Raw genomic sequence first — 72089 nt, forward strand, 5'->3', positions numbered from 1 at the left:
TCAGCACTCTACCAAAAAAACCCACAAAACTTTGAACAGCCTTTCTGCAGAATATTTTTAATACATTTTCCTCTGTATGAAAAATTCAACTGCGAAGGTCCATCCATGATGTAAATCATCTTTGTATATATAACCAAATATTTTATTCTCCTTATGTTATTATATGTCTAATGAACTGTTGTTAAATAAACAAATAGTACTGGTGCAAAGGTTATGTAAATCTGTCAGTTCTTCTAAATCCCTGTGTCAGAAATTTTTCCATTTGTGGACAAATGTGATGTGTAGCAACAAGTATGTTTACAGTTGACCCTTGAACAACTCAGGGGTTAGGGGCACTAAACTTCCCTCCCCACCCCCTGTGCAGTTGAAAACACACATATAACTTTACAGTCGGCCCTCTTATCTGAGATTCTGGATCCAGGATTCAACCAGTTGCAGATTGTGTAGTACTGTAGTACGGATTTAATGAAAGAAACCTGCATATAAGTGGACTCACACAGTCCAAAGCCCTGTTATTCAAAGGTCAACTGTATATCAAAACAAAATGAAAACATCTATACAAAGGAATTTGTGTATAACATTAGGATTTTTCATTCACAAGATAATAATTATTCTTGAATCAGTAGTCTCATCTCCAACCCCTTTTTAAAGCTATCACCTTCTAGCCAAAGTGAAACATGTTCCTTTGGAAGAAAGTCTCTACACCTACATTTGAATCTAAACTTTAAGAAAAAAAAAAAAGATTGCACTTGTGCAGATACTAACAAAGAAACCATAAACATGTGTAGTTACCTTCCTTGCTACCACAACAACATCTAAATATTGATGCTTAAAAAAATCAAGTTGTTAAAGAATGCTAAGAACACAGAAGACAAACTGTGAAAAGAAATGGGAAGTAAATTTACAAATTCACAGACTTCCCTTAGACTTATTTAATAAAACTTTCCTTAACCGCCTATTTTTCACTATACATATTGACTCAGAGGCTTTGAAAAGTTTCTTAGAAAGGAAACATTAAAGTAAAGGGATAAAACTGTGTGTGTGTACATGTGTGTGTCCACATCCTCCTATACCTTCTGGGGCAGACACTGTTGGCTATCTACACAAGAGCCACTTACCCATTTTCCTTCCTCAAAAGTATTAGCTGGAAATCCTGTGATCTCAGAGAAAGTGGTCCCATTCATAGATTAGTGGTGGGTATATGATCCAGTTCTGCCCAATAAAAATATAAAGAGATGTTTGCTTGGGGAGGAGCACTTTTGACAATTATATCCTCCCTGGGTACGGAAGAAGAAATTTTGCTCCATGCCTCTCCCTCTTTCCTGCCTTTAAGCACAGTTTAGAGAATGTAATAGATACATCCATTGTATCCATATTAAGGCCATGAGAGAAAAGCCAAGAGAAATACAGAGAGAACTATCCAAAGCACTGATCTCATTAACATAATAAAATGGTGCCAGAATCTTACTCTCTGACTTATTTATTGGAAACGTCCTCTTATTTAAGCCACTATGAATGGGCAATCATTTTCCTATATCTAATATATTACTAAATTACATCCTGCTCTGTTCTTTCATCTTATTTTTTCCTCTAATTTTACATATAGAGAGTATTTTAGGTAACCAAGATAAGGAGGCTAATATATCTGTTAATGCAAGTTTGTGTGCCTGACGCACAGACAAACCGAAACGTTGGAATTTGGAGGAAAGAAAGGTTTATTGCAAGGCCATGCAAGGAGACAAGGTGGCTCATGCCCTGCAAAGCCTTGAGCTCCTAAAAGGGTTTTGGCAAAGCATTTTTAAAGGCCAGGAGAGGGGGTAGTCACAGGGTATGTGATCAGCTTGTGCAAAATTCTCTGATCGGCTGATGGTGAGGCAGCAGGGTGCTGTCACAGGGGTCAACATTATCAGTCCTTAGGCTCCAGGAGGCCTGGGGTTATGTGCTCATGGTCCTTAAGTAGTTCTTCCATTTGGTGTGTGTGTGTGAGGGGGTTCACATCTGCAAAACAACTCAGGAAATTTGCATCAAATGCTATTATCTAGGTACTTCAGAGAGGAGCTAAAGCAGAGGATATGGGGAAAGGCCTGTCCCAGGAAGGTCCCATAGGGTCCTGCTCAGTTACAATTACCCCCTTTTCTTTGATACCCTCAATCTTGAAGAGAACAAGTTTTGATCAAGAAAAGGAATAAATGTCAGATAGAGAGGTTAATCATAAACTTGACAGAGGTACCCACAGGGTCCTGCTTGGTTACAATTATTCCAGCAGACACTGTTTTGAGAATGGCTGGTGGCTTCTGAGTCTGACACAGCTACTCCATTTTTACTTCCAGATGCATTTCTCTCCTCAATGGCCAAAGAAGATGTCACATTAGTGATATTCATGCTTTTCTAGATATGAGAAGATTGAAGAATTTGGGCTCATAACATCTACTGAAAATATCTAACTATCTGAAGGCCTGTTCTGCCACATATTCCCAGAGCACAGAGTGCCCCATACTTGATCTCCCCCCTGAACTCCTTTCAGGGGGTTTTGAAGGTCAGCAGCTGCAGTGGAGAGGTAGATGGCAAGTGTCAATTTTCAGCTGGTAGGGCCCCTTCAAGGTCATAAATTTGTCCATGATTTTGGGGGCAATTTCATCCCATGGTGCTATGAATGCTCATTCCCAGGTCTGACGAAGACTTCATCAGTAGGCCACTCAACGTGCTATCACTGGACTAGGCCTTAGAGCCCAAAGTCTCTGGACCTCCTGTCTTACTAGCTTCATAGGGTCAAGGAAAATATTCCCTCTCGTGGCTTCTTCTCATATCTAGTGTTTCACTATTACAATCATTGATCTCATATGGAAATATATATTATCAGAGGCTCACACATACTGGATAATGAAAGAAACAAAAAAAGCTAATATCGGTAATACATTGTTGCATATATCTCCTGGTTTCAACCAGACTCATGAGGGGATATGTTAATTTCTTCTTTCCTGCAGCCATTCACAGGTGGGCTGGGTCAAGATGTTCCCAGTGAGCTGAACAAAGGAATTCTAGTTTAACATTCAAGCCTGGGGGCAGGGCTCCCGGAGATGGGTCATTATGTATACTTTAAGCTATAGGCAACATCACTTTAGTGATGAACTTGTAGCAAAAGCAATAGAATACAAAGGTTAAAGTAAAAGAAATGGGAATTTGTGTTGCAATGGCAAATGGGAGTGCTTCCTTACTATCTCTTTCAGATTTTTCGTTGTTAGTGTGTAGGAATGCAAGAGATTTCTGTGCATTAATTTTGTATCCTGCTACTATACCAAACTCATTGATTAGCTCTAGTAGTTTTCTGGTAGCATCTTTAGGATTCTCTATGTATAGTAGCATGCCATCTGCAAACAGTGATGGTTTTAATTCTTCTTTTCCGATTGGGATTCTTTTTATTTCTTATTCTTCCCTGATTGCCGTGCCTAAAACTTCCAAAACTGTGTTGAATAACAATGGTGAGAGTGGGCAACCTTGTCTTGCTCCTGATCTTAGAGGAAACCGTTTGAGTTTTTCACCATTGAGAACGATGTTGGATGTGGGTTTGTCATATATGGTCTTTATAATGTTGAGGGAGGTTTCCTCCTTGCCTGCTTTCTGGAGAGTTTTATCATAAATCAGTGTTGAATTTGTTGAAAGCTTTTGCTGCATCTATTGAGATTATCATATGGTTTTTATCCTTCAATTTATTAATATGGTGTATCACATTGATTGATTTGCATATATTGAAGAATCCTTGCATTCTTGGGATAAACCCCACTTGATCATGGTGTATGATCCTTTTAATGTGCTGTTGGATTCTGTTTGCTAGTATTCTTTTCAGGATTTTTGCATCTATGTTCATCAGGGATATTGGCGTGTAGTTTTCTTTTTGTGTGACACCTCTGTCTGGTTTTGGTATCAGGGTGATGGCAGTCTCATAGAATGAGTTTGGGAGTTCGTACCTCTGCTATATTTTGGAAGAGTTTGAGAAGGATAGGTGTTAGCTCTTCTCTAAATGCTTGACAGAATTCGCCTGTGAAGCCCTCTGGTCCTGGGCTTTTGTTTGTTGGAAGATTTTTAATCACAGTTACAATTTCAGTGCTTGTGATTGGTCTGTTCATATTTTCTATTTCTTCTTGGTTCAGTCTTGTAAGGTTGTACCTTTCTAAGAATTTGTCCACTTCCTCCAGGTTGTCCATTTTATTGGCATATAGTTGCTTGTAGTAATCTCTCGTGATCATTTGTATTTCTGCAGTGTCAGTAGTTACTTCTCCTTTTTCATTTCTTATTCTGTTGATTTGAGTCTTCTCCCTTTCTTTCTTGATGAGTTTGCCTAATAGTTTATCAATTTGGTTTATCTTCTCAAAGAACCAGCTTATAGTTTTATTGATCTTTGCTACTGGTTTCTTCAAGATGATAAAAACAGATGGAGAGATATACCATGTTATTGGATTGGAAGAATCAACATTGTGAAAATGACTCTACTACCAAAGGCAATTTACAGATTCAATGCAATCCCTATCAAACTACCACTGGCGTCTTTCACAGAAGTAGAACAAAAAATTTTACAACTTGTATAGATACAAAAACGACCCCAAATAGCCAAAGCAACCTTGAGAAAGAAAACCGGAGCTGGAAGAATCAGGCACCCGGACTTCAGACTATACTGCAAAGCTACAGTGATCAAGACAGTATGGTACTGGCACAAAAATAGATACATAGATTAATGGAACAGGATAGGAACCCCAGAGATAAACCTATGCACATATGGTCACCTTATCTTTGATAAAGGAGGCAAGAATAGACAATGGAGAGAAGACAGCCTCTTCAATAAGTGGTGCTGGGAAAACTGGACAGCTACATGTAAGAGAATAAAATTAGAACACTTCCTAACACCATACACAAAAATAAACTCAAAGTGGATTAAAGACCTTAATGTAAGGTCAGAAACTATAAAGCTCTTAGAGGAAAACATAGGCAGAACACTCTATGACATAAATCACAGCAAGATCCTTTTTGACCCACCTCCTAGAGTAATGAAAATAAAAACAAAAATAAACTAATGGGACTTAAGGCAACTTAAAAGCTTTTGCACAGCAAAGGAAATCATAAGAAGATGAAAAGACAACCCTCAGAACAGGAGAAAATATTTGCAAATGAAGCAACTGACAAAGGATTAATCTCCAAAATATAAAAGCAGCTCATGCAGCTCAATATCAAACAAACAAACAAACAAACAACTCAATTTAAAAATGGGTGGAAGACCTAAATAGACATTTCTCCAAGGAAGACATACAGATTGCCAGCAAACACATGAAAGAATGCTCAACTTCACTAATCATTGAGAAATGCAAGTCAAAACCACAGTGAGGGGCTTCCCTGGTGGCACAGTGGTTGAGAGTCCACCTGCCGATGCAGGGGACACAGGTTCGTGCCCCGGTCCAGGAAGATCCCACATGCTGCGGAGCGGCTGGGCCCGTGAGCCATGGCCGCTGAGCCTGCGTGTCCAGAGCCTGTGCTCTGCAACGAGAGAGGCTACAACAGTGAGAGGCCCACGTACCGCAAAAAAAAAAAAAAAAAAAAAAAACACAGTGAGGTATCACCTCACACTGGTCAGAATGGCCACCATAAAGAAATTTAGAAACAATAAATGCTGGAGAGGGTGTGGAGAAAAGGGAACACTCTTGCACTGTTGATGGGAATGCAAGTTGATACAGTCATTGTGGAGAACGGTATGGAAATTCCTTAAATAACTGAAAATAGAACTACCATATGACCCAGCAATCTCACTACTGGGCATATACCCTGAGAAATCCATAATTCAAAAAGGCACATGTACCACAATATGCATTGCAGCACTATTTACAATAGCCAGGGCATGGAATCAACCTAAGTGTCCATCGACAGATGAATGGATAAAGAAGATGTCACACATATATACAATGGAATATTACTCAGCCATAAGAAGAAATGATACTGAGTTATTTGTAGTGAGGTGAATGGACCTAGAATCTGTCATACAGAGTGAAATAAGTCAGAAAGAGAAAAACAAATACCATATAGTAACACATATATATGAAATCTAAAAGAAACAAACAAGAAAAGGTTATCATGAACCTAGGGGCAGGAGAGGAATAAAGTTGCAGACATAGAGAATGAACTTGAGGATACAGGGAGGGGGATGTGTAAGCTGGGGAAAATTGAGAGAATAGCATTGACATATATACACTACCACATATAAAATAGCTAGTGGGAAGCAGCTTCATAGCACAGCGAGATCAGCTTGGTGCTTTGTGACCACCTACAGGGGTGGGATAGGGAGGGTGGGAGAGAGATGCAAGAGGGAGGGGATATGGTGATACATGTATACGTATAGCTGATCCACTCTGTTATACAGCAGAAACTAACACAACATTTTCAAGCAATTATACTTCAATAAAGATGTTACAAAAAAAACATGTCTAATACAGCATCAGATTTGTTCTTCCCTATTACAATTACCAACTGTCAATATCCATTTCACAGTCTTGTGGGGAAAGGGCTGACAACAGCTCTTTGGTACTTCCTGCTATACGGGGGTGATGAAGGGTGATTGTGAACTGGAACTGATCAGCTTTGGGCAGGTAATATTAAACCCCTTAGTGAAAACACAGATTAAAAGCCAGTAATTCAGGCAAAACCAAAAAATTGAAATCATATTCATCAGTTTACTCAGTCCTATATAATTAATCTTTTTTACTAACAGTTTTATGAAATCAAAGTTTCTGTTACACTTTAAAATATCTTACCAAATTCAGCATTATGATTTAAAAGTTATCAGAAACCTGTTTTTGTCAAAGCATCCTTTCTCTGACTCTTCTTGTAGATTTGGCAGTTGTGCAAAGCATCAGCTTAGCTGCCTATGAATGATAAAAGTAACATTTATTCATACTGTATAATCTGAGGATGCTTATCACTCATTTAACAATGTTTTCCATGTGATTTAGCATACCAATCAATTCTAGTCAGTTTAATATATATATAAAGATTTTTTTCTGAGGTACCTCGGGGGCCCTCTGAAGCATCCCAAAGCTAACTGAAGTCAATGCAACTTGAATTAGAATCTGATAGGAAGTTCGTCAAAAATATCAAACAGTTCTTTTTTATATAAAACATTTGGTCAGACAGAATATTTAAGAATAAATACAGATCAGTTAAAGCCAAGATAGTTCACTCAATTTGTTATCAAAAGCAGCATTCTAAGTAAACTTGTTCTCTTAGCAAAGAGGAACCAAGTCAGGTCCTGTGCCAGTGTGACCTTAAAAAAAATGCACAACATGAAAGTTGTGAGTCAAGTTTTATTTGGGGCAAAACGAAGACTATAGCCCAAGAGACAGCATTTCAGATAGTTCTAAGAAACTGCTCCAAAGATGCAGGGGGGAAGGTCGGTATATATGTGATTTTGGTGAAGGGGAGCACATACAATCAAGCACATATTTTTCTGCAGAAGTTTTCTGTTAATCATGAGGAGCAGTTGTCACCATGAAGGATTTTAGTGCTTTTCTAGATATGAGGAGATACAAGAACTGGGCTCATAAAATCGGCTCCTGAAAATATCTAACTATCTGAAGATATGTTCTGCCAGTTTTCCCAGAGCACAGAGTGCCCTCATTTCTGCTCTCCACCCTGAACTGCTTTCAGGGAGTGTTGAAAATCAGCAGCTGCAGCAGCACATGATTTAATCCTTGTAGAGGTAGTTTGCCAGTGCCAATTTGTTGTTGACAAGGCCCCCTCATGGTCATAAATTTGACCTTGCTTTGGGAGGTATTTCATGACCATTTCGTCCCATGAAATGGGATGAAAGGAAGGATGAATGGTGCTAGGAATACTCATTCCTAGGTCTGCTGAAGATTTCACTGATAGGCTTCTTAATGTGCTATTACTGGACTAGGTCTTTTAACAATAACTAAGGACTCTGGCCCACCTGTCTTACCAATCTGTTATGGTCCAGGAAAATTCCCCTTTGTTGTATTTTCCCAAGTGTAGAGTTACAATTTTACAATCATTGATCTCATATAAAACTATATATTTTTGTCGGAGGCTCAGTCACACATTTGGTAATGCAAGAAATAACAATCTTGTAAAACAGACAAAATTCAATTAAAGTAGCTAGCAGTATTATTAAAGTCATAAATAAGAATTAAGCCAAGAACTTCCATTAGGTGCAACCCAGTATATCCTCAGGTCATCTGACTTAGTCTGTTCTGTACCAATCCTTATCTTTCAGGGAAATTGAGAAAGAAACTTGGTTACTGCTGTGACATACAACACTTTAAGATAACAACTAGAATTATGACTGATAACATTTTACCAGGACATATCAGAATTTTAGAAATTCCATATAATTTCTAGGATCTCTATATTAGTAACATTTACCATACAATATAACCTAAGAAGATTTATAACTCATTTGACAATACTTTCCATTCAATTTAACATACCATATGAACCTAATTAGTTTAATATCTCTCTTTGGGATGTTTCGAGGCCCTCTGAAGCATCCAAAAGTTAGCTAGAGGTCAAAAGGACTTCATTAGAATTTGATTTAGGAAGTCTTGTCAAAAAACATATCAAAAGGGTTTAGAACACTCAGTCAGATAGGATCACAGGTCACTGTGAAAAAATAGGTATTCACTTAGCCAAAGTAATAAAAGATTTCAAAGGCAAATACAGAACAGATCACTTAAAAGGTAAAGAAACTTGAAATGTATTATCAAAGGTGATTAAATATCTTAAGAAATCTTGTCCTCTTAAGAGAGAGAAAAACTAAACTCAAGTTTGTACCTGCTTACTTTTAAAATTCATTTACTCAAGTAAATTTATTTTAACCTTAGTCAATCCTGACCATGCACGAAAGTCTTTTCTCAGGGTCCACTTTCCACAAACCTTTCCTCACTTTCTGTATCCATCACTTTATCTTCCCATTCAGAAACAGCCATCTGTAAGTCAGACCTACTTCCTTTTCCCTTAATAAAATGTAATTCCCTTCCTCATATCTTCTTTTTTTTTTTTTTGCGGTACGCGGGCCTCTCACTGTTGCGGCCTCTCCCGTTGCAGAGCACAGGCTCCGGACGCACAGGCTCAGCGGCCATGGCTCACGGGCCCAGCCGCTCCGTGGCATGTGGGATCTTCCCGGACCGGGGCACGAACCCGTGTCCCCTGCATCGGCAGGCGGACTCTCAACCACTGCGCCACCAGGGAAGCCCCCTCATACCTTCTTTATTGAAAACACACATCCTGGTTTCCTACTGTATACTGAAATGTAACCTTTATTATTTCTATTAGCTTTAATTACATGTTTAAATTAGAATCCTCAGATCTTAAAACCTTTATTTCTTGTGAAAACTAAGAAGTAAGCAATTATGAACTGTCCTTTAAATTAGCATTTTGTAGATTGGTGAACATAAACACCAGTGATATTTTCTAAAAACATTTGCTTTCTTTAGAGAATGTGGCACTAAACATATTCATTAATAGTCCTAAATACCATTTGTTTCTCTGTAAAAGGAAGCCAATGTTCACGAATTAATGTTCAGTATCTTATTTTACTCAGGAATGACCTAGCTATTCTATAAGCTTCCATCACTTAATTTAGCACAACTTTAGAATTTCAAGTTACCAGAATCTGGACAGACTTTTTTAGATAGACATTCCTAAAGCATAATTATTCTTAATAGAGTTTATCTAAAAGCTCTTATCTCATTTACAATTTCTTTCCTTAAAATTCCTTTGTGGGCTTCCCTGTTGGTGCAGTGGTTAAGAATCTGCCTGCCAATGCAGGGGACACAGGTTCAAGCCCTGGTCTGGGAAGATCCCACATGCTTCGGAGGAACTAAGCCCATGCACCACAACTACTGAGCCTGTGCTCTAGAGCCCGCAAGCCACAACTACTGAGACTGCATGCCACAACTACTGAAGCCTGTGCAGCTAGAGCCTGTGCTCTGCAGCAAGAGAAGCTACCACAATGAGAAGCCCACACACCACAATGGAGAGTAGCCCCTGTTCATCGCAACTAGAGAAAGCCCACGTGCAGCAAAGACCCAACACAGCCAAAAATAAATATAAATAAAATAAATAAATTTATTTAAAATAAGTTTCTTCACATCAAATTACTTTCCTTGCTGACAAATTTTTAACAGATATAACGAGATATTATTTAGCATATATTACACCTAGGCACAATAAAAGTTTTATACTTAATGTTGATAACTCTAAAGACATAGACATGTCTATATTAATTAGATCAACAAACAAACATTAATACCAGATATTAATTTAATACTGACTATTTCGCAGTTCACGTGAACCTGTAACTCATTCTGGCTAGTTACCTTCTGTATTTTTTTTTGAGAATTTATATAAGCAAAATAAAGGAAACAAATATTAATTTCCTATAATCCAATTAAGTAGAGCTCACTTACAAATTAATCTTTGATAATACCACCCAAAGGTAAAAACAAAGACAATGCACACATAAACATACAGACAGACACGAGAGATCTCATAGCTTCATTTTCTAAACTTAGTCATGAATCAGATATCATAATATAAAACTCACTAGTTGTAAATAACAGTTGGAGTAAGTTAAATTTTAAAAAGAATTCCCCACACTCCTTTTTTTTTTGTCAGTCTCAGGAATTTAGAGATGATCCAAATACGATAAGTGATCCTGAGAGCTCTGGTCTCAAGTCATAGGGAGAGAAAATCAGGCTCTGTAGTAGGTCTTATTCCCTCAGGGTCAGAACAGTGAAGTGATTTTCTTTTTTCCTTCAAGTTAGCTTTCTCTACTGGTTGGAAATTAAACAGTGGTCAGTTAACCTTCGACAGGCATTGTATACTTAATTGGCACAATTGAAGGTTCATAATTTTCGTAGATAACCCCTCTTCTTTCCTTTTTTTTTTTTAATGGTCTTGAAAGTTTGGTCAACCAGTGTAACAAGGGTGTTTGTATTTAACGTAGACCAACCTAGATTGTGTCTTTTTTGTTTTTTTTTTTGCGGTATCAGGCCTCTCACTGTTGTGACCTCTCCTGCTGCGGAGCACAGGTTCCGGACGCGCAGGCTCAGCGGCCATGGCTCACGGGCTTAGCCACTCCGCGGCATGTGGGATCTTCCCAGACCAGGGCACAAACCCACGTCCTCTGCATCAGCAGGCGGACTCTCAACCACTGCGCCACCAGGGAAGCCCTAGATTGTGTCTTTTGACTAGAGTACATAAATCTTCATCTAAGCCTTCTAAAAAAGTGGAGTTAAGTAAAGGATCATTTTGGTGGTTAGAGAATGATTCATTCAAACCTTTCATAATAGTCCAGAATTTATTCATCTGATCTTTACTTACACTGTTGAATCTCTGTCCACTCTACGTATTTTTGGAAAATGCTCTAGGATAAGTTCGAGTAATTTCTGAGCTAATTCCTTGCATTCAGTGTGAGCCTCTGGACTATGTGATTCAAAATCCATTAAGGGGCGTTTCCATCCTGCCTTCTCTTTCCATTCCCTTGCTTTGCTTTCAGAAACTAATAGCTGTATTAATTGATACAGGTCTGAAAACCTGGGCTTGTAGGTCTGGATGGTTAATTCAAATTCCTGAGCAAATCCCAACGGATCCTGACTTGGATCATGAAATTCCATACCTAAGGCTCTAAGTTCTGTTTGGCTCCAGGGTGTGTACGTAAACACCGAAGATGGTTCACCTCTCCCTGTAATAGGTTTCTCCTTAAAGGGAGCTATAATCAGTTCTGACTTTTTATCCTCCTTTCCTGGAGAAAGGGGAGCAGCAGGAGCCCAGAGTTGGAAGAGAAAAAGAGCATCTGCGCCAGGCAATTAAAATAGAAGAGGATACATGGGAGAAGCAGAGGGAGAGACAGAATCAGAGACAATGCTAGTAGCCTTTTGTAGTTCTGATATAGTTTCAAGAAGTTACTCTATCATTTACTCTTTTAGAAGCTTCCAGATATAAATCAAAGTAAGCATTCAATTCAGTCTGTTTGATCTTACTGCTGGCTTTTTCTAACTTTGTTTGCAAAAATATCAATTCTGAAATATCAAAAGAACCCCAATTTGGCCATTTTAGGTTGAGATCACCCTTAGTATAATTTCCCCAATTAAGTAGGTACTTGCAAGTATGAGTTTTGTACATACATAAAGCTGGCTGGAGTGTTAGTCAGAAGCTGGCTTTCTGATGCCCCTTGTTTCTGTGTTTGAGAGGCTCTATTTCCCATTTTAAAGTTGAATTTGTCAGAGATAAAATTTACTAGTGAAATTGTGCTGTGGGCCAGTGTGCTGTTTGTGAGCTTAACTCCTCTAGGCATCACCCTAGAGTTGTTTCATCCCTCTTATGTGTCTCAGTTTCTCCCTTTGGAGAGACCACCACGGTTGCTGGGATCACTGAAAGACCAATTCTTATCCATGACCCCTGGAGGAGCAAGTGTTTTAATTAATGAGTAGGTTTCCCTATGGGACCACTGCACGGTATGAGGACTCTGCCTCCACCACTCCCGTAAAGTTCTCAGTCACCTGAGAAAGCCGTAACTGGCTGGGAGGAGTCTTGTCCCTTTTCTTCAGAGCAAAGCTCTCATGAAATATCTTCACTTTTATCCCGACAAATTCTATTAAGGCAGCCGAATTGAGGAAAAGCCTCAGATCAGCCTCTTATCTAACCACTCAGCACAGATCACTCAGTCTCCTACAACTGAGCAAACCCCAGTATCTTTCAACCAGGCCCCTCCCAGTATCTTCCAACTGGGTGGGTATTTCCCTGGTATCTTTCAACTGGGAGGGTGCAGATACCTGCTATACACCACCAAATAAAACTCAGGATCATCAACCAATACGGGAGATCCGAGAACCAAGAGAGACTTACCCAAATTCGTCTGGACTCTCCAAGGAGCTGGATGGGTACAAGGTGTCTCTGCTGGTACTGAGGCTCTGGTCCCTCATAGAGTTCAAGCAAAGGAGAGAACTCCACTCTGAGTCCCTTCTTCATGGTTGCCATAAAACTTTTGACTTAAAAAAAATGCACATGAGAGTTATGAGTCAAGTTTTATTTGGGGCAAAATGAGGACTATAGCCCAGGAGACAGCATTTCAGATAGTTCTAAGAAACTGTCCCAAAGGGTAGGGGGGAAGGTCAGTATATATGTGCTTTTGGTGAAAGGGGAGCACATACAATCTAGCATATATATATATATATATATATATATATATATATATATATATATATATATTTGCAGAAGGTTTCTGCTAATCATGAGGAGCAGTCGTCACCATGAAGGATCTTAGTGCTTTTCTAGATATGAGGAGATACAAGAACTGGGCTCATAAAGTCGTCTCCTGAAAATATATAACTATCTGAAGACCTGTTCTGTCAGTTTCCCCAGAGCACAGAGTGACTCATTTCTGTTCTCCATGCTGAACTCCTTTCAGGGGGTGTTGAAAATCAGCAGCTGCAGCAGCACATGATTTAATCCTTGTAGAGGTAGTTTGCAAGCACCAAAGGCAAGTACCAATTTGTTGTTGACACCAATCTATTTTAATAACAAAATCCATTTACCCAATTAAGTGTAATCTAATCTAAGCCTGACCATGCATAAAAGTCCTTTTTTACTCAAAATATATATCCCACTTTCCTACTATATAGTAAAATGTTTTATTATTTTTAGTAGCTTTAATTAGATATCCAAATTAGAATCCCCAACTCATAAAACCCTTAATTTCCAGTGAAAACCAAGAAGCAAGTAATAGTTATCAAAATCTGGAGGGACTATTTTAGATAATTTTCAAAACATAATTATTCCTATAGAGTTTACTTAAAAGCTCTTATCTCGTTTACATTTACTTTAAAGTTTCATCATACCAAGTTATTCTTCTTGCTGACAAATTTGAGACAGGTATAACAAGATTTCATTTACTTCTATTAAACCTAGGTGCAGTGAAAGTATTATACTTAATGTTGATGACTCTAAAGATATGTCTATATTAATTAGATCCACAAACGTAAACATTAATACCAGGTATTATTTTAACACTAAATATGGCCCAGTTCAGGAGAACGAAACTCATTTAGCTTAATTTCTCTTGTACTTAGAATTGTTTGATTTGTAAGTGCTTACTTTTCTTTAAGCCAATTAAATAGAGCTCACTTACAGGGCTTCCCTGGTGGCGGAGTGGTTGAGAGTCCACCTGCCGATGCATGGGACACGGGTTCGTGCCCCGGTCCGGGAAGATCCCACATGCCGTGGAGTGGCTAAGCCCGTGAGCAACGGCCCCTGAGCCTGCACCTACGGAGCCTGTGCTCCGAAACGGGAAAGGCCACAGCAGTGAGGGGCCCGCGTACTGCAAAAAAAAAAAAAAAAAAAAAAAAAAATAGAGCTCACTTACAAATTAACCTCAGCAAAGTTATCCAAAGACAGACACATACAAACACATAAACAAACAGAGAGACCTCATAGTCCTCATTTCAAAAGTTCAGCCCTGAGTCAGGTACAGCAATGTAAAACCCATCAGTTTACAAAAGGTTGGATTAAAATTAGGTTTCTGGCGGATGAAACAAATCAAGCTCACTTGTCTATATGGTTAAATATTTGCAGAAAAACACACTTAGGATTTCTATTTACCCTTGACAAGGCAATTTCTAAATTACTTTACCCTCTTTTCAAAATTTGCATTTTAAAAGGATGGCAGAGGTGAGGGTTCCAGAGAAGACCAGATAGGACATTTGCATCTCAAAGATACAGGCAAGCTTCTCCTTGGATGACTTTTTTCCCCTTTGGTGGTCTCTGAGGGGTCAAAGCCATTTCCATCATCTGGGTATTTTGCATATCTCTCTGGGTGCATTCAGCCTTTTCAACCATATCTCTACTATTAAAAACCAAATAAGCCAATTGGAACAAATCGTTCGTTGGAGCCTGAGGACCAGCAGTTGCTTTCTGAATTGTGCGCCTGATGTCTGGAGCAGACTGGGCTATGCAATGCATAGCCAAAAGGGCCTGTCCCTTGGGGGAGGAGGGATCCACGTTCGCATACTTCCTAAAAGCCTCCACTAGTCTACCTTGGAAGACTGAAAGATTTTTTGTCCCGTCCCTGTTGGACCTCTTTCATCTTTTTATAATTAATGGGTTTTACTGTAAGTTTCTGCAGACCCTAATGAAGCTTATGAATTAAAGTTTGGCTGAGGGAACATTCCCAGCAGTTTCAAATGCTATTCTTGCACCCCCTTTTTTCCTCAGTTCCAAGCAACACAGATTGATTAGATCAGCTCCAGAGAGCCCAGGTAGATCTGGCACAGGAAGAGAAATGCAAATTCCTCTTCTAACTACTTATACAAAACCCAGCCATCTCAGGCTATTTTTAGGGAACTTTACTTTTTCTCAGTTCCCAAATATCAACCTCAGTTTAAACAAACAAATACATACATATCATCCACTCACATCCACATGCCCCTTTTCCAGCAAAACCAGGAAGAGAAAAAGGGATTTGGACTCAGGTACGGAGACACCCATTCACATACACACACATACCCCCAAGATAAAAGCAATTGCAAAAGACCCACTTTGACATAGTAGCCAAGCCATTAGGGGCCTTTGCCGTCCAGATCTCAGGGTGTATTGAAGCATTTTCTTTCATTTAGGGAACATAGCTAAAGATGTCTTAGTTTTGCAAAAGCACCCCAGGGGACTATAAGATGGAACAGAGCTCTGATCATCCATGCTTAATTATTCATGGCCAGTGTTATCAAATATCAAGCAAACAGCAGTTCAAATCGGTCTCTCAGTGTCACAGTTCCCTAGCCCCTAAAAGGAAGAAAATTCTAACCAACGCTCTGCCGCAGGGGAAACCAACGAAATAGGGAAGAATATCCTGGTGTCATCACACAAAAGCCCGTTATTCACCAAAGACAACTAGCCAATGCAAGTACTAACACACATACAAACGACAAACACATGGTCCCACAGACAAAGAATCAGACGAGGCATAGCCCAGAAATTCCACCTCCATTCCCAGACAGAGGCTCCAGAGTGGCCTGGCTCATGAAAAAGAATAGACCACAAGTGGCTCACCCCAAAATAATACACATAAAAACACAAACAACAACTAAGCTATGGTCACTCAGACAGAAAATCAGAAGAGGTGTAGTCTAGAATTCCCCTTTCACTCCCCAACGAAGGTCTCCACCATGCCCAGTTCTCTCAAATGAACAGGTTCCCAAATCAGGTAGAGTCCAACAACAATTCCCATATCCAACAGGGTAGCCCAACCAAACAAATTGGCTTGTCCCATAAAGGAAAAGCCAATCTGAGGGGGGAATATGTTCCTGGTGTGCACACTGGAGCAACTTATCCTCAAATGGCTCACTTCCCACAAGGGAAGCACCCCAAATGGAGTGGAGAGAATTCCCAACCTGCGCAAGTTGAAGTGACTCACCCAATGACACCAAATGTGGACCGCAGCTCCATACATTTCTCAGCTCAACAGCTTCATGCCATGGGTGGCCAGTGCCTGTCAGGGACAGCCCTTCCTGATCCCTGGAGCAAAATGGGCTCCAGCAGCTGCTGGGGGCTCAGGGAAGGGCCAGGCCAGGGTCGACCTGTCATGGGCATGGACTACTAGGCTGGCTTCACCAAAATTGTTAACGCAATTAACAATTGTGTTCATGTGGCCAACACATGGTGAGGCCAAACAAACTGAAATGTTGGAGTTTGGAGCAGAGAAAGGTTTATTGCAAGGCCATACAAGGAGAGGAGGTGACTCATGCCCTGAAAAACCTTGAGCTCCCCTAAGGGTTTTGGCAAAGCATTTTAAAGGCCAGGAGGGAGATGGGTCACAGGGTATGTGATCAGCTTGTGCACAGTTCTCTGATTGGCTGATGGTGAGGTAGCAGGGTGGTGTCACAGGGATTAACCTTGTCAGTCCTTAGGCTCCAGGAGTCCTGGGGCTATGTGCTCATGGTCATCAAGTAGTTCTTCCATTTGGTTAGGAGGAGTTCACATCTGCAAAACAACTCAGGAAATTTGCATCAAATGCTATTATCTAGATACTTCAGAGAGGAGCTAAAGCAGAGGATATAGGGAAGGCTTCATGGTGTCCTGTTCGGTTCCATATCTAAACGTGGCTCCGCTCCAGTTGGACTGAGGCACAACACTTGTGCCAGGATTAAGAAGAGGACGATGATGTTGAAGGAAAATAAGCAATTAAGAATGTGAGTGGACAGACAGTGTGCCAGAGACTAGGATGCCTACGGTTCAATGTGTTGCCACTGGGCTGTCTCTACAATGCTACTTAACAGAGTGTGGCAGGGATAATATTCTTTTATAATACCTTGGTACTAGTATATGTTTTTTATAGCAGGGGTCCCCAGCCTTTGGGCCACGGACTGGTACCGATCTGCAGCCTGTTAGGAACAGGGCTGCACAGCAGGATGTGAGTGGTGGGTGAGCAAGCAAAGCTTGATCTGCCACTCTCCATTGTTCCCCATCACTCGTATTACCACCTGAACCATCCTCTCCCTGGTGTGTGTAAAAACTGTTTTCTATGAAACCGGTCCCTGGTGCCAAAAAGTTTGGGGACCGCTTGTTTATATCATCTGTTCCAAGTAGTCTGTACTCAGATTGCACTGATAGTCAATTACTTCAAATATGAACCATGAGTTGTGGCAAATAATGACTGATTTAAGAAAAGTCCAACCAAAGACTTCATTACAGTTCAGTATTGAAAGAAAACCCCAAATCAAAAGAGCAGTTATACTTGCTATTACTTACTTTATTGCCAGTTCCTCATGATTTGGAGAAAACAATGCTTCTGCTTTGTGAAGCAAGAGTAACCTACAATAGAGATAGATCAAGATGGTGAAGTAAGGGGAGGTGGAGCTCACCTTCCCCAGCAAACACATCAAAAATTCATCTACACGCAGAACAATTCTCACTGAAAACTAGCTGGAAACTGGTAGAAAGACAACTAAGGCTGTAAGAAAGATAGACATGTAATCAGGTAGGAAGGGAAGAAAAGTGATCAGGTTGGGACCTGTGCCCCTGGGAGGATACTTGGAGGAAAAGGGGGATTACACAGACTCCCGCCCTGGGGAGCAAGCAGTGAGAGTCAAAGATTAGATGTCCCAGCCCTTGTCTTACACAGGGGAGACGAGTCCCCTTAGCTAGCTGGAGGACCACTGGAACTAACACAAGAGTAGTGGGAAGCCTGGACTCCACGCATGGTTGCTGACTTGCTCCCAAGGCAGGGGGAAGAAAGGTCTGATCTAGAAGCTGCAGGGTTTCCCATGACCACCTCAGTGAGCACCCCAGCTCAGGCCAAGCAAATGCTCCAGCCCCACTCACTCTATGTCACAGTGCTGCACTGGATCTGAGGCAGCCAGTACTACAGAGAAGACTCAACCCTGAGATGCAGAGTCCATGAGGTCCTTTGGTGTAACTTGGGTAGAGCTGGAGGTAGCCATTGTTGGCACTTACTAAAGGAGCTCCACCACAGATCACCACCCTATACATCCCAAGAGTTGACATGGGTTATGCCAGCAATTAACTGTGACTCCACAACAGGGTGCAGGCAACTGAAGCTGGGGGCAGTTATCTGCTGGGGGGGGGCAAATGGGACATGCACCCAATGCTGCATCTGAGTGGAGGGAGGGAAACAAGTATGTGCACCTGCACAGGCAGGGCACTGGAGATAGCTCAGACTTGTCTGTGGCCGATAGGGTCCAAGAGCCAGCAAGGACTCCACTTTCTTCGGTATTCCCCTCTCTGGGGCAAGGGTCCTGGTGCAGGGAGAAGGGAAAACACACACTTAAAGGGAACAGAGACAATTTGAGTTTCTGAAATCAGGGCTTCTGCTCCAGCAACTTGGGATTAGACCCACCCCCAATAGAGTGGTGATGGCCACTGAGCAGAGGGAAAAATCCCACCTCATAAGTAGTTCCAGCTGTAGCCCCTCCATTTACAGCCCCACCACCTATCAAGGAGATAGCTTCCAGCATACCATGAAGAAAGACATGACTTGTGTACACGTCAAATCCAGCTCTCCCACCAAAGGCATTGGGCACATGCAAGCTTTATAGGGATGCTCCCACAGAAGAGCATCCCTTCAAGAATGCAATAGGTAACTGTTTCACCTAAATTCATAGAGGCAGACAAAAGCAAAATGAAAAGGCAGAGAAACTGCTCTCAATCAAAAGAGCAAGAGAAAATCCCTGAAAAAATAATGAAACAGAAATAAACAATTTATCATATAAAGATTTCAAAGCATTGGTTATAAAAATATTAATAGAATTAGGGAAAAAAATAGATTGACACAGTGATAATTTTAAAAAAGAACTAGAAACCATAAAAAGACCCAACCAGAAATAAACACCTCAACAACTAAAATAAAAAGCACACTAGAAGGAATGAAGTGATACAAAGGAACACACAAGTAATCTGAAGGATAGAATAATGGAAATCACCCACTCAGAACAGCAAAAAGGAAAGCAAATTTTAAAAAAATAAAAACATTTTAAGAGATCTCTGGGATAACATTTTGTGTACCAACATTTGCATTATAGGGATCCTAGAAGAACAAGAGAGAGAGATGGGGATGGAAAAGGTATTTGAGGAAATTATGGCTGAAGACTTCCTAAACATGAAGAAGGAAACAGATATCCAGGTATAGGAAGCACAGAGGGTCCCAAACAAGATGGACCCAAATAGACACACACCAAGACTTATAACCAAAATGGAAAAAGTTAAATATAAAGAGAGAATTCTAAAGGCAGAAGGAGAAAAAGAGTAACATACAAGATAATCCCCTTAAGGCTATAAACTTATAGGCTTATGGGGCTATAAACTGATTTCTCTGCAGAAACCTTGCAGGTCAGAAGAGAGTGGCATGATATATAGAGAGTGCTGAAAGGGAAAACCTTACAACCTAGGATACTCTACCCAGCAAGATTATCATTCAAGATTGGAGGAGAGATGAAGAATTTCTGACAAGCAAAACTAAAAGAATTCAGCAATACTAAACTGACCCTAAAAGAAATGTTGAAGGGTCTTTTCTAAATGGAAAAAAAAATAAGAATCTATAGGAAAGGGAAAGTACCACTATGGAAAGCAAATGTATAGTAAGGATAGAGGATCAACTGCTTAAATGAGCTAGTACATAGATTAAAAGAAAAAAAAAACTGTAAAAGCAACTATAAATACAATAAACAGTTAAGGGATAAACATGAAGATGCAAACATGACAAGGGAGTAAAAAATATAGATCTCTTAGAATGTGTTTGAACTTAAATGACTACTAGTTTAAAACAAGTAGATATAATTATAGGCCAACATATATGAACCCCATGTTACCAAAAACCTACAACAGACACACAAAAACCAAAAGGAAAGGAACACAAGCATATTACTAAAGAAAAATATCAAACCACAAGGGAAAAAAAGAAAAAGGAAAAATGAACAGAGAATTACAAAAACAACTGGAAAACAAGTAATAAAATGGCAATAAGTACATACCTATTAAAAATTACTTTAAATGTCAATGGACTAAATGCTCCAATTAAAATATATAGTGTGGCTGAATGGATTAAAAAAATAAAAAAGAAAACAAGACCCTTCAATACCCTTTCTACAAGAGTCTCACTTCACAGCTAAAAACATACACAGAGTGAATGTGAGGGGATGGAAAAAGATATTTTATGCACATGGAAACAAGAAAGCAGGAGTGGCAATACTCATATCAAACAAAACAGACTGCAAAACAAAGGCTATACCAAAAGACAAAGAAGGGCATTATAGAATGATAAAAGGATCAATACAAGAAAAATATATTATACACATTAATATATATGTGCCCAATACAAGAACATGTAAATGTATAAAGCAAATACTAACAGGTATAAAGGAGATATTGACAAGAATACAATAATAGTAGGGGAACTTAACATCCTACTTCCATCAATGGACAGATCACTCAGAAAGAAAAAAGAATAAGGCAACAATGGTCTTAAATGACACAACAGACCACTTAGACCAAGAGATATCTACAGGACATTCCTTCCAAAAAAAGCAGAACACATTCTTTTCAAGTGCATAGGGAATGTTCTTCACTATACATTACATACTAGGTCACAAAAGAAGTCTCAACAAATTTAAGAGAATAGAAATTATATCACACATTTTTTTGACCACAATGGTATGAAACTAGAAATCAACTACAGAAAGAAAAATGGGAAAAGAACAAATATGTAGAGACTAAACAACAAGCAAGTAAAAAACCAATGGGTCAATAGAGAAATCAAAAAGGAAATCAGGAAATACCTCAAGACTAATAAAAATGGAAACACAACACTCCAAAATCTGTGGGATGCAGTGAAAGAGATTCAAAAAGGGAAGTTTATAGTGATAATGGCCTTCCTCAAGAAACAAAAAATATCAAATAAATAATCTAACCTACAAGCTAAATGAATCAGCAAAAGAAGAAACAAAGGCCAAAGTCAGCAGAAGGAAGGAAATAATGTAGATCAGAGAGGAAATAAATAAAATAGAGATAAAAAATAGAAAAGATCAATAACACCAAGAACTGTTTTTTTTGAAAAGGTAAACAAAATGTATAAACTTTTAGCCAGGTTCACCAAGAAGAAAAGAAAGATAAACCAAATAAACAAAATAAGAAATGAAAGAGGAGAAATGACAAATGATACAAGATAGATTAAAAAAAAACATAAGAGGGCTTCCCTGGTGGCGCAGTGGTTGAGAGTCTGCCTGCCAATGCAGGGGACATGGGTTCGAGCCCTGGTCTGGGAAGATCCCACATGCCGCGGAGCGACTGGGCCCCTGAGCCACAACTACTGAGCCTGCGCGTCTGGAGCCTGTGCTCCACAACAAGAGAGGCCGCGACAGTGAGAGGCCTGCGCACCGCGATGAAGAGTGGCCCCCGCTCACCACAACTAGAGAAAGCCCTCGCACAGAAACGAAGACCCAACACAGCCAAAAATAAATAAATAAATAAATAATTTATAAAAAAAAAACATAAGAGAATAATACAAAGATTTATATACCAACAAATTGGACAATGTAGAAGAAATGGGCAAATTTCTAGAAACAAACAACCTGCACCTGAATCAAGAAGAAACACAATTTGAACAGACTGATCACTAGCAGTGAAATTGAGTTTGTAATTAAAAAAATAAAATCCCAGCAAACAAAAGTCCAGGACTGGACCACTTCACAGGGAAATTCTACCAAACATATAAAGAAGAGCTAATACCTATTCTTCCCAAGCTATTCCAAAAAATTGAATAGTATGGAACACTCCTAAATTCATTCTAAGATGCCACCATTACTCTAATGTGAAAACCAGAGAAAGACACTACAAAAAGAGAAAATTACAGGTCAATATCTCTGATGAATATAGATCCAAGAATATTCCTCAATAAAATATTAGCAAACCAAATCCAACAATATATAAAAAGGATCATACACCATGACCAAGTCGGATTTACTTCAAGGTCACAAGGATGGTTCAACATTCGCAAATCAATCAACATCATACAACAAATTAACAAAAGGGAGAGTAATTACATGATCATCTCAATAGATGCAAAAAAAACACATTTGACAAAGTTCAGCATCCATTCATAATAAAAACTCACATCAAAGTGGATATAGAGGGAACATATCTCAACATAATAAAGACCATTCACGACAAACCCACAGCCAACATCATACTTAATGGTGAAAAGTTAAAAGACTTTTTGCTAAATGCAGAAACAAGAAAGACACCCACTCTCACCACTTCTATTTAACATAGCATTAGAAGTCCTAGCCACAGCAATCAAACAAGAAACATAAATAAAAGTTATCCAAATTGGAAAGAAAGAATTAAAACTGTCACTATTTGCAGATGACATGATACTTATACAGAAAACCCTAAAGTCTCCATCCCCAAACTATTAGAACAAATAAGTGAATTCAGCAAAGTTGTAGGATACAAGATTAATATACAGAAATCTGTTGCTTTACTATACACTAATAATGAACTATCAGAAAGAGAGTAAAAAAAAATCCTGTTTACAATCAAATCGAAAAGAATAAAATACCTAGGAATACATTTAATCAAGGAGGTGGAAGACCTATACTCTGAAAACTATAAAACACTGATAAAGGAAATTGAAGATGATACAAAGAAATGGAAAGATAACACATACTTTTGGATTGGAAGTATTAACATTGTTAAAATGGCCATACTACCCAAAGCAATCTACAGATTTAATGCAATCCCAATCAAAACACCCATGACATTTTTCAGAGAACTAGAACAAATAAGCCTAAAATTCATGTGATACCATGAAAGACCCCAAAATCACAAAGCAATCTTGAGAAATAGAGCAATGCTGGAGGTATCACCCTCCCACACTTCAGACTATGCTACAAAGCTACAGTAATCAAAACACATGGTACTGGAACAACAAAAAATAAAAACAGACCCATAAATCAGTTGCACAGAATAGAGAGCCCAGAAATAAACCCATGCACCTATGGTTAATTAATCTATGACAAAGGAGGCAAGAATATACAATAGAGAAAAGACAGTCTCTTCAATAAACGGTGCTGGGAAAACTGGAGAGTTACATGTAAAACAATGGGATTAGAACATTTTCACACCATATACAAAAATAAACTCAATATGGATTAAAGACCTTAATGTAAGGCCTGAAACAATAAAAGTCATAGAAAGGAATATAGGCAGAACACTCTTTGACATATATAATAGAAATATTTTTTGGATCTATCTCCTAAGGCAAAAGAAATAAAAACAAAAATAAACAAATGAGACCTAATTAAACTTAAAAGCTTTTGCACAGCAAAGGACACCATCAACAAAACGAAAAGACAACCTAGAGAATGGGAGAAAATATTTGCATATGATGTGACTACAAGGGGTTAATATCCAAAATATATAAACAGCTCATACAACTCAATATCAAAAAAACAAACAACCCTATCAAAAAAAATGGGCAGAAGACCTAAACAATCATTTTTGCAAAGAAGACATACAGATGACTAACAGGTACATGAAAATGTGCTCAACATCACTAATTATTAGAGAAATGCAAGTCAAAACAACAATAAGATATCACCTCACACCTTTAAGAGTGGCTATCATCAAAAAGTCTAGAAATAACAAATGTTGGTGAGGATATGCATGGAAAAAGAACTCTTATACATTGTGGGCAGAAACATAAATTGGTGCAGCCACTATGGAAAACATTATGGAGGTTTGTCCAAAAAACTGAAAATAGAACTATCATATGATCCAGCAATTCTACTCCTTTGTATAATACCAAAGAAAATGAAAACACTAATTCAAAAAGATACATACACTCCAATGTTCATAGCAGCACTATTTACAGTAGCCAAGATATGAAGCAACACATGTCCATCAACAGATGAATGAATAAAGAAGACGTGGTATGTGTACACACACACACACACACACACACACACACACACACACACGTGTGCTCACAATGGAATATTAGTCATAAAAAAGAAAGAAATTCTGCAAGTTGCAGCAATGTGGCTGGACCTAGAGATTATTATGTTTAGTGAAATAAGAGAAAGACAAATACTGTATGATATCACTTATGTGGAATCTAAAAAATAAAACAAGTGAATGTATATAGCAAAACAGAAACAGACACACAGATATAGAAAACAAACAAGTGGTTACCAGTGGGAAGAGGGAAGAAAGGAATGGAAAGATAGGTGTATTAGATTAAGAGATAACAATCTACTATGTATAAAATAGATATACAAGAAGGCTATATCTATAGCATAGGGAGTTATAACCAGTATCTTGTAAAAATTTTAATAAAGTGTAAGCTATAAAAATACTGAATAACTATGCTGTACACCTGAAACTAATATAATATTGTAAATCAAGTATACTTCAATTTTTTAAAAAAGCAATCTACAATAAATTACTCTCAAAAATAAAGTTTAAAAGGATAAAATAAATGAAGAAATCTCAAACAAGATTATAACAAGCTGTTCCTTTCCCCCTCTTTCAAGTTTGCATTAGTAAATGTAGCAATGGCAAACTAAATTTACAAATTATTCCTAGCCCATCTCAGCAACTGCTGCCTTCAACAAACCATTAAGTATATGGTGTTCTTCAGGACCACACTGGTGTGTATTCCTTTTTTGTATTCAACAGATACCAAATATATATACTTTTGTAGCAGTTACTTTGAATTAAAACACAGTAGCTCATAATTAGCATTAATAGGGTCAACTAAAACAGCAACTGAAACTGATGTCATTAAATATAGAAGAGTGATAATCATCTCAATATCTTATTCCAATTACTCTGTCAAAGTTCTCACACATCTACTGTATAAAACCATGACTTCATGGGATTGTAAAATACTCAATACAATTTGACATTTTAAGTGGAAAATTCTGATAAATATAAATGTTAATGCAATTGGTAATATATTTATGATTTTTTTTCAGAAATTGGATTTCAAATAAACTTAATGTACTTTAGCACTTAATGGAGCTCTATTCTGTCAAAAAGTATACCAAAGGAGTAAAGTCAGTATATAATAATACTCATAATTCAATCATTTTAATATTGTTTTTTGAACACTCCTTTGTCTTTTAGAATACATATATACACACAGAGTTATTAATTGCCACATACATAGTAAAGAAAATGCAACAATGCTTGTTAGGTGAACTCACTTGAGTTACTTCCTTAAAAACACTCCTAAATTGGATTATATAATAGAAAGAATGTTTTTATTAACTCTAGGGAAGCTGTTAAAACACTGGGTTACTTGTAAAGTATAAAATGAGCAATAACTCAAGTATGTGGATAATTTCCAATGATACCACAGTATACCAGAACACATATTTAAGTTATTTCACACATATTTAAATTTACTTCATAGATTCCTAGTTAATACCTCCATACCATACATATGTAAATATGACTTCAAGATATTATTTTTTCTTTGGTGACATTTCCCTATGTGTAGCTAAAGTATGAGTCGACTGAAAGAAATAATTTCATTTTTTCCCTAAAAAGAGATGTCTTTACTTATAACTAATCTATCATCATTTCACTTTGCACAGGAAAGATTAAATCAAACAGAAATGTGTACTTGGGTCTTGACGATAAATCAGAATGTTAAGAAATCATACAATCCACTCTATATCAGTGCCTCATTCCAACTGGGCATACTCAAAAACACTCAAATGTTGGCCATCTGATCTTGTGCCCTCACAAACAAGCTGGACATATCCTAAATTGTATTAAGTTGTAAATGGAACTTCGTTATTTCCTCTAGCTCTCCTAGGTGATAAGAAATACTTTCTACTCTATCCTCAACATTCGGCTTGCTTCAGAGGTTCCTGGACATCAGCTGAATAATAAATACACATCTGGCCTTATTTTCTACATCAGTCAATTAACTGCATTAATCCCCAAGGACCTCTGGCCCAGAAAATCTTGTTCAGTTTGTTTTGGAGTGTATTTTCTGCTCATTAAAGAGAACATTAAAATTTAGTAGTCTCATTACCAAGATATAATTGGATTTATTCAAATTAAATTCTACAGAATATAACACTAATGGAACCTCTCATGTCATTGAAATTCTATTCAGGGTTATGCTGTCACAAGAGGAGTGACATAACCTAGTACTAGATAGATACAGGACAGTGCCAGGGGAGGCACAGACTGTTGCTATAAATGGATGTAGGGAGACAATTTTCAAAATTCATTTACCAGTTGTTGAACACTGAAGTACTTTTACAATAATAGAGTGAGCATGTAGTCATGCCTCTGCTGGTGAGCTGACAATGCTCTGCTAGTTACCACCTTCTAAGTTTCTGAAGCACATCTCAGAACATAGCTAGAATAAAGTGAGATCCTTTTCAGATATGTTTTGATAGCTGGTAATGCTTTGATGTACATGATAGAAATAAAAAGGATTAGAGTAGTAGAGCATACAAAAATCTAGAGCAGCAAAATAATCACTTAGGATGCAAGTAATTAAGATATTCAGTATTTAGATCATTTTTTCTCTAATTTGAGAAAAATGTGGGAAATTTTTAAAAAGAGAAAATAAAAATCTCACATTAGTGTTCTTGAATAACAGGCATAAATAACAGGCATAAAAGTCATGAAAATAATGCTTTGGGAAGAACCATTTGGCAGGAGAAAGTGCAAGATAGATGGTGAGTGACATGTGGCAGGAAGACAATTGTAAGGACATTACAGTAATCCAAGTATGAGTTTATAAACAGCTGTACCAGGGTAGATAGCAGAAATAATGGAGAAAAAAATGAGAGATATTTAAAAGAAAAAATAGAGAACTCAGTGAGAAATTGTACATAGACAAAAAGGAGATGAATGAGTTAAAATACCTTCAAATTGTCTAGTCTGAAAGATCAAAAGAGTGACAGAAAGTCTAGATGAAGTGGGTAGATGTTTAGGGGAAGTTGTTTCAGTTTCAGATATTTTCAGTATGAGATGTCAGTGTGATATTCAGTTGGATATGTCCTATAGAGTACTGCAATGCATGTAAGAGTTCATGCATACGTTGATTTGGAAGTCATTTGCAAAGTGCAATAGCAAAGACATAAAAAAGCATGAACAATAGTGAGTTAGGTATGGAGTTTAGGGCATACCCAATTAACTGGTACAGTGAGAAGAAGATATAAACAAAGGATATAAAAATGGAATGATAAGAGATATAGGAGTATCAGAAAAGTAAAATGCCATCAAAATCAAGAAATGTGCATGTTCTTTGGAAAAGTGGGAGTTGTTAAAAGTATTGAGAAATACAGAAACTTTTACTGGATTTAGTGAAACCACTAGTAATTTTTGAATGAATTGGGGGTAGAAATCAGCAGGGAAAAGAGGAGACAGAAAGTATTTGGCAATGAAATGAATTACAGTTTGGATAAAAGGTAGAAGAGGCAAGAATCATTTAGTCATTATGACTATCACCAAGTCCTTAGAAAAATAAGCAAGTATATTCCTTTGTTAGACCACCACATTTCATTAGAAGTCAAAAAGTCAGTGATTGGTCTTCTGAAAGGTTCTGTTGGAGAAATTAAAATTACTTATCTCAGGTGCAATGCTAAAAATAAAACTCCATGTTTTCTTGGAAGTAATATCTGTAAGGAAGATTATTTCATATGTTAAGAGGACAAGGTAGAAATAATTGAATGAGTGAACAAAGAGAAGAAAAATGCATTGCATAGAAGATATATAGAGAAATAAGAAAAGCGATGTTAACACACACACACACACACACACACACACACACACACACACACACACACACACACACACACATGAATAGAACCTGGTAAGTTGATTCCTCATAGATCAGAACTCTGAATATCAACCAGTATGTGTTTTTCTTTTTCTTTGGTTGAACTAATTTTATACTAATAAACATTTTTTTCAAAAAATCTAATTTTATTAAAAGCTTGACACTCAATTTTACAGCTAAAGATGCTTCATCTATCATTTTTAAGTGTCTGAGAGTTTGACTTTGACATCTCATTTATTAGTGAGAAAACTGAGAGCCTGAGAAATTTAGTAGCTTCCTCAGAGTGCCACAGTGAGTCAGGGAGCAAATCATAACTCAAAGCCAAGTTATATTGTTACAAGCTCATGCAGTCCCTTCAACAATTCTCAGTACAATCTTATTTCAATTTGACTAATAGCACTAATCAGCAAACAATGTGCAGAATTTGGTATCAGGGGTCATAAATGTAGATCACTGCTCCTTTTAACATTCAGAAATGTGATTAATCTGCCTGATTTAAGGTAATGTTTCCTTCAAATAAAATTAATTAAAATATTCTAAAATAGAGGACTTCTCTCCTTCTCTATCTAATATAACATCTAACATATGGTGAACTTAAGTCTATTTCATACTGCCTTGGATAAACCCTAAGGTGTTGTCCTAAACAAAATTTTCAAAGAATCATTTGTTTCTATATGGAAATATACATTATTTTAAATAAAATTACCTAGCGTAGCTACATAAGTTCAAGTTAAAATTAATAAACAAGTTGTTTTCATTCCACTGTAATTTTTTTTCTCTGTTGCTTGTGTTGGTAGGAGGGGGTGTAATACAAAGTTCATCAGCATGGAAATAAAGGCCCTGCCAGCCGGGCACATATTCATATCTGAAGTGGTTGGTAATTAGTTCTACCTCTGCTAATGTAAAAGAAGCAATGTGCTCACAGGACCATCATACCTTTCCCAAGTATCACCCACAAGATGACCTTTACCCTGATTTTTTGTACCTTCATTCCCATTCCAATAACTAATATCCTGCCTCCTATGTTCTGTTTATAAAAGTGTGCCCATCATATGGTTTTCCACATCCTTTCTATTCCCCATTAATGACAACTGAATTTCTGCTTCTATGCCCTTATTTAGTTTGTCTATTCATCTGGAATGCTATTGTTACCTTCCCAATCATAATTATTCTCCAAGGTTCATGTGAAAGTTCCACCTGTCTTAAGAAATCTTTAAACACACCTGAATTCAGAGATGTCTTCCTCCTCTAAATTTGTATTATTTCATTCCACTCTTCATTTAACAATGTACAGCTGACCCTTGAACAACACAGGTATGAACTGCATTGGTCTACTGATATGTGGATTTTTTTCAATAAATATATTGGAAAAAATTTTGAAGATTTGTGACAATATGAAAAAACTTGAAGATGAACGACATAGCCTAGAAATACTGAAAACATTAAGAAAAAGTTAGTATGTGTTGAACGCATAAAATATACATAGACACTAGTCTATCTTATCATTTACTACCCAAAAAGCACACAAATCTATTTAAAAAGTTAAAATTTACCGAAACTTTAGCACACACTTACAGACCTTATATGGCGCCATTGATTACACTAGGCTACCATAAAGTAATCATATTGCAGCTTCTTTGTTATCAATGCATGAATTGTTATACCTGTAAAAATGTATGAATTTCTCTTTACATTATCTTTTCATTTTAGATGTCTAGTGATAGTAATACGGATAACATGTACAGTATATTTCATCATATAAGACAATAGTGATGAAGGTACTGACAGACAACATGATTCATCTTGCAAACAGATGATGTAAACTTATGGTACCAATAAATACAATAGTATTGCAAATGTATTTTCTCTTCCTTATGACTTTCTTCATAACATTTTCTTGTCTCTAGTTTACTTTATTGTAAGAATATAGTATATAATACATATAATATATAAAATATGTGTTAATCAACTATGTTATCAGTAAGGCTTCTGGTCAACAGTAAGTTTTTGAGGAATCAAGTTATATGTGGATTTTTGACTGCACGGGGGTGGTCACTGCCCCTAAGCCCCACATTGCTCGGAGTTGAACAGTAGTTTGACAATCATAAAAACTCCAAACAAAAAGAGCTCTCAGAGCTCTCAGGGGTTAAGAGTCAGTAACACAGTGAAGCAAAAGTCTTGAGAATAACTGCACAAAAAGGGTAGAAAGAACAGTTTCATTTTGTCTGCATCATCCCACGTCCCAGGCCAGCACTGCTGAGTCCCAAGGGAACATCCCAGCCCAACAGAGTTCCCCACACTAGGAATAGGAGAGTGGGGTGAGTGATCAGTCCCCCTAGCCTTTTGTGGCACTGAACAAAGGACCCACTTTTGTTTTACCCAACCAGAGACCAGTAAAGCTGAGAAATCTAGAGATATCTAGGAACAAGGAAGAAGGGCAGAGTCTACCAGTGTCAGCTATGTAGTGTGAGCAACCACAGTTCCTAGTGGCCCACTATGCAGAGAACCCTAGCAGCCTTTGCCACAGAGGACCACCAACAACCCCTGCAGATACTACAGACCCCTCCAGCTTTCATTACTGAGGACCTCATTGCAGACCCCAACAGACTGCTCTGCAGAGGATGCCAGAAGTTTTGCTACTAAGGAAACCAACAACCAGCACAGCCACCATAGACACCTTACAAATTTTGCCACTGAAGTTGTCACACACACACACCCCTGACAGACTTTTGCACTTGCAGACATCAGCTTCCTGAGTCACTCACAACTCCTGCCTCCCTGCCCCTATCAGAGCTCAGGACATGCACCTGAAGCCAGCCCTGGCTTCTTCACTGAGCATGTGAAAGACGCTAGCCTAGAGCTCCACCTCCGACCCCCACTACTTTGTGCATGCCTGTGGCTAGCCCCTATAGCTGTATGAATGCATGCTGACAACAAGGCCACCACAGCTGCTAGTGGGTCTCTTTCCTGTCACTGGATTGCACTGATATAATTGGCTATAGTTATCCCCTACAGATGTGTACCTGCATGCTGCCAGCCCAGCTCCTGCCACTGGAATCAACTGAGATTTTTCCCTGGAATGGAAGGATGGTTCAACATGCACAAATCAATCAATGCAATACACCACATTAATCGAATGAAAGGTAAAAATCATATGACCATCTCAATAATAGCAGAAAATGCATTTGACAAAATTCAACACATTTTCATGATAAAAACTCTCAAGAGAATGGGTGTAGAAGGAACATACTTTAACATAATAAAAGCCATATATGACAAGCCTACAATTAACATGATATTCAAAGGTGAAAGGTTGAAAGATTTTCCTCTAAGATCAGGAAGAGGACAAGGGTGCCCTCCTCACCATTTCTATTCAGCATATTACTAGAAGTCCTAGACAGAGAATGCAAGTAAGAAAAAGAAATAAAAGGCACCCCATCAGAAAGGAAGAAATAAAGTCATTTCTGTTTGCTTAATCCTGAGTACAGAAAATTCTAAAGACTGAACAAAAAACTGTTAGAACTAATAAATGAACTCAGTAATGTTTCAGGATATAAATTCAACATAAAAAAATCAGTTGTGTTTGTATACACTAATGATGACATATCTGAAAAAGAAATAAAGAAAATGATACCATGCACAATAGTGTCAAAAATGATGAAATACTTAAGAATATATTTAACTGAAGAGGTGAAAATTCTGTACACTGAAACTGTAAGACATGGATGAAAGAAGTTGAAGAAAGCACACATAAATGGAGAGAAACCCATGTTCATGGACCAGAAAGTTAATGTTGTTAAAAAGTCCATACTACAAAACCTATCTAAAGATTCAGTGCAATCGCTATCAAAACTCCAAGGCATTTTTCACAGAAATAGAAAAAAATCCTAAAATTCATATAGAAGCACAAGCAACACCAAATAGCCAAAGCAATCCTGAGAAAGAAGAACAAAGCTGGAGGCATCATACTTCCTGATTTCATACTACATTATAAATGACATGTATTTATATAGTATATAGCTATCAAAACAACTTAGTACTGGCACAAAAACGGACATATAGGTCAATGGAAGAGAATACGAAGCCCAGAAATAAGCACATGTATATGGTCAACTAATATTTGATAATGGAGCCAAGAATAGTCAATGAGGAAAGGATAGTCTCGTCAATAAATAATGGTGAGGAAACTGGATATTCACATACAAGGGAATAAGACTGGACCCCTATCTTATAACATTCACAAAAATTAACTCAAAATGGATAATAACTTAAAAGTAACACGTGAAACCACAAAACTCCTACAGAAACATAGGGGGAAAGCTTCTTGACATTGGTCTTGGCAATGATTTTGGAGGTATGACAGTAAGAGCACAAGCAACAAAAGCAAAAATAAACAAGTGGGACTACATCAAACTAAAACTACATCTGCACAGCAAAAGAAACAGTTAACAAAAAGGTAACTTATGGAATGGGGAAATGTATTTCCAAACTATCTATCTGATAAGGGGTTAATATCAAAAATACATAAGGAACTCATACAACTCAGCAACAAAATAATAATAAAAATCAGATTAAAAATGAGGAAAGGTCCTGAATAGACATTTTCCCAAAGATACACACAAATGGCCAACACATACATGAAAAGATGGTCAACATCACTAATCATCAGGGGAATGCAAATCAAAACCACAATGAGATATGGCCTCATACCTATCAGAATGGCTATTATCGAGAGACAAAATATAAGAGGTGTTTGTTGAGGGTGTGGAGAAAAGGGAAACCGTGTGCACTATGGGTGGAATTGTAAATTGGTACACCCACTATGAAAAAACTGTCACTATGAAGTTTCCTCAAAAACTTAAAAATAGAACTGCTATCCCAAGGTAATCTATAAATTCAATGCAAGTCTTATCAAATTTCCAATGGCATTTTTCACAGAACTAGAATATAAAATTTTAAAATTTGTAGGGAAACACAAAAGACCATGAATAGCCAAAACAACATTGAGAAAGAAAAAAGAAAAACGGGGCTGGAGGAATCAGGCTTCCTGACTTCAGACTATACTACAAAGCTACAGTCATCAAAAGAGTATGGTACTGACACAAAAACAGACCAATGGAACAGGATAGAAAGCCCAGAAATAAACCTATGCATCTACGGTCAATTAATTTATGACAAAGGAGGCAAGAAAATGCAATGGAGGAAAGACAGTCTCTTCCATAAGTGGTGCTGGGAAAACTGGACAGCTACATGTAAAAAACATGAAATTAGAACATTCTCTAATACCACACATAAAAATAAACTCAAAATGGATTAAAGACCTAAATTTAAGACCATATACTATAAAACTCCTAGAGGAAAACATAGGAAGAACACTCTTTGACATAAATCACAGGTGGATCCATCACCTAGAGTAATGGAAATAAAAACAAAAATAAACAATTGGGACCTAATGAAACTCAAAAGCTTTTGCACAGCAAAGGAAACCATAACTGAAACAAAAAGACAACTTATGGAATGGGAGAAAATATTTGTAAATGATGTGACCAACAAGGTATTAATCTCCAAAATATACAAATATACAAACAGCTCATGCAGCTCAATATCAACAAAAAACAAACGACCCAATCAAAAAATGGGCAGAAGATCCAAACATACATTTCTCCAAAGAAGACATACAGGTGGACAACAAACACATAAAAAGATGCTCAACATTGCTAATTATTAGAGAAATGTAAATCAAAACTACAATGAGGTGTCACATCGCATGGGTCAGAACAGCCATCATCAAAAAGTTTACAAATAATAAATGCCAAAGAGGGTGTGGAGGATAAAGAACCCTCCTATACTGTTTGTGGGAACACTAAGTAAATTAAGTAAATTGGTGTAGCCACCATGGAGAATAGTATGGATGTTCCTTAGAAAACTAAAAATAGAGTTACTATATGATCTGGCGATCCCACTCCTGCACATATATATGGAGAAAACTAATTCGGAAGGATACATGCACTCCAGTGTTCATAGCAGCACTATTTACAATAACCAAGACATGGGAAAAACTGAAATGTCCATCAACAGGATAAATGGATAAAGAAGATATGGTACATATACACAATGGTGTATTACTCAGTCATAAAAAAGAATGAAATAATATCATTTTCAGCAACATGGATGGATCTAGAGATTATCATACTAAGTGAAGTAAGCCATACAAAGACAAATATAATATGATATTTGATATTTGTGGAATCTATAAAAATGATACAAATGAACTTGTGTGCAGGGCAGAGATAAATCTACAGACATAAAGAACAACCTTGTGGTTCCTGGTGGTGGGGAGAGGAATGGATTAGGAGTTTGTGATTAAGAAATACAAATAGGGGCTTCCCTGGTGGCTCAGTGGTTGAGAGTCCGCCTGCCAATGCAGGGGACGTGGGTTCGTGCCCTGGTCCGGGAAGATCCCACATGCTGCTGAGTGGCTAGGCCCGTAAGCCATGGCCGCTGAGCCTGTGTGTCCAGAGCCTGTGCTCCACAACGGGAGAGGCTGCAGCAGTGAGAGGCCCGTGTACCGCAAAAAAAAAAAAAAAAAAGAAATACAAATAAATAAGTAAAAATAAAAATAGAACTACCATCTGATCTAGCAATCCACTGCTTGGGTATGTACACAAAAGAAATAAAATTACTATCTCAAAGCAATATCTGCACCCCCATGTTCACTGCAGCATTATTCACAATAGCCAAGGCATATGGATGGATTAAAAAAATGTGGAATACACACACACACACACACACACACACACACATATATATATATATACATGCATACATATACACACACACCCAACACACACATACACAATGAAATATTATTCAGCCATAAAAAAGAAAGAAATCCTGCCATTTGTAATAACATGGATGGACCTTGTAGGCATTATGCTAAATGAAATAAGCCAGATAGAAAAAGTAAAATACTGTATAATCTCACTTATATGTGGAATCTAAAAAAGCCAAAGTCATAGAAACAGAGAGTGGAATGGTCATCATCAGGGGCTGGGGAGTGGGGGAAATGGGGATATTTGTCCAAGGGTACAAATTTCCATATGTAAAATAAATAAGTTCTGGAAAGCTACTGTACAACATATTGACTATAGATAACCATACTGTATTATATAATTGAAAGTTGCCAGGAGAGTAAATCTTAAATGTTCTCACCATAAAAAGTCATTATATGAGGTGATTGTTGTGTTAATTAATCTTGTGGTAATCATTTCATAATATATACATGTATGAAATCATCACATTGTATACCTTAAACATGCACAATGTTATATATCAATTATATCTCATTAAAGTTCAAAAATTACAGAGTAGATAATCACCATCAAGTAGCACCAAATTTTAAGCATAATCAGGACAGATTTGGATAGTGCAACGAGACCCTGGGATACCTTCTAGGGTAGCTATTGGTGGTCATTTATTAAGGTCATAATAACAATACCTCCATTGTTAGTGACTGAATTTTGTATATGTCCTATCATAGTATGGTAAGGTTTTACTGTAATTGCAAAAGAATAACATCATCAAAAACAAACAATTTTTTTAAAATGTGGTTCAATCTACGGGCTCACAAGAAAATCACCCTTGGGTGGCACTGCGTTTTGAGGTTCTTCTGTATGTCCCAGGATTTACCTTTCTACTTTGAAGCTCTCTTCCTTAGATTCTCAATCAGTGATTTTTCTGAAAGAAAAAAAAAGTGATATAAAGAGAATTGGTGGTGGTGGGGGGTGGTGCTTGTTTACCCATTTGGGTACAAGAATCAGAATCTAAAGGGAGAAAGTATAAAGCAAGGCAAAGCTACTATTACATCTCCTGTTTCTAGTTTAGGATATAAAAACAAAGTAAAATTCACTAGTGAATCCTTGTCATGCCATATAATAATAGTTAATATTTATAAAGTCTTAATATGAACCAGGCACTGTACTAACACTTTTCATAGGTTAATTCATTTAATGCTCTCAGTAACCCTATGAGACAGATACTGTTATTATTCCCCATATTTCAGATTAAGAAATTGAGCCACAGAACTTAAAATGATTTGCCCAAGTTCACAAGGTAATAAATACTGGAACCAGATTTAATCCCAGAGAGTCTGTCTCTAAACTACATGTGCTTATGCACTTTATCTATGATACACAGCTTTGGAGTGTAGTTTCCTACTTAAATTTTGAAGTGAGTGTGACTTCTGTTCTAGGAGTTTCTCAAACAATGCAATGCGGCTCCATCTTGAGAACATGCCTCAGAAGAATGTGAACCTAAACGTTTCCCCAGTCAGAGACTGATTCTACTACCTCTGCACAGTTCCCCATAATAGAAATATACAATGCACTGGTTAAGTGTGGGTTAATAGTGGGTTTTTAAGCAGTTTCCATCTTGGAGTATCACACTGTTTTAATATTCAGCTTAATAATAAAGAGCTATGGTATTTTTTAAAGTAACATATTAAGTCATAAGAAATGAAAATAGGCTTTACTTTGGTCATTTTTCCTTGAAGAGTTGAACATGTATTCATCAAATGTAGAAAAAATTAACTTTTCAATATAAAAGCTATGATCACTATTTATTATGAGTGTGCCAAATATCATTCAAAAGTCAAAAGGATGATGGTCACCAATTGTCTATAAAATTGGTACTATAGCCCTAGTAGTTAAATGCATGGATTCTGAATTCAAACTGACTGCATTGGAATCCCAGCTTTGCTAGTTACGAGCTGTTTAATCTCAGTCAAATAGCCTCTTTGTGTATCAGTTTCCATTTCCATTAAATGGGGATAATAGTAGTGCCAGATTTTGAATTTGTTTTGAGGACTACATGAATTAATATGTGCAAATGATTAAAATAGTTCTGGGCAAATATTAATAATTCAAATGATTTTAGCTATTATTATTGTTATTATTATTATTACACTGAATGATGAAAAAGACCTGAAAATGCCACCTAATCAAAAAGAATACAGAGATTTTATGTAATCTGGAAATATGTGCTCTGAAGGGGACCTCATCCAGATCCCCACTGCCCCTATGCTTTAGAGAGTTAAAGGGTGTGAAATTCTGGCACTGAAGAAACTTTTTTGTACCCTAGGACAATTGCCTCCGTTAGTATATATTTTCACTATAAAATCTCACACAAGTTATGTAATCTAGACATGTCGCTGAAACGTTACTGAAAAAGGAGCAGTTGGACAGACAAAAAATTATATGACTTATATGACATAAGAAAGGTAAATGTTTATATCATGCATGAGCTAATAATGCTTGTTAGAATTTACTCCTAGATGCATAATCTGGGTTTCCCTCCTAATTTTGCTGAGATAAGGTAATAAAATTTCTTTACATCTTTAAAAACATAAAGCATCCAACTTCTTTATATCTAAATCTATGTTGAAATAAGGAAGTAGAAATTAGCACAGAATGCCTTTCAATTATTTCAGCAGTAAATGAAAAACCAGTAAGGATAATGATCAGTAGTCATTATTGTTTTATAGGAAAGAGTAAGCTCTAGCATTTCCCAAGCAATGTCACAAAACATGAGTATTTCTCAAGTTATAATTAATATTCCACACCCAAACTTTTGTGGTCAAATAATTTGGAGGATATTTTCAAACCATAGTAATGGTCTTGGAAAGTCACAATACATTAGCATACTAAAGGTTAGGAAAAATCACTCAATAAACATACTTATGCATATGGCTACATACACTCTTTGCAGAGAAAACATTTATCAACATACCTGGAACAAGATTTTGGAAACTGGCATATACTATGCATACATTTCTACTTTTCTTACATTGAACCTAAGTCTTTAGCCTGCTTGAGATTGAACTTAACTAATATTTCAAATTGTCTTTTTGCATTCTGCACAACATAAAAGATATAAATATGCTCCCTGCTCTGCAGTGATTTCTAATCTTGATGGGAGATGTATACATAAAAGCAACAAACATACTAAATTACTATAATTAAATGCTGTGACCAGGCTATAAAAGGTCAAGTATTAGTAAAGAAAGACTAGATTAAAAAGGCAAAACGTGAGCTACACATTAAAGAATGGGGATAAACAGCTAGTAACTGGCAAATGAGGTCAGACTTTGATAGTAAGCAAAAACATGACATGCACCCAAGAGAGATTACTCTCCTTCACAGTCCCACAGGTTTATAGTGTTTCCTTCTGAAAGCTAAAGCAGGAATACTAATCTGCTCAGGTGTAATGTAAGAAGGGCATTTCATATAATTCTTCAAATCTAGCATGATTATTACCCTGAAAAGTATTTAATTCAACCCAACTGCATGAACTAAATTACTTTCTTCAAAAAGAAAATGGAAGCCTCAATTTTGCTGAAGAGGGTGTAAATTGGTAATTCTTTTCTAGAAACTAATCTAGTAAAATATCAAGAGCCTTAAAAAAAAAAAGGTTTACCTAGCAATCTCCTTTTAAGAATCCATTTCTAAGTAAACATGTAGATGTGTACAGAGAATTATGTCCATTGCTGTTCAGTGCAATGTTATTTTTAATAGCACAAGAAATAAAACTATATAAATAAGTGACTGGTAAAACAAATTTGAATGCATTCATACAACAGAATATTTTGCAGCAATTAAAACGAACTTGTTAAAATTATGAGATGGAAAATGTTTATGACATGAAATGAAACCATAGGACTTGAAACTATATACACAGCATAATTTCAACTTTGTAAATATATGTTTATCAAAAATGACTAGAGGAAAACATTAAAAAAATTAACAATGGTTACCTCTCTTTGAAGTTCGATGACATGTAATAACATTTTTTAACTTTATAAAAAGCAATGGTAATAGTGAACTGATTCAGCATGCAAGTAACTGAAGGGAGAGAGGAGGGATAAAGCAAAGAGAGGTGAGCATGCCTGTGGCTTCAGGAGTAAGGTGAGTGAAAAGAAGAAAGGCGGGGCAACAATAAAGTGAAATTAAATGGACTGAAACAGACGCACTTAGAGTAATAAATTATGAATAAAGTAACATCTCATTTCATGCATGACAAATTTTACTCTCTTTACAGTGAATGCTGGTAAGGATACAATTTTCCAATTATTGTCCCAGCACTTTTTATATCGACTATCAAATTCACTTTCATAATTTTTATTCAATTTTTTTCCTCCAGTGAGTTATAAAAGTGCATTCTTCAACAAATATATCTTCCTAGAGCCTGCAATTTTGAGCCCCTCTGTCTGATATTTTAGATAGGAATTAGGTTCCATAATACAGATTTTTATAAAAGAAAATATTTCTCCTCTCATTTTTTCTAGCTGGATTAAACAAATTTTGGCTCAATTGACACCCTAAAGAGAATGTCCACAGCTTTCACTGAAGCTTGAAAATATGCAAAAATTCATCAGACATTAAAATTCACTCCTATATATACACACACACACATATATATATATATATTTTTTTCTTGCGGTACGTGGTCCTCTCACTGTTGTGGCTTCTCCCGTTGTGGGGCACAGGATCTGGATGCACAGGCTCAGTGGCCATGCCTCACGGGCCTAGCCGCTCCACAGCATGTGGGATCTTCCTGGACCGGGGCACGAACCCGTGTCCGCTGCATTGGCAGGCAGACTCTCAACCACTGAGCCACCAGGGAAGCCCCACTTCTATATTTATAAGCCTCGGGTGTTATTGACCATAGTAACCTACTAAACACCCTGTAGATGAACAGTAAAAAAGCAGATCGAGTAAAATGTCACAGAATCATTTTAAAATCAAAGAAAGAACGTTTTGTGTTTAAACAAATCACTATTTTTCTTTTGTAAATATTAAACAACCCCTATTACTTCTTCAGATACTTTAATATGACATAACTAGGGATATTAAGATATTCATCAGGGCTTCCCTGGTGGTGGAGTGGTTGAGAGTCCGCCTGCTGATGCAGGGGACTCGGATTCGTGCCACGGTCCGGGAAGATCCCACATGCCGCGGAGCGGCTAGGCCCGTGAGCCATGGCCACTGAGCCTGCGCATCAGGAACCTGTGCTCCGCAATGGGAGAGGCCGCAACAGTGAGAGGCCACGTACTGCAAAAAAAAAAAAAAAAAAAAAAAAAAGATTTTCATCAATATAGTTAGCATTTTTCTACTAGCAGGTATCAAGATAGATTTAAAAAGAAGGACTAAATGATTCAATTTATATCTATGCAAAACCCTGAAACATTTAGACATGAAATTCTAGTTACCTGGGAAAAGATGATTCAAATAAATATTTATCAACCTATTTTCAGAAATTTTGAAAAAAAACATTTCCCAATTTTGAACTTTTCCTCTGAATTCATAGTGTACTTCTGAGTATAGATGCTTTATGTGCACATACTTTTTTTCTTCAAAGACTATACCCTTTGAGACACATACACTTATTTATTTATTTTATTTTTTACTGGAGTATAGTTGATTTACAATGTTGTGTTAGTTTCAGGTGTACAGCAAAGTGACTCAATTATACATATAAATATATCCACCTTTTTTTTGATTCTTTTATAGGCCATTACAGAGTATTGGAGAGATGTTTATTTATAATAAATAATTATACCAATAAAGACTGTCATCTCATAGACCTCAAGAACATTGTTAGGGCTGTGAAAAAAATTTCACAGTGTATATGACTTTGACCAAGGTACAAAACATTACATGCCCAGATCTCTAACAACTGAAATATATGGAAATTGACTTAAAATAGTGAAAATAATAACCAAATGACAAGACTCTCATGCTAAGGGTCTGAAGTTACTAAACTTGTAATAAAAGAGAGGACCACAGTTCAAAACAGATTTTTCAAAGATGAAATTTGTTCAGATTTATTTTAACCTAAAATCACTATTTGATTTTACCAACATTATTTCATGTTACTCTTTTACAGAGGATCTAGTAGTTCCAATGATCCTTCATTCTACTTTTCTAAAGGATATGAGAAATTTATTTCCAATTCAGCTTTTCATGGGAAATGAAATAATTCCTCACATCTTTTGCTGGAACAGAATTAATGATAATTTCACGAAAGCAAGTAGAACCACACTTCTTACTCATCAAGTGAGCATACCAGATAATGACTGTATGTCCTGGTTGGAAACACTGCACTGTGAAAGCACAATTTCCTATCTGCTTAGCATAACAAACATCTGTTTGTATGGTTTGTATTTATTTTCATTTATGGATCTCTACTTCATAAAAAAAAAGTTTCCATTTTTGCTCTCTTAAAGGTAAAGAAAATGTTTTCATTTTCATTTTAATTCCCTGTATTTGAAATCAGTGGAACAAGGAAAATTGTAACAATTCTAATGTTTTTTAGACCAAAAATAAATTTATCTTCTCTTTAGTATACCATATTGGAAATTAAATTTGATTATAATTCTTCCTAAATTCTATTAAAGTGCCACTCTTGTCTTTATTTTTACTTAGGAGACAGCAGGCATAGCACTTCAACAATAACATATGATTAGATTAGTGACAAGGCAATTAATTTAAGTAATACATGTCAAAATCTTATTGGATAATGCTCAGGTATCATTCTACTTCTTTATGCCATCTACAGATAGGAGTACAATTAGAAAATATGACATGACTATTATTTAAATAGTCTTTCCATTAGATACCTATTTGCCATCCCATTATCAATTAAAGTCAGTACAATGTTAATTTTATAATTCATAAAAATTGTTTATATGATCAATGCAATGGTGGGGCAAACAAAGAATAGATGAAAAGAGAAACAAGCCATAGCACATGCCTTGTATTAAGTATTTGAAATACTATGTTGTAGTGGTTGTCCTGGCCTGGCTCAGGGTAAGTAAACTCTAGGCCTGAAAATGAATAATGTAGTATCTGATTAGTTTAGGTCAATCTGGATGATTTTGATTCTAAATAACCCATACCTGCAGGTCCACTTTGATGGCTACATAAATCCCCAAATAATTCCAGAACTTCACAGTAGGAAATTTTCTACTAGCTAGAATAGATAGCCTAAGTTCAAGGCTCCACAGATAAGCCAAGATGATCTTCTAATGATCATCAAGGAATAGAGGGAGTTAATAAAGTAACTTATTCATTAGGCTACTCTAGTCAGTGTTGGACTTCCTCAAAATGGTATACTAACATAGAATAACATCAAGAAGATGCTAGTGACAGTTTCTTAATTGAATATTTCTTTTTTTCTTTGTATGCATGAATCAGAGGATATCATATGTTTTCTGACAAACAAAAAACTTTAGAATTTAAAGGCAAATGTTGAATCAAAAACATCAAAGCATTATATACCTAGGTAGTTTGTTCTCTACTAACTATACAGGCAGGGAGAATTATGGTAAAGATATTTTCTCCAACATAGTGAAATAAATTAATGTTAAAGAGAATAAAAGCACACGCTCATTAGCTCAATATATGTTATTTGAAAATATCATATGTCAAAGTCCTTCAACTTTCCTTTTATTGCTTGATAAGCAATGCTGAACTTGCATTAAAAAGAACAGCACTGATAAGTACATATACTCATTTTAACATAAGTTTCAACATCGGCTAATCAGAACTTTGAGAGGTGAGATGTCATTTGTAAAATATACTATAGAGAAGACTTGCTGATGCTAGCAATTACATGGATGATCTCTAATCAAGAGTCTATAGCAAATTTAAGAGGAAAATTAATAAAGCAGCAGAGTAGAAGCTTCTTTGACCCATACACTAGGTGTTACTCTTCTATTTCCTTAGAATTACATTTTCATCCTACCTTGAAAAGTTTCTCTTTAAAAGAAATCACAAAGGAACAATTAGCATTTCTACCCTTTTCAAATATATCTTCTGTAATTACTTATACCTGGTCTTGAGAAACTTCCCAAGGCAATGTCCCAGTTTAACTCTTTCAAAGTAAGAAAGATTTTCTATGCAATAAAGCTGGTATATGTTAATAGGTACAGGCAGCTAATTTACACTCAATTTATACATTTTCATCCAATTTTATTCCACTGATTCAAGTTTCTTCACAGCCTTGGTGAATACTTCTTCACTAAAATGAATATTCTTCCTCAATAATATTGTCCTAAGCATTTACACTTCCAGAATGAGAGGAGGAAATAAGGAAAATGGAATTTTTTTTTAAAGAAGAGGTAAAAAATAAACATAAAAACATGAATCCCATTTGTAATCTAAGATGGTTTAGACTAGTGCTTATCAAAGTTTAATATGCATATGAAACATTTAGCATAAAATGCAGCCTCTGATTCAGTAGTTCTGAGGTGGGACCAGAGATACTGCCTTACAAACAAGTCCCCAGGTGGATGCTGCTGCTCTGTGGATCATACTTTGAGTAGCAAGTGTTTATATTGAGATAAATGGCAATGAAAACATCTGTTGAGCTATGATAACAATAATATTTGCCATTTATCTAGTGCCTACCATATGCCAAGCACCATACTATTTTGCATACATTAGCTCAATGTGCTCCTCAAAATCCTTTTTAGTTATTATGATTCTCATTTTGCAAGTAAGAGAATTGAGGCTAAGAGGAGAAGTAATTGCCCAAGCTCTGACAAATAGTAGTAGTCAGTAGAGCTGGGATTTGAGTAAGATTTGTGTCACTTCAAAGGCCAGATTTTTTCCCTAGAATTACAGCTTCAACCTCTCCTGCAATATAAGGTGACGCAAATAAATGGAAAGACATCCTGTGTTCATGGATTGAAAGACTTCATATTGTTAAAATGTCCATAATCCCTGAAGTGATTCAATACTATCTCCATCAAAATACCACTGACATTTTTTACAGAAATTTAAAAAACAATGCTAAAATTCATGAGACCACAGAAGACCCAGAATAGACAATACAATCTTCAGAAGGAAAAATAAAGCAGGAAGCATCACATTTCTTGATTTCAAAATATATTACAAAAATAAAGTAAGTTAAAAGTATGGTACTTTTTAATATGATTATAAATGCGATTGCTTTCTTAATTTCTCTTTCTGGTAGTTCATTGTTAGAGGACAGAAATGCAGAGACAGTGAAAGACAAATACTGTATGATTGCACTTATATGGGGAATCTAAGAAAGAAACAAATGAACAAACATGACAAAATAGAAACAGAGTTATAGATACATAGAAAAAACAGGGGTTGCCAAAGGGAGAGGGGAAGAAATAGTTGAGGGAGATTGACAGGTACAAACTTCCAGTGGCAAAATAAATAAGTCATGGGTATGAAATATACAGTATGGGAGATATAGTCAATAACTATGTAATATCTTTGTATGGTGACATATTGTAACTAGACCTATCAGGGTGATCATTTTGAAATGTATAGAAGTAGCAAATCACTATGTTGTGTAATAGGAACTAACATATAACTATTATTTATATTATAATATACATTAAACAATGTTATACATAGTATAACATTATCCTATAATGTATACATAGTTATACATTATACAATGAAGTATAATGAATGTCAATTATACCTCAAAAACAAAACAAACAAAGTCATAGAAAAAGAGATCAGATTTGTGGGTGCCAGAGGTCGGGGGTGGGGGTAGGGGGAATAGGTTGAAGAAAAGTCAAAAGGTACAAACTTCCAGTTGTAAGTACTAGGGATGTAAAGTACAACATGATAAAATAATTAACACTGCTCCATGTCACATATAAAAGTTGTTAAGAGAGTAAATCTTAACAGTTCTCATCACAAGGAAAAATAAATTTCTATTTCTTTAACTTTGTATCTATATGAGATGATGGATATTCATTAAAATTATTGTGATAATAATTTAATGATGTAAGTCAAATCATATACACCTATACACCTTAAGTTTACACAGTGCTGTATGTTAATTATATCTCAATAAAACTGGAAGGAAAAAATATATATTTGGAGGGAATACATGTGGTGGGAAAAATAACATGCATCCTCATAATATATTCAAATAAATAAATAAATAAATAAATAAAATTAAAAGTATGGTACTGTCATAAAGACAGACATATAGACCAATGGAACAGAATTAGGGAGCCCAGAAGTAAACCCTCCCATATATGGTCAACTGAATTTGGTAAGAATGCCAAGAACACACAATGAGGAAAAGATAGTCTCTTCAGGGCTTCCCTCGTGGTGCAGTGGTTAAGAATCTGCCTGCCAATGAAGGGGGAATGGGCTCAAGCCCTGGTCCAGGAAGATCCCACATGCCATGGAGCAACTAAGCCCATGAGCCACAACTACTGAGCCTGCTCTCTAGAGCCCACGAGCCACAACTGTTGAAGCCTGTGTGCCTAGAGCCTGTGCTCTGCAACAAGAGAAGCCACTGCAAAGAGAAGCCCGTGCACCACACGAAGAGTAGTTCCCACTTGCTGCAACTAGAGAGAGCCCATGTGCAGCAACGAAGACCCAACGCAGCCAAAACCAAAATAAATAAATTTATTAAAAAAAAAGTCTCTTCAACAAATGGTGCTAGAAAACTGGATATCTACATGCAAAGAAAACGATATAGGACCCTTACCTTACACCATATATAAAAATCAACTCAAAATGGATTAAAGACTGAAAAACAGAACTGAAACTAAAACTGCTAGAAGAAAATGTAGGGGAAAAGAAAGCACAATCAATTAGCACTCCTACCCTTATCAAAGAAATTATCTGTAGTTATTTATACATGGTCTTGAGACGCTTCCCAAGAGTATTTCAGTTTTTACCACTGTGATAATATGTGGGGAAATATCTAATTCTACACCAAAAAGTGAAGTCAAGTTGAAATAAAAACAAACAAAATAGAAAATAAAAAATCACAAGGGGATACTTTAGTTTAGCACAGTACCTGGCATATAGTAGGAACTCAATGCTATAAATGAAGACAACTGCATTTGCTCTTTTCAAATATAATTGTTCAGTATCACACAGTTAAAGGAAAGATATTTTTCTTAAAATGAAAGATACAAACTATAGCATGTTTGTACGCTGAAGGTAATGGTCCAATTAATTAATTAATTAAAGATGCAGGAGAAAAAGAGAACATCAGGAGTGAAGACCTTGAAAAAAAGAGAGGGAATGGAATCTAGAACACAAATGTAGGAGTCTTTGATGGGAGCAAGGAAACCTTTCCTAGTATACAAGAGAAGGCAGAGAGTAAGAACACAGTTGAGTTGACATTTTGAGTGATGGGAAATTAAGGAAGCTTTGTATGATTTTTTTTTCTATTTTCTCAGTAAAATATGATACATCATCTTCTTACATTACAAATGTATTAGAAGTTTGTTATTGAAAATATTGCCCAATTTATGTCCTGCCAACTTACAAAAATTTTCCTTGTTACTGTAAGTATTGACAAATATTTACTTAATGTTATCTGTAACAAAAGTTCTGAGCTCCTTAGGGGTAGTTAAGAACTGTATTTTATGTGGAATCTAAAATATGACACAAATGTACCTATCTATGAAACACAAACAGAATCATGGACATAGAGAAGAGACTGGTGGTTGCCAAGGGGGAGGGATTTGGGGGAGGGATGGAACAGGAGGTTGGGATTAGCAGATGTAAGCTTTTGTATATAGAATGGATAAACAACATTGTCCTACTGTATAGCACAGAGAACTATATTCAATATCCTATGATAAGGAGGTGGAATCATGATGGCAGAGGAATAGGACATGGAGCTCACCTCCTGCCACAAAAACATTAAAAATACATCTGCATATACCCTGAGAAAACCATAATTCAAAAAGAGTCATGTACCAAAATGTTCATTGCAGCTCTATTTACAATAGCCTGGAGATGGAAACAACCTAAGTGCCCATCATCAGATGAACGGATAAAGAAGATGTGGCACATACATACAATGGAATATTACTCAGCCATAAAAAGAAACGAAACTGAGCTATTTGTAATGAGGTGGATAGACCTAGAGTCTGTCATACAGAGTGAAGTAAGTCAGAAAGAGAAAGACAAATACCGTATGCTAACACATATATATGGAATTTAAGGAAAAAAAAATGTCATGAAGAACCTAGCGGTAAGACAGGAATAAAGACACAGACCTACTAGAGAATGGACTTGAGGATATGGGGACGGGGAAGGATAAGCTGTGACAAAGTGAGAGAGAGGCATGGACATATATACACTACCAAACGTAAGGTAGATAGCTAATGGGAAGCAGCCGCATAGCACAGGGAGATCAACTCGGTGCTTTGTGACCGCCTGGAGGGGTGGGATAGGGAGGGTGGGAGGGAGGGAGACGCAAGAGGGAAGAGATATGGGAACATATGTATATGTATAAGTGATTCACTTTGTTATAAAGCAGAAACTAACACACCATTGTAAAGCAACTATACTCCAATAAAGATGTAAAAAAAAAATACATCTTCAAGTGGAACGACTCACACAGAACAGCTACTGAATGCTGACAGAAGACCTCAAACTTCCACAAAGACAAGAAAACCTCCACGTAAATGGGTACAATAGGAAAAAGAAAAAGAAGGAATCAGGACAGGGCCTGTGCCCTGGGGAGGGAGCTGTGAAGGAAGAAATGTTCCCATACCTGGGGAAGTCTCCTCACGGGTGGGGGGGATCAGAGTGGACAGAGAAGGAGCTTTGGAGCCTAGGAGGAGAGCAGAGCAACAGGTTTGTGGAAGGCAAATAGAGAGTAACCTGCACAGAAGGTGGGCACTGCTGCGCTGTGCTCCCCAGCCTGATACTCATCTGTCAGCATGGGTCAGGGCTGAGTGCTGAAGCTAGGCTTCAGAGGTCAGACCCAGGGAGAGGACCAGGGTTGGCTGCATGGACAGAGCCTGAAGAGGCTGGGCTGTGGCAGCTTAGGGTGTACACAGAAGAAGTCTGGGTCCGCCAAAGAGGCAAGGCACCATTATTTGAGAGTGAATGAGGAGAGGGGCAGGACCACTGTAATAGCTTCTTTCCCTTTTAGTGCTCCCAGGCAACAGGACACCACCTACAGGAGCTCCGGGGGTGGGCATGAGTCACCACTGCCATCGTGGACTCCAGAGGTGGGCACTGGCCACCACTACGAGATCCACAAGCAGGTAGTGGGCCCTGTCCCTGCTGTCCTGGGAGGGCACAAGAGAGGAGCTGCCCATAGAAGACCCTAAAGCAGGCGGCAGGCGCTGCCCCCACTGTCCTGGGAGCACACAAGGGCTGCTGTACCTGCACACCCCATATCAAGGGGATAAAGGCCAGCATACACTGAGGAATGAGGCAGCAAGCATCCAAACTAAAAGCAGCCCCTCTATTCCAGAAATAGGGCAGAGTAGGACTTGCGCTCAACTCCTCTCATGAAAACACTAAAATTACAACTAACTGCTGAACAACCATTGATAAAGAAAGACTAGAACCTACCAAAAAATATATTTTACATTCAAAGACAAAGAAGAAGACATAATGAGACAGCAGGAGGGGTGCTTTCATGACATAATCAAATCCCATACCCACTGGGTGAGCAACCTGAAAACTGGAAAATAATTATATCACAGAGGTTTTCCCACAAAAGTGAAAGTTCTGAGCCTCCCCAGCCTGAGGGTCTGGCATCAGGAAGAGAAATCCCCAAAGCATTTGGCTTTGAAGGCCAGCAGGACTTGAGAGCAGGAGCTCCACAAGACTGGGGAAAACAGAGACTCTATTCCTGGAGGGTGCACACAAGGTTTCATGTACACTGGGACCCAGCACAAAGCAGTAACTCCATAGAAGCTGGGGTTGGACCTACCTACAACTCTTGGAGGGTCTCCTAGGGAGATGAGTGTCAGCTGTGGCTTACTGCAGGGGGCAAGCACACTGGTGTCAGAGTCCCTAGAGAAGATTGATCTGTGTGAGCTCTCCCAGAGATTGCCATTTTGGCATCAAGACTTGGCCTTACCCAACAGCCTACAAGGCTCCAGTGCTGGAACGCCTCGGGCCAAACAACCAGCAGGATAGGAACGCAGACCCACCTATCAACAGACTAGGATCACAGCCACCTATAAACACACTCCTAAACATGGCCCTCCCCACCAGAGGGACATGACTCAGCTCCATCCACCAGTGGGCAGGCACCTGTCCCTCATATCAGGAAGCCCCCACAAGCCTCAGGACAAACCTCACCCACCAGAGAGCAGACACCAGAAGCAAGAGGAGCTACAATCCTCCAGCCAGCAGAAAGGAGTCTACAAACACAGAAAGTTAGACAAAATGAGATGGCAGAGAAATATGTTTCAGATGAAGGAACAAGATAAAATCCCACAAGAACAATTAAATGAAGAGGAGATAGGCAACCTATCTGAAAAATAATTTAGAGTAATAATAGTAAAGATGATCCAAGATCTTGGGAAAAGAATGGAGGCACAGATGGAGAAGTTACAAGAGATTTTTAACAAAGAGCTAGAATATTTAAAGAACAAACAGAGATGAACAATACAATAACTGGAATGAAAAATACACTAGAAGGAATCAATAGCCAAATAAATGAGGCAAAAGAACGAATAAGTGAGCTGGAAGACAGAATGGTGGAAATCACAGCCACAGAACAGGATAAAGAAAAAAGAATAAAAAGAAATGAGGACAGTCTCAGAGACCTTTGGGACAACATTAAACGCACCAACATTCACATATAGGGGTACCAGAAGGAGAAGAGAGAAAGGGCCTGAGAAAATATTTGAAGAGATTATAACTGAAAACCTCCCTAACATGAGAAAGGAAACCCTCATTCAAGTCCAGGAAGTGCAGAGAGGCCCCTACAACATAAACCCAAGGAGGAACATACCAAGACACATATTAATCAAACTGACAAAAATTAAAGACAAAGAGAAAATATTAAAAGCAACAAGGGAAAAGCAACAAATAACATACAAGGAAACCCCCATAATGTTATCAGCTGAGTTTTCAGCAGAGACTCTGCAGGCCAGAAGGGAGTGGCATGATATATTTAAAGTGATGAAAGTGAAAAACCTACAACCAATAATACTCTACCCAGCAAGTCTCTCATTCAGATTTGATGGAGAAATCGAAAGTTTTACAGACTAGCAAAAGCTAAGAGAATTCAGCACCACCAAACCAGTGTTATAACAAATACTAAAGGAACTTCTCTAGGTGAAAAAGAAGAGGCCACAACTAGAATCAAGAAAATTACGAATGGGGAAGCTCACTGGTAAAGGCAAATATTGAGTAAATGTAGGAAATTATCCACACACAATATGGTATCAAAACCAGCAATTGTGAGAAGAGGAGAGTACAAATGCAGGATATTGGAAATACATTTGAAATTAAGAGATCAGCAACTTAAAACAATCTTGTACATATATAGACTGCTATATCAAAACTTCATGGGAACCACAAACCAAAATCTACAATATATATATAACTGAATCACTTTGCTATACAGCAGTAATTAACACCACACTGTAAATCAACTATACTTCAATTTAAAAACAAAGAACTGTAGTTTATTAATTTTTGAGTATCCCATTGTGCTTACTATAGTGCTTACCAATTGACAGTAATTGATTAATGTGATATAGAACAAAAGGATGAGCTTTGGAATCAGAGAGATTTTGTTTCTAATCATGGGTTTGCCATTTATTAGCTATGTGTGACACTGGGTAAGTTACTTAATATCTCCAAGCTTCAGTTTCCACATTTGTAAAATGGAGATAATAATATTCTCTTCATAGAGTTATTATGAAGATGAAATAACATAATGGAACTGTCTAGCATAGTGTCTGATAGTGTGCTGGTAAATGTTTAACAACCTGTTTTCAGGGGAACAAAAAGCCCTGATTTCTAGAGCTTCCCAATTTCCATGATGTAAATATTTCTACCACGGCCAATTTCAAGTTGCCAATGTTATGTCACTGAATGCAGAGTTGGGAAGAGATGTGCATAATCAGCTCTCAGAAGCTGGCACCAGCTCATTCCAGCATGGCACTGGAGGGACACAATAAATAGCATCTAACATTATAACGGTTAAAGATGTCCAATCATTGTTGAAAATGTGATTAAGAACAATACACTGTCATTTGTCTGCATTTAGCACTGTGTGTGCATTTTATCAGAAGCTTTATAATAGTTATGGCAATGGTGTAATCTGGAATTTGAAGAGAAGTATGCATATCTAACTCAAAGTTCCTTCTTCTGTTACAAGAAACAACTGACTAATGATCCAGCAAGGCTTTGGTGGAGCAACAAAGTAGAACTAACTATAAAATACAGTCTTCATTGACTGATTCACTTTGTTATAAAGCAGAAACTAACACACCATTGTAAAGCAATTATACCCCAATAAAGATGTTAAAAAAAAAAAATACAGTCTTCATAAGAGACTTTGGAAAATACAGGCTATATATTTGAGAAGGTCTTTTTTGGAAATGAGCAACAGAAACTAATAGGAGAGCCAACTTTGCTTTGACTTGTGAAAGATGTGACACACAGTACAATAGCCAGGAACCAAATTTGTATACCTTATATAAAGTTTATGAAAATGCAAATGGGAAATAATAAGTTGAAAAATATGTTAATATAAATATTACTTTTCCTGTTTCCTCCATATAATTTACAAACTTAATATAAAATTATACAATATATGTAGAGAAACTTTCAGAAATCTTCCCCAAAATGTAAATAGTTAATATCTGATTATTTACATCTCATAATCATTGAACTGGGATTTAACTGAAATCTTCATTTTTTTCTTATAGTATACATGATCCTCTCCCATTTTCAATAAAATTTATAAGAAAAGACTTGCAACATGCAGAATTTCCTTTATACGATGTACAAGTTATATCTAACCATGACCACAGTCATCAATTGCTTTTATGACAGAGCTCAATATTTGCTATCAGAATATTTCTCTTGCTGTGTCACCTTTTCAAATAAACTATTTTCAGAAATAGTAGTATGACCTTTCCTTCCTCCCAAACTTTTCATCATTGGTTTTCAAATGTTACAAATGTTTTACTGATGCTTAGAGATGAATTTCTGACTGATGAAATATTCTTTCAACTCAAAACCTTGATGGACTTTAAAATGCCAAGTCTATGAATAAAAGTGATGTTTCCTTTATTGCTAGAATTGCTCTAACTTGTTTTTCAGAGCATGTCATCTTATAGAGGATTTTCAGGTATATCCTAGAGCAGAAGTGCTGGGTTTGGAATCAAGAAATCTATATGCATAAGAGTGTATGCAATTGTTTCTCTCAAGGTTATAAGGTAGGAATCTATGTTTGAGTATGTGCACTACCTTTATGTAACCATGCTTTATCTCCCTGCAGGGAGGTAGAAGCTATGAGCAAACAGACCCTGGATATACACTATGAGTTTGGTTATTATGCTAAAATTATTTCATTCTCATTGTTTTCATTTTTGACTAATATGTTAGTGTAAGTGTAATATGTTAGTGTTAGTGTAAGTCATGTTGCACAAAAATACGTATGTACATTACACTCAATATTAAAAAAATCATATACCACACAACTTTTTCTTTACTCATAAAAACCACAAAATAACTCAATTTGTTTACTCTTAATCATGACTTTAAATATGCTTAAGTGATTCTTAACAGCATATATACAAAATATCCGGGGGTGCTTAAAAAATAAATATGATTTACCCTTAGAAATTCTGATTCAAGGTCTGAATTTTTGCCCGAGCACCTGTATTTTTAAAAAGCTCCACAAGTAATTCTAATGTGTAGCTGGGACTGTGAACCACTGTCTCAAGCAGTAACGCATAACCATAAGGCAGAAAGTACAGTGTTTGCTTTCCAAGAGGCCTGCTACTCAAAGTGAGGTCCTCAAACCAGCATCATCAGCATGGCCTGGGAGCTTGTTAGAAATGCATGCAGAACCCTGGCCCCACACTACACATGCTGATTCAGAATCTGTATTTAACAAGACCCAAGGTCTCCTCATAAGCACCTTAAAATTTAAGAAACACTGAGCAGGCAAACAGATTTAGCTATTTAAAAGTGAGAAAGAATGTCCATCTTTCTTTACAGGAAACAATAATAAAGCTAATAATACTTCATTGTAGAAGCATAATTCAACTTTCCTGAATACAAACTCTAGATTTCCAAGTGGTTGCTGAATACAGTCTCTTTATTCATCACATGAATGAACTTGAATGTCTTCCTATTTTTCTGCTAAAAAGTTCTAGATTTCATTTTGGAAAGAGACTTTCAGAGGTCTTTTATCACAGCAGCTTTTGGATCATAGCTGAACAACTCTGGGCTTTATAAAGGTAGAAGTGAATTCATGTGTGATTTTGTTGTAGTTAGTAGAGAGATCGTTCTCTCTGCTCTATGACTTCACAGGACATGTCAATGGGTTTTGGAGAACAGAGCCAAAATCAGGCAATTCTGCCTTTCTCAGATGATGTGATATGACAGAATTCTCCCCTTCACTCTTTGCTAAATTTGTCTCTGTTTGTAAGGCTGAAATAAGTGGTTCCGCTCCCCAAATCATATATGTTGAAAGTGAAATAATTGGTCTTATATTTAGAAAATCAATAAATGATCTGTTCACAGTAAGGAGATTTGTTGCCAGTATCAAATAACATTCTTTATAATATATGATTCCTGGGCTTTACCTCACTGCCTCTATTTCAAAAATTGGCCTTTTGTATGCTCTTCCTCCCTTTTTTGTAGGATCATATATAAAAATGCATGATTACATATAAGCAAAAAACGATAACAGATTCATCAAATAAGCTTTTTGCTATAAATTATAATATTTTAATTGCAACCTAACAGAATTTTGTATGAATGCAGATGTGCAGTTCTTTAAGTTGGATTGACATTATTTGAAAAGAGTAAATTAAGCATTTAAGTTTTAGGAGTGTAAGCAAATTAAGATGTAATTCAAGTTTAAAGAAGAGTTATGCTTCTCAAAGGAAACTGAAGAGCACTAATTTGCATTTTAGTAATCAGTAATAGGTGTTATGAGGTGTTGATTATGTTCCACGTATGACCTTTTTAAGTTTCTAGGTAATGTACCTCAATTAATTGTCTGTGGCACCATAAAGAACCCTTTTCACTGCAGTATGATTATGAAACGCAATAAAATTCTTTCAGTGCAGCTGAAGTATGAAATGCACAACTGACCTTAGCACTTAGCAGTAGCTCACTGTATTAATGCAGATTTTCTGTTCGCATAAATTACAACGTGGTCAAAAATCTGACTAGCTCAACTAATGCTTTTCAATAAGACATGCTGAGTTTTGTAAAGTCATGGAAATGACCAAACTTTAAAATTTATATTTCATTACCAGCTGTCTAAATATACACTGAAAACTAATTAAGAATTTTAGTACTACAGTAATGAGGCAAGTTAGAAGTTACTATTGATGAAACAACTTCAACTCCTATTGAAGGCTTTTCTATTTGTCTCTAGGCTTGCCACAAACCATGAAGAAAACCTAGGAATCCTTTGTTCACCATTCATTTATTGACTATCTACTAAATGCAAATCAGTGAGTATGCATGCTTATTGACAAAACATAATAATAACCAGGGGTAGATAAGACATAGTTCTTGTCCTTAAGGAGTTTATACAATAAAAGGAGGAATTTACAATTACCACAGGAATCTAACCATCTCTCCTCCAGAAATAAATGGTAATTCTGAAAACAGAGATATTATGAGTAGATTGCAGACTTATAATATGTTAGCGTGGGGGTGGGAAGGAGTGGTAGGGAAGTAGAATGTCTTAAGATTTATTTCTTGAGCAGAATGTCTTAAGATTTATTTCTTGAAGGGAGAACGACAATACAGAACTCAAATGGAAACACTGGCAATCTGGGAGGCTCCTGACCTGTCATATCTTGCTTCAGGAATTCTGCTGCATTCCAAACTCAAATGCATTAACACCATTTCTGTGGCAGCAATTTACAAAATCCATTCTTCCATTTATCATTCATTTCAATTAAAATTACATAAGAATTTACCATGTAGCAACAGACAGAGCATTATTTCCATTCCTTGGCACTGTATTTATATTTCATGTAATACAATTGGACAAAAGGATTATGTTTGACTTGACCTATTCACTGTGGTGAAACTGACTTACCGCCTATTAAAACTCTGAAATAAATGGTCACCCCATTAAGACAGCCTCTGTGCCCTAGGACCACACTTTCTATCCTGTTCATAATTCAGGATTCTATTTTGAGATTCCCATGAATATACATGTACATGTGTGTATGTGGAGGAAAATCTTTCTCTAAATTCTCATACATTTATACTTAAGATTACTTGTATTTATTTCTTTATTGCAATACAATTGACATAGAAAAAAATTACTTTTAAAGAAGTCTCCAGTTTCTTAACAGAAACAATATGATAAGTGTGTTAGTAAGAAGTATCTTTAATATTTTGTTATAAAATAACAAAAGGCATAAGTAAGAAAATAAAATCACCTTAGGTACACTAAATGTAATGACTGCTATTATTTTATTTACTTATGAATTTTTTCTTTGAGAATATATATTATGGTTACACTTTAAAATTTTATATCCTACTTTCCATGTCACTTTATATTCTTAAAGCCATTTTAAATGAAATTTACTAACATTTTTGAGGTTCATATATTAAACTTGTATGTCATTACCTAAGCTATTACATTATGAGACCTAAAAATATTCCCTTAAAATATGATCCTAGATAAGTTGTTAATTTTAAATTATGGCATTACCAAATATATGGTGTGTGCAAATAGTGAACTATTTCACCCTTACCCATTAGCCTATGGACAGAAAAAAAAAGTATTTGAGATACTCTACATAAACTTTGAAAACAGAGAAGGGGAATATAATTTTGAAATCATGCATTCACTCATTAAAAAGTAACTAAATTTACTTATTCATTTTTTTTCCTATTCAAGGGGCTTTTCAAAGTCTACAACATAAATTTTAGTTGTTCATTTACCTAAGAAAAGTCATTGTTTATGTGATGCTCAAAGGTACAAGAAAGTTCATATGTAGGAATTTAAAATAAAACAGGATTCATGAAAATAACTTCTAAAACATTGCATATTTAAAGAATAAGAGTAACATCACTGCAAAACAGAGGGTCATTTACTAAAAATCTCTGGCATTTGGGGTCAGAACATTGTAAAGATACTAGAAATTTCAGTTTGTGGTCTCTTGGTAGATAGTGGAAAATAGGAAGGGAGTCAAGTTGTAATACTGGCCCACCTCTGGAACAGGAGGTGGAGTGTAGAGAAAAGAAGCTGATAGTAAATGGGTGAACCAAGAAGCAGAAATAACTTGGGAGAATGGATGAGTTTGCAACAACAAAAAGAGGAAAGAAGTATGGTGCTGACCAGATAAATGTCTAGACTAGCTGGAACTTGGATTAAAGGGTAGATGGAAAGGTCTTGAACACATATGTATTCTCAAACATATACACACACAAACACTCACACAAATGCAGTACTAAAGGCTATAATTTATGACTCCTTTACAAATGGCTTCAAAGGAAAATGAATATACTACAAACTACAGTAATCAAGACAGTATTGTACTAACACAAAAACAGAAATATAGATCAATGGAACAGGATAGAAAGCCCAGAGATAAACCCACGCACATATGGTCACCTTATCTTTGATAAAGGAGGAAAGAATATACACTGGAGAAAAGACAGCCTCTTCAATAAGTGGTGCTGGGAAAACTGGAGAGCTACACGTAAAAGAATGAAATTAGAACACTCCCTAACACCATACACAAAAATAAACGCAAAATGGATTAAAGACCTAAATGTAAGTCCAGACACTATCAAACTCTTAGAGGAAAACATAGGCAGAACACTCTATGACATAAATCACAGCAAGATCCTTTTTGACCCACCTCCTAGAGAAATGGAAATAAAAAGAAAAATAAACAGATAGGACCTAATGAAACTTCAAAGCTTTTGCACAGCAAAGGAAACCATAAACAAGATGAAAAGACAATCCTCAGAATGGGAGAAAATATTTGCAAATGAAGCAACTGACAAAGGATTAGTCTCCAAAATTTACAAGCTGCTCATGCAGCTCAATATCAAAAAAAAAAAAAATCGAAAAATGGGCAGAAGACCCAAATAGACATTTCTCCAAAGAATATATACAGATTGCCAACAAACACATGAAAGAATGCTCAACATCATTAATCATTAGAGAAAAGCAAATCAAAACTACAATGAGATATCATCTCACACCAGTCAGAATGGCCATCATCAAAAAATCTACAAACAATAAATGTTGGAGAGGGTGTAGAGAAGAGGGAACCCTCTTGCACTGTTGGTGGGAATGTAAATTGATACAGCAACTATGGAGAACAGTAAGGAGGCTCCTTAAAAAACTAAAAATAGAATTACCATACGACCCAGCAATCCCACTACTGGGCATATACCCTGAGAAAACCATAACTCAAAAAGAGTCATGTACCACAATGTTCATTGTAGCTCTATTTACAATAGCCAGAACATGGAAGCAACCTAGGTATCCATCAACTGATGAATGGGTAAAGAAATGTGGCACATATATACAATGGAATATTATTCAGCCATAAAAAGAAACGAAATTGAGTTATTTGTAGTGAGGTGGATGTACCTAGAGTCTGTCATACAGAGTGAAGTAAGTCAGAAAGAGAAAAACAAATACTGTATGCTAACACCTATATATAGAATCTAAAAAACAACAACAACAAAATGGTCATGAAGAACCTAGGGACAAGATGGGAATAAAGACACAGACCTACTAGAGAATGGACTTAAGGATACGGGGAGGGAGAAGCGCAAGCTGGCACAAAGCGAGAGAGTGGCATGGACATATATACACTACCAAACGTAAAATAGATAGCTAGTGGGAAGCAGCCACATAGCACAGGGAGATCAGCTTGGTGCTTTGTGACCACCTAGAGGGGTGGGATAGGGAGGGTGGGAGGGAGGGAGACGCAAGAGGGAAGAGATATGGGAACATATGTATATGTATAAGTGATTCACTTTGTTATAAAGCAGAAACTAACACACCATTGTAAAGCAATTATACTCCAATAAAGATGTTCAAAAGTAAAAAAAAATTAAAAATCAACTGAACCAAAATTTAAAAAAAAAGGAAAATAAAACCTTAGGGTGGTTATTAATTCAGTACTTTTACATCAATTCCATTTACCAGAGAGATAATAAATATGCTTAGAATGAAAGGCAAATATCATAGCATACTTTGTTAGACATTTAATTCTGTTGATTTTCCCCTGAATGTAATACCAAAAAGAGAAGAGAGGTATACCTTTTTTAGAAAGGAAATGCCGGCTTGCAAATTAATATATCATCTCTGCTTGTCAAACTCTTATTCAGCCTTCAATATACCTCTCACTATACCTATGAGGCCTATTCTGATGAGATTTATTTCCTCTGAATTCACCTCTATCTTAACAATATATACTTGCATAATGTTAAATTTTTGGTATGCTTGTTTTGTCCCCCTCTCCCACATGAGCTTCACAAGGACAAGAACCTTTAACTCTGTGTCCTGTTTTTCTTTTTTGTATCCATTGGATCTCTAATGTTCTGTTATTGAAACCCTTACTCTCTTCTCTCAATGTTCTTCTCATTGTTTAAATATTGAATCTCTGTCATCAATAGTGATGGAACTCAAAACTACAAATTATCTTAAACTGTGGTTCTCAATCATTTGGGTCCATCAGAATCATCTAGACAACTTGTTAAAACACAGATTGGTGGTCCCCACCCTCAGAGATTCTGACTGGAGTGGGCCTGAGATTCTGAATTTCAAATATGTTCTCACTTGCTGCTGTTGGTGAGGAGCTCTATTTTGAGCAACACTATTCTCCAGGGGTTGGCAATAGCCTTTGGCCAGATCCAATCCTCAGCTTTCTTTTTCTTCACTTCTTAGGATTATTTATTTTTACAACTATTTTATTGATATATAATTCTCATACCATACAATTCACACATTTAAAGTGTAAGTTCAGTGGGCTTTGTTAAATTCACAGATTGGTGCAACCCATAACCACAAGTTTAGAACATTTTCATCATTCCCAGAAGAAACCCATATCCATTAGCAGTCACCCCCACACTTCCCCTTACTTCGCAACCCTCCTCAGCCTGTTTTTGTAGGTCTGAGAGCTGAGCATGTTATTTTACATTTTTAAAAGCATATAAATAAAACACAAAGATGAACATGTGACAGGGATCTTATATGGTCTACAAAGCACAATATATTTACTATATAACCATTTACAGAAAAAGTTTGCTGACCCTTTTAAGACATAGACTCTACCGCCATTGAATATAAAAATCCAGCATCTCAGAGTCAGACACTAATAAAGAATCAAGAGCAAATTATTTTTACAATATCTTAGAACTGCCTCCTGCCTCAGTTCCATGGTTGATCTATCAGAGGCAATAATAAATTAATTATGACAAAACCTAATAAGCTACCAAGATGACAGTAATCCCAATTAAAGGACTTAAGTGTTGAAGAAGCTTGGAGAGACAATGTGATGAGTACTGGAGTCTGGATCTAATTTCTCTGCTAAACTGTCTGATTTTGGGTCCTTAGTTCCTAATCTCTCTGAGCCTTTTTTTTCCCCCAAAGGGACATGGGTGAGTATTATTTACATATCTTCACTGTTAACCTCAAAAGTTTGTTGTGGGAATCTAATGAAATGGTGGATGTGAAAATTCCTTATAAAGTATAAAATATGGAAGTATAAAGTTGGGCTACCTTCCTAACTAGGTGAAGAAAAACTAGGGCTGCCAAATAAAGTATTTGCAGTACATACTTACATTAAAACATTATTAGTTGTTTATTTGAAGTTTATATTTAACTGTGCATTCTTTATTTTTATTTGCTACTCAATAGCAACCCTAATAGTAACATAATCTTATTTGTACATTATATTATATATTTTAGAAAGTAATTTAACATACATCATTTAAATAAATGAATATTTGCAATAATGGTTATATCATTCTCTCTATTGTGCATATAAAGAAAATGAGGCCTAGTGAGGTTAAATTACTTGTCAAAAGTAGTGCAAAAAGTAGGTGTGTGTCAAGTATTAGGATCAGGTTTGAATCCAATTACAGGGAACTCTTTAAATCTATGTTTCTTAACCCTTTTGGACTCAAGAATCTCTTTCAAAGTAATGTATAATTTTGAGAAGCTCTTAGGAATTAAGTAATTACTTAATTAGTTTCTAAAAGTAAAAAAAGTAAAAAGTAAAGGCCACTGCTTAAACAGTTTGCTTGGCATATGATAAAGAAATGATGTTAAAGCTTAATTTAGACCAAACATTTTAATATGTTTACTTTAAATACACTTTTAAAATATGATACATTTAAAAACAGTTTTACCTATTCCCATTTAACAAGTGACTCATTGTGACAGCAGTTGGAAATCGTCTCCTAATAGCTATTCTTTTCTTCTGAAAGAGAAACTCATTTTTAGCTGGGCATATGGCTTCTCAGATTAAATACTACATTTCTCAGCTTCCCTTGTGGCTAAGTGTGGCCTTGTAACTAAAACAGTGTTTTTTAAAGGAAAGGACCATGCCTTTTCTTTGCCTTTGATTCATTCCTGCTGGCTGAATGCAGATGTGATGGGTAAACCTTTTGGATCATGAGGTTGAAACTATCTGATAAGAATGGGAGAGCAGCAAGGTAGAAGAAGCCTATGTCCTTGATGATTTTGTGAAGCAACCTCACCCTTGAACTGCCTACCCACAGACTTCTTTCACATGAGAGAGACACAAACTTCTCTCTCATTTAGGCTGCCATTGCTGCTGATTAAGAAAGTTGATGACCAAGGGCCCATGTTGCCTATTCTATAACTTTCAGCCAAATGGATGCCTTAAAACTTGCATTTGGGAACCCTTGTGCACTGTTGCTGGGACTGTAATTGGTAGAGCTACTATGGAAAATAGTATGGAGGTTCCTCAAAAAATTAAAAATAGAACTACCATACAATCCAGCAATTCCACTTCTGGGTATTTATCTGAAGAAAACAAAAAACACTAACTCGAAAAGATATATGCACCCTTATGCTCACTGCAGCACTAATTACAATAACCAATATATGGAAACAACTTAAGTGCCCATCAATGGATGAATGGATGAAGAAGATGGGATACACACACACACACACAAACACAAACACACACGGAATATTTTTCAGCCATAACAAAGAATGAAATCTTGTCATTTGCAAAAACATGGATGGACCTAGAGGGTATTATACTAAGTATAATAAGTAAGACAGAGAAAGACGATTATCATATTATTTCCCTTATATGTGGAATCTAAAAAAAAAATGAACAAAACAAAAGAGAAACAGACTCACATATACAAAAACCAAATGTGTGGTTACCAGAGGGGAAAGAGATTGGGAGGTAGGAGAAATATGTGAAGTGGATTAAGATGTACAAACTTCCAGTTATAAAAAAAGTAAATCATGGGGATGTAATGTACAACATAGAGAATATAGTCAATAATATTGTAATAACTTTGTATGCTGCACTACACTTATTGTGGTGAACATTTCAAAATGTATATAAATTTCAAACCACTATGATGCACAGCTAAAACTAATGTGATATTGTATGTCAATTATACTTACAAAAAAACTTGCATCTTTTTCTCTACTAAATTCACTTTCAAATTAAACCTCATGCATGAGAGTGCATCTGATTAGAGGAATAAAATCACACCTGTGCTATAAGAACTATGGAAAATGTCATTTTTAGCTTTACAGTCTCTGCAATACAGCAAGGCACATTAAAAGGAGGTTGAGATGGATGATGAGCAAGACAATTCAAAATATCCACCTTATGCAGTGTTTTAATTTTCATTAATTATGTTAGTATAAATATGATTTCTTGAAAAATAAACTCATGTTTGATTTTGGGACTGAACAAAGAGACAGAAAATTAACTCTATGTTATGCAACAAAAATAAATAAACTTGTTTTATGACTTGATGTTTAATACCTATGTATTGGCATTTTAAAAAAATCAATGTATTTTTATATAATCATGTTTTATTTCCAAATTATAAGATTATATTACAAGAATAAGTTTCAAGCTTTGCAACTATCATGTCATGGGTGGGAGTCATTTTTATTTCAAATTAATAAAAAAATGACATGGATATAACTTTGTTTTTCAATATATTTTCACTTTTTTTGTGTTGATTTTGAATTGCCAGAGATACCTTCACACTTCATGGATGATTTTGTCATACTAATGAATTTTTGGATCTGATGCAGATCATGCTACATGGAGTATCATTTTTTTATTCTGATTACTTTGCATTTCAAAATCAATGTTCTTTATGCATATAAGTTAAATATTATATGACTAATAGGCAAAATACTTTAAAATTATATAATGGTCAAAATCATCATGAAATCTAGCAAAGACCAGCTGAGCGATTAAAAAAATAAAGTAAGTAAAGATTCATGAAAATTTTTACTGAGGTTCACTAGCTACTGTACATATTTACTCAGCAATAGATTCAGAGGCTCTCAAAGATTTAAAGAAGAAATGAGTTCAAATAAATTTATCAATTTGCTCTTTAAAATTAAGATAGACACCTTTATCCTCTTTAGAAATTAAAATGGATACCTTTATCTCCTTTTATTATATGAATGTCTGGATTGCATTTTAGAAATGTGGCATTTAAAAAAGTAGATTATATTTCAAAGTCTATTGTTAAATCCTAAGCAACTGGGCTTCCCTTGTGGCACAGTGGTTGAGAGTCCGCCTGCTGATGCAGGGGACGCGGGTTCGTACCCTGGTCCGGGAAGATTCCACATGCCACGGAGCGGCTAGGCCCATGAGCCATGGCCGCTGAGCCTGCGCGTCCGGAGCCAGTGCTCCGCAACGGGAGAGGCCACAACAGTGAGAGGCCCGCGTACCGCAAAAAACAAAACAAAACAAGCAAACAAAAAAGAAAATCCTAAGGAACTTTTGGTTACAGTAATAGTTTTTTACTCAGAACAACAAATATGTATTCCAAACTATCTTGCTCACAAATAGCTACTTTTATTCACTGTGCCTTAGTTTACTTAGTTATAATGAATGTAAAACCAGAAAATTAGGTAATTCACTCATAAATCCCTTTTATGTCTAAAAAATTTTTTTAAATACTTTATTGCTAAAAAATTCTAACCATCATCTGCGCCTTCAGTGAGTCATAATCTTTTTGCAATAGTAACATCAAAGATCATTGATTGGGCTTCCCTGGTGGCGCAGTGGTTGAGAGTCCGCCTGCCGATGCAGGGGACACGGGTTTTTGCCCCAGTCTGGGAGGATCCCGCATGCTGCAGAGCGGCTGGGCCCGTGAGTCGTGGCTGCTGAGCCTGCGCATCCAGAGTCTGTGCTCTGCAACGGGAGAGGCCACAGCAGTGAGAGGCCTGCATACCGCAAAAAAAAAAAAAAGATCATTGATCACAGATCAGCATAACAAATATATAATAATGAAAAAGTTTGAAAAAATGCAAGAATTACCAAAATGTGACAGTGAGCAAATGCTGTTGGAAAAATGGAGCCAATTGACTTGCTTGATGCAAAGTTGCCACAAACCTTCAATTTTTTTAAAAAACAAAAACAATATCTGCAAAATTCAATGAAGCAAAGTGCAGTAAAATGAAGTATGCCTGTACATAATGTTTCATAGTATTGGTAACTAATTTATTGCAACAACAGGTTCAGCAAAATTGCTAGGTACGATAATTTTAAAGACAACATAAAAGCTTTCTGTGAGTACTGCTTTTGATGTTTCTAATTAATTTCTTGAATGCAGCCAACTTGATTTCTCTATAAATTCTTATGACATCCAGCAAAATAAAGTAATATGGTTCTCTATCATTTTGTGGAAAAATGTCTACATGTTATGCTAACCACATTATATAACAACTAAACTTTGGATAGAATCAAATACATTAATCACTATGCCTCTTCTCAGGTAAACAAAAGGATGTAAGAAATTGCAGCATTAAAACATTTTTTATGGGTCAAATCTTTATAAAGTGTCACTGAGAAACACATATGTAAAGATATGTTGTTTCAGAAAATTTTCCCAGTGTTTAGAGTGTTGATATTTTGTGAATATTTTTATAACTAAAATATGCTCCATATATACTGGTAAAATATGATAAAATATAATATTTTTTCTAAAGAGTATTATTTGCCAATTAAGCACTTCTTTTGAAATTAAGCATTTTGAGGAAAAAATCATATTGCTTTATTGTATGAAATACTGTAACTCACAGCCCATATTTAATTTTTTCTTCTCATTTTAATATCCTAATATTTATTTTAATACACTTTGACATTTAATTTGTTATCTAAATTGTTCTTTGGAAGCATTTGTCCCAGAGGTGGGGAGAGAGAAATTAGGAGGTTGGGATTAACATATACACACTACTATATATAAAGTAAATAACCAACAAGGACCTACTGTATAGCACAGGGAACTATACTCAATATTTTGTAATAATCTAAAAGGGAAAAGAATCTAAAAAATTATATATATATATATATATAAAACTGAATCACTGTGCTGTACACCTGAAACTACCACAACATTGTAAATCAACTATACTTCAATAATTTTTTTTTTAAATTTAAAAAAACTTTTATTTTTACCAACATTAAGGTAAATTGTATAGAAACATACATTTTTTATATAAATTTATTTTATTTTTGGCTGCGTTGGGTCTTCGTTGCTGCACGTGGGCTTCCTCTAGCTGCGGCGAGTGGGGGCTACTCTTTGTTGTGGTGTGCGGGCTTCTCATTGCAGTGGCTTCTCTTGTTGTGGAGCATGGGCTCTAGGTACATGGGCTTCAGTAGTTGTGGCACGTGGGCTCAGTAGTTGTGGCACACAGGCTTGCTCTGCAGCATGTGGGATCTTCCTGGACCAGGGCTCGAACCCGTGTCCCCTGCATTGGCAGGCAGATTCTTAACCACTGTGCCACCAGGGAAGCCCCAGAAAAATACATTTTAATGAGTGTTTATAACAATATATAGAAAAGGCTATTAAAATTCACAACCAGCATAAAGAAGATTGAGCTATTAAGAACATAAAACAATTATCAGTATGCTTACTCTTGACTCAAGTCTAGAATTCTGTGAGTGTGTGTTTCTTAATATCTCCATTTATAAAGTGCCTCTACCATCCACCTCTGAGACTTTAACTTTCCTGAGTTAGGGTTGCACATTTTTCTGTTTTTCTGTTTAAAAACATACTTTTAAATTTCTTTAACAACCTGAAAATGAAAGATCCAAGTGTTAAAAACATAATAATTAGAACAGATTAACAGCACCAATTCATACCCTAAAGTTCATCCATGGCTTAGTTTGAAAAACTCAGTTGACTTATAAAAAAATAACTGCGATTCCTAACTTCTCTCTAGTGACATTGGAAAATGTCCATTTAATGGAGGAATACAGCAAATACAGCAAATGGTGTGTAACACTGAGTAGAGAGGTCTTTACTATTTTCCCTATAATTATTGTCACCACCTTTTCCTAGAATGGCATGAGGGTGGTGAAGCATTCAACAGTCACTTCCATCCACCTGTGGCTTGTTGTCATTAAACAGTATAATTTTATGTCAAACAGTTTATGCTCAAGTCTGATATGAATTATGACCTATGCCTGGGATTTAATAAAATGTTTTTGATCATTGAAATTTGAGAGTTTTTCATTCATTCTTCCTATTTAACTTAGCCTGGGACTGCCCTTCAACTGTTTTATAATGACTGAACTATTCTTCCATCAAATACAAGTTGTATAATTCTTCTTATCAAAAGCATGGTTGATTTTCCCACATAAAAGTTTGAATCTTGTTAGTAGATAAATATAGCTTAAAATTTAATTAGGGCAATCTTTATTAATATAAAATGTTTAATAACAACAACATTATTATATGACTTAATGTTTACATAGTTGTTTTAAGTGAGACTGGAAAGGCCAAAGGAACTGTTTTTCCCTATGACTTGGAATATAGAAAGGCATATACATGTTTTAACATCATAGCATTCACTATACTGTATTGCTAACAATATTTAGAAATTAGTAAGCAAATTAATAAAATTCAGTTTTCATTTAGACTGTTATACAATGCATAAATAACAATCTGAATTTTTCCTTGTATCACACACCCTTTACACGAGCATTTGCAAGACATTTTTGTTTATATAGTATCTACAGGAAATGCATCTATAAGTGATTGTTCCTACTGAACTTATCAGTAGCTTCATTACTGGACACAATGATAAAATCTACTAATTGAATGATTGCATTATTATGTTATTCTACTTAATAAATGTTATAGTTATTTAATTTTAATAGTATTTAGTACTATTCATTATTAATACCATATGCATGATTAATATGATATAACTATATTTCACTTCAGATTTCCAATTATGCTGTTTTCTACCAATTCATAAATGTCATTCTTGTTTTATTGAAAGTTACTCCATCCTACCAATTCATTTAGTTCCTATTTTCTTCAGGAAACACTCAAACTATTATTAACTGGTCAGAATACCTCAGCTACTTATACTTAGTTACTCTACTTTTATAAACCATGTATAATTTTATAAGCTTGTTAGAGTGATTGGCTGCAAATATTTACAGTGACAATAGAAATGACAAAATTAACTACAGTCGATCCTCGGTATCTTCAGGAGATTGGTTCTAGGACACCCTATGGATACCAAAATCCATGGATGCTCAAGTCCTTTATATAAAATGCCATAGTACAGTTAGCCCTCCGTGTCCCACAGTACCTCTTTTCTCAAGCTAGCACTAGTTCTCAGAGATTTCCCTTTCTTTGAGGTCTAAAAGACTTGGGCCTGCAGTTTCGTCTGGCCAGAAATGGTCATACAGACATTAGTTCAGGGTTTATGTGTAAATATGTCTTTCTTAACAATTTAAATATTACTTGATTCTATGTATACCATACATTTTTTTGTGAATTCATCTTTCAGTGAATACACTTTAGCCACCATCATTAGCCAGCAGTCTTGGCCAAGCCATATACATGTATGCATGTCCTTTATTTTCTGTTCTGTTAATGTCTGTTTTGGTGTTTTACATAGATGTCAGAAAACTGGAGAACAAGACTAGTTATTTCAAAGTAATTTTCAAAAGTTTTCCAGGGTTAGAATTATATTAACCTATATATTAATTTTCTAGTTTGTTCAATTTCATTAAGACTCTCTGTCCATCTTTACTTTTCATGTCTCAACAGAGCTCAGAGACTGTGATTGAAAAATAAAATATCAACACCTATAAGAATGTTCCAAGACTAATTCAAAGGGCCAGAATTCAGATAAGTTGCCATCTCCATTAGATATAAATAAAAGCAAAAGGTGAAATCAGAATATCTCATTATGTAACTGCCCATCTCAATTTATAACATTTAAATAGAATGAGTTCTACTTCCCTCTTGACTTGCCAATGTGTACCTCAATGTTTTGAACATTTTGTTCATGACTGAACACAGGTCATTACAGGGAAGAAAGTTCCACACTGATATCTCATATCATAGTAACATTTTCATTTGCAGAGTGGTGATACACTCTACTGCGATTAATATTGATAATAATCACCAAAAGCAATACTAGGGGAAGCTGAATACTTTAATATTTTTAATGGCTACTGCAAATGCAATCTAATCAACACCTAGTACATAGGTTGTGACTAAAAGTTGCAAAATGGAAAAATTGATTGATTTTAATTTCTGTTAATATTAGTTACTAGCCTTGGGCCCTAAAGGTCAATATAAGAATTTATTAGATTCAAAAAGATACATACACCCCAATGTTCATAGCATCACTATTCACAATAGCCAAGACTTGGTAGCAACCTAAGTGTACATCGACAGATGAATGGATAAAGAAAATGTGTTATACATATATGATGGAATATTACTCAGCCATAAAAAGAATAAAATAATGCCATTTGCAGCGACATGGACCTAGAGGTTATCATACTAAGTGAAGTAAGTCAGACAGAGAAGGACAAATATCATATGATATAACTTATATGTGAATCTAAAACAATTATACAAATGAATTTATTTATAGAACAGACTCACAGAGAAAGAAAGCAAACTTATGGTTACCAAAGGGGAAAAGGGGGGAGGGATATATTAGGAGTTTGGGATGAACATATACACATTCTCTAAATAAAATAGATAAGCAACAAGGACCTAGCACAGGGAACTATATTCAGTGTCTTGTAATAACTTATAATGGAAAAGAATCTGAATATATATATATATATATATATATATATATATATATATATATATATATTATTGAAACACTTTGCTGTACACTGGAAACTAACACAGCATTGTAAATCAACTATACTTCAGTTAAAAAAAAAGATTCTTTTAGAAAAATTTAGTTATACTAAAACTTCATTGAATAATTATGAACAATGTAAATGCATGTGGCCAGTAAACCCAGAGGTCTGACTTGTTCTTCCTAACAAATAACATGGTTTGTGGACAAAGTTTACTGAATTTCTTATTCTCAAATTTGATCAGCATAAACTTTGACTGTGCACAATTATATGACCTAAAAATGTCATGAAAATGCACAAGTCTACACTGTTTATCACAACTTTGCTCATCAAAACTTCAATTTAAAATGACTAAAACTGACTTTTGTTTCCAGTCCAGCATGTTAAGGACTTAGAAGTTGCCATTACGCCCAGTAACAAGTAAAAAGCTGAACATAGTGAAAAATCAACAACTTTTCTTGGATCCATAAGTAAGGTGTGGACACAGGGCATATCACTGCCCCCATGATTGGATAGACAGACAGAAAAATACAGGGAGTCATGGCTTACCAGTACAGAGACTCATGAGTAGAAACAACCAATGGAACAAGTGCCAGGGAAATCTGAACTATAATTAAGGAGTCATTGGAAGCTCAGTGTGGACAAGTCTCAGAGTTAAAAAGAAATCCAGAAGGAACCAATTATAGGGGTACTCCCACACTTTTGTGAGTTTTATCTCCAAGGGTTCTACCAGATCTTCACAGTGAATACAGGGAAAAAATTCTCTCCTGCTTCTGGCAGGGGAAGGGGAAAAGGAACCACTTTTTAATATACCAGAGCATTCTCTTCTTCTTTACAAAGCCTTCCCTTAAGGGGAAACTAGATAACCAGAGACTAATCTGCTAGGGTTTTGTCAGAGCCTAACCTACCTGGGGGAAAGGAAATATTCAACCCCAGCTGGCTCTAGCTTTCCACACATGAGAAGGGAAATACCCACCTCTAACTCCATCTAGCCATCCTTCTTGACCAATTTTGAATAAAGCAATATTTGTATCATAATCTATTGATACCCAAATTACCCAAAATGTAGCAGTTTAAAACAACAAACATTTATTATCCTACACAGTTGTTGAGGGTCAAGAATCTGAGAGCAGCTTAGCTAGTCAGGGTTCAGAGTCCCTCGTGAAGTTACAATCAAGCTCTCAATCAGGGCTGCAGTCATCTTAAGGCTTGACTGGGGCTGGAGGGTCTACTTCTAAGATGGCTCACATAACTATTATCAGGATGCCTCAGTTCCTTGGGGATCACTGGCAGGAGGTCTCAGTTCCTCTCTGCTATGGACTAAATGTTTGTATCCCCCAAATTCATATGTTGAAGCCCAAATCCTAATGTGATGGTATTTGAAGATGGGGATTTGGGATGGTAATTAGGTCATGAGGGTGCAGTCCCCATGATTGGATTAGTGCTCTTATAAGAAGAGACAGGAAAGAGTGTGAGCACTCATCACCCCCCCCCCCCACCAGACTCTTTCTCTGCCATATGAAGACATAACCATGAAAAGGGCTCTCACCAGGAACCAAATCAGAGAGCACCTTGCTCTTGGAATTCCCAGCCTCCAAAACTATGAGAAATAAATTTATGTTGTTTTAGCTGCCCAGTATATAGCATTTTTTGTTATAGCATACCAAATTGACTAAGATACTCTCCATTTGAACATCTTCTCAAAACATGACAACTAATTTCCTAGTAATCTAAGAGAGAGGGAGCAAGAAGGAAATTGCAGTTTCTTTTATTACTTAGTCTCTGAAGCCATCTACCATCAGTTCTTTTTATTCTATTCATTAGAAGTGACCCACTAAGTCCAGAACACACTCAAGGGGAGGGGAATTAGGTTGCATATCTTGTAAGGAGGTGCATCAAAGAATTCATTGACATATTTTAAACTATAAGAGGCAAATTTCTTCTGGCAAAAATTTATATGTCCATCTTGAATATAAAATGTACGCATCTCTTCCTAAGGTACCTAAAATTCTCATCCTATTACAGAATCCTATTACAGTTCAAAGTCCACAATGTCATCTTCCAAATTATGTGTTGTTATAGATCAACCTCCTCAGGTATATTTTCATAAGTAGAGAACCTCAAGTACATTTCTTCTTCATCAGAAGACTTGGGAATGAAGGGAACAAGTTATCTGTCCCAAACACACGTACCATGCAATAGCGGGACAGACATAGTATAAGTGCAATAGACAATCTTGTTCACAAAGGGGAAATTGGAAGCACAATAACCATAGCAATTCTAAAATCCAGCCAGTCAGATGTTTGCAGTTCCCTTATTAGGACTCAGTCCTATGGCTCAGTAATATTTTCCTGTGATTCTCTGGTCTCCTGGTTCTGCTCTCTGAATCACCCCTCCTTCTCCATGAAACGTAGTATATGTTTGCAGTTGAGTGATTTTCTCATTCTGCTTCCTGCCAGTAAAATTTTGGAGTCAAAAGGCCTTTTTACATTTTCTACTGCTTCTGACCATTTCAATTTAAATTGGCAGCATTTCTGTGAACATACTTCTCTTTAATACTTTGTGAGTCTCCCATAACCCTTGTTGGAGTTCACTTTATTAGACTAAAGACATGCCCACAAATCTCTTCAAGATAAGCACTCTCTACTTTGTACTTTTATTGAAATGGCTAAGGGACACCCTGAAACTTATTGGAAGCCCTATTGTTTGAGAAGATCTAAGAGGCATACCCTTAAATTCTTTAGAGGGCTTTCTATCAGACTGAACTATATACTGAGGCCCTATCTTAGCTCTTTTTGAGGTCTTGAAACCAAGCAGGACCCTGTGGGGCTCCTGGGCATGGAAGAATTTCTGTGCCCCATTTCTTGACTCCAGCCTCCATGACCTTCTCTGAGTTCCAAAGGGCAGATTCCAACAGTTTTTAATCCAGGAAGGAAAGGGATGCAAAGACAAGGGAGGGGCAGCCAACAAACAATAGCACAGCCTTGGAGCAGGGTCCTGGTTCTACCTCAAGGAATACACATAACAATGTCCTTAAGCTCTTTAAGATGTCAGTATTCTTCACATCACAGAAAGACCACCTGAGGCTACATTAAAGGAACAAGAGAAGCTTATGGAGAAGATCACCTGAGACCAGATTAGAGGAGTGCAGGCCCTGCACACACCTTAATCTTATCAGTAACCCCACCCTTGAACCGTTGCTATAAAACTTCTCATCAAAGCCTCCCAGGTTGGGACACATAGTTTTTCAGGGCAGGAGCCCGCTGTGTACCCTTTTGCCTGGCAAAGCAATAAAGCTATTTTTTTCTACTTCACCCAAAACTCTGTCTCTGAGATTCGATTCAGCACCGGTGCACAGAGGCCGAGCTT

The 72089-nt window shown here is 36.4% G+C and overlaps 1 long non-coding RNA gene across 1 annotated transcript; it reads right to left on the minus strand.

Moving 5' to 3' along the window:
• Positions 1-14254: 14254 nt before the first annotated feature.
• On the minus strand, positions 14255-36110 carry LOC307180317. Its single transcript, XR_013825721.1, has 4 exons — positions 36062-36110; positions 17797-17859; positions 16941-17028; positions 14255-14374 (listed from the first exon to the last, which is right to left on the minus strand). It is a non-coding gene; the product is annotated as an uncharacterized lncRNA (long non-coding RNA).
• Positions 36111-72089: the final 35979 nt, after the last annotated feature.

The sequence above is a fragment of the Stenella coeruleoalba genome, assembly GCF_951394435.1.
Source record: "Stenella coeruleoalba genome assembly, chromosome: X".
NCBI lineage: Eukaryota > Metazoa > Chordata > Mammalia > Artiodactyla > Delphinidae > Stenella > Stenella coeruleoalba.